The following is a 72,089-nucleotide window of genomic DNA, read 5'->3' on the forward strand; positions in this document are numbered from 1 at the left end:
ATGATGTCTATAAACTGAATCTTTTAGATTAACAGCAACAGACCAACACAGTGCAAGCTCGAAGAGAGGATGGCAACAGTCATGGAGCTGTGGCATCATCACTTCACACACAGAGATCCGAAAGCAATTCCGGAGCTGCAAAAACTAAAAACTTGTTACAGGTATCAAGATAAATCCACATGATGCCATCAACTAGGTGCATAAGCAATATCACAGGAAACTATATTTTGGTCGTCTATGCTCCTGGCAGCAAAGGACATAAAGGAATGAACTTAGAAAAGATTAATAATAATAATAATTTATTGTCATTGTAAGTATATACACATACAACGAAATTCACAGACACCCAGAATAGGTCAGAATAAGGCATTTGATCCATTCTGATGAAAAGAAAAAGAAAGAAAAAACTGACAGAACTAAAAGGGAAGACCAGTATGTTGGACCTCCCCTAGATGAGGGACCTTTGGCATAAGATTCCCAGAACCAGGCATCAGATGTTCATTGCAACCTAACAGAAGTGTACCAGCTCCTAACCTTTCCTATCTCACAAGGTTGTCACAAAGAAATGAGCCAGTGAGCCGAAGCAGCAAGATGAAAAAAAAGCTGTAATGGAAGAGACAGAAGCACCGTACAAGAATAAGACATGGATACTGACTGATCTACCACCAGGCTTGAAAGTAAACAAGTTCAAGTGGGTATTCTAGCTGAAACAAGGTGCAAATGGAGACACGGAGTGCAACAAGGGAAGACGAGTTGCAAGGGGTTCCTACAGAAGCATGCAGATGACTTCAGCGAAACCTTCACTCCTGTTGTCAAGCACAGCGCAACAAGAGTGCTCTTGGGCTTGGCATCAAGACTACATTTCTACACTGGGCTTCAGCAACGGGAAACGTCCTGATTTTGTATGCAAATTAAAGATGCTCCTGCAACAAGGTTTCAAGCAAAGTGATGCAGATCAGGGCTTGTATACCAGAAGAAATTGACTGTTCATCTTTGTCCATGCATCTGTAGATTATTTAATTGTAGCTGCTCAAAGGGGACAGGGTACAAAGAATTCTCACAATTTGTCCCATCTCTTTTTATCCTCGTAACATCTGTATGAGACAGCGAGTGAGACTGGTTGCGACTGAATGGGGCTTTGGGTCCAGGGTCTCTTTTCCAGGTCTATCCTCTGGCAGCATGTTGGCTCTCATTTTGATGAAGTCCTTCAAAACCACAATCCCTTCACATGGCCTTCTATGCTTCATCCATAGAACACTTTTGTGAAATTTCAGTTCCGCTTATTCTTATTGCATTTTGCCAGCAGGTGGCAGAGCAGCAACATATATTACACAGAGAAGTTCTTTTGCAGGTTGTATTTCCCCAAATTGGAGATTTCCATCTGTTTGGGTAATAGATCATACAGCATTTCCCCCTGATTTCCATGCACTCTCTGATTCTCTGCTTAAAATTCTCATTCTTCCAGTCTGCTAATTGATTGGCATGGAAGTTATATTTATCATATAATACTATAACGATGGTCATGATGATGAGGATATAGATTCCTGAGAAGCTGTTTTCTTACACATTTGATTAAAGGACAACTTTCTACATTTGGGGGCTTTCAACTTGCTCCCCAGAGTATAGTTTATTTGAAAATTTGAAATTCCATCAAACCAGAGAAATATTGCAGAAGCTTGATCTGATACAACTCACCCGGGAAATACTCAATTATTTTTTAGCTCTAGTGACACAGCAGTCTGAGTCCTGATAGTTTTACCCTTTGTTACATTTATTTCCCGACTTCTCATTAAAAGAAAATGCCAGAACAGCCAAGATCACAGTCTGTTTTTTTATACTCTGCCCTTTGAAGGATTAAAGCCCTAAAAGACAGTGTATAACTCTCATAATCAATAAAAAGACAATATGAAACTATAGAAAATCAATTAAAATACCTAGTAAGAGAACACAAAATGTTTGTCAGTTAAAATGTGCATGAAAATTAAATCTAAACACAGATGAAAATACAGAAGTATAGAGAAAAACAATCTGCTCCAGTGAACATGAAGTTTTTTTTTCTTGGCTGCAACATAAAACTTAGCATGTTGATGTATTGCCTGCTAAGAACTTTCTCCCCACCCCAGATGTATTGGGGGGGGACTAATAGAACCTATGCTGAATATAAACAGAAGAGATTACTGTTAGAGAGTACTGTTAGTACATACAAAAGGGGAATTGATGGGAAGATATCTCCAATGGAACAGGTGAGCTCTCCATGCACTGCTGGATTGATTAAAAAACCTGGTGTTATTAATCTCACAGAGTAAGAGGGAAGCAGAAGTCCCCAAGGCATTTAGGATCTACCCACAATGTCAACATTTCCCCACATCCCTCCCCATTTTCCATGCCCCCTGTGGAACTGAAAATGTGCGCTTCGTGTGTGTTTGCGTTTCTAGAAACCATCTGGCTCGCTCCCTCTAGAATAAAGCTGCTCATTTCAGTTTTGTATTCATGTGCTTTAGCGGGCTGCTAATGGCTCCATCAATATTGCAAGCCTCACACTGCATTAATGATTTCAATCCAACCTCTTCTGATTCACCCCACTGTTGATACTGCTAATTAACAGCTTGTAGAGATGGAGTGTGGCGGGGAATGTACAAAGGCAGCAGCTCCTTCTAGGACTTTCATCTCTGCCTGACATAAGCAGCTACATCTGGCAAGGATCCAGATCTGACAACAAGGAAGATCCCTCCTCATTCTTATGAGACAGGGAAGAAGAACTTCCAAAGAGAATCGAAAGGGTGCTCTCGCGTGGCCTTATTCCCATTTTCGTTTCTGTCTTTACAAAAATAACAAGTGGATGTAGCTTACTTTGTTGAAGCTGCCTTTTGACCAGGCTTGCCCACATTATATTCTGGCCCACCAGAAGATTGTTGCTGTTTGGGTGGGCATGTGTAATAACTGTCATTATTTACAAAGGGTATTTGTAGGATGCCCTGGCTGATGTGAACTTCTTCTTTCCTCTCTCCTTCTTCTTTCCTTTCCCTACATCTCTAGGAAAAGTTACATCTCAGAGTGAGGAACACATGGACCTGGTTTCAATGTCATGCTTCCATGTACAAGCACACAAACAGAGAGGTTCCAAATGCAGAACCTCTTCTTCTTCTCTGACCTCCGAACACAACACCCCAGGTAACATCTATCTTGCTGTATTAGTGCTCTGAAGTCCGGAGCAAAGCAGACGGCCACGGTGACACCTAGCGGGAAGAAGGTATTGCAGCAGGCAAGGTGGAATCCCATACAGAAGGGTCAAGTCTTTGCAAAGTCCTCCGTCCTGACTATTCGGGCTTTGCTTAGGCAAGGAGGGAACAATCAGCACCTTGGACAGTGCACCATGAGAAAGCAAGTTGTAATGGTTCTTGACCTTGGAGAGGAAGCTGTTGCTTCTGCAAGATGCTGAAGCCTTCGAAGTCTTTATAGGTCAGAAAGGAAACAGAAACAAAAGCAAAACACAAACAAAAGAATCAACACATGGGACAAATAACTTGGATAGTGGGAGGTAATATGGAGACGGCTCATGAACATGGATGTCTTGCCCTCTTTTGTCTTCCAAGTAGCCATTTAGTGGTGTATAAATTGCTCTACTTCATCCTATTTGGAAGATGGCCATTTAATGTTTCTCTTGGTTAGAAGGAGGTGGCACAGAGGGGGGGCTTCCCCATAATGACGACCAGCATGTCTTCTGCATGACAGTTAGCTGCAAGGGCTTCTGTAAGAGTTTAGCTTTTTTTTTTTCTCCTGCGTTCTCTCTGAATGGACCTTCCAAAGCAATCTATGTATAGTTTCTATCTTTATTTAAATACCAACTTCCACAATAGTTATTCTTCTTAAATAGGTAATAAGCGGAAGTTGGCTGCACTCTGCTAGCATAAAGACCAAATCTTTTGACATGATGAAAGCTGGGCAGCCGGATTCTGCTCATGGCCAACCTCCTCATCCAAGCTCTCTGTCCTGTTCTTCTGTCATTGGTTCATCTGACTAGGCTGCTTGGAGAGTAAGCCTTCCAAATCTTTGGTAAAACAGTATTTTGTGGCCTGGGTGGATGTGGAAGTATAGCAGCTTTCTGCTCCATTACTGCACTCTTGTGCTTAAATGTGAAGGCTGAAACCTGTCCTGAGTCACTTTTTCCTCCCCCCCCCAAAAAAAAGAAATACCAAGAGTCAAGTGAGACCTGTCTGGTCTCAGCTTGTGCCTTTCTTAGAGTTGAATTGTGTGCTTCTACTTCCAGTTTCCAATCCTCAGGCAGGTCTTAGGCATCATACAGCTCATCCACCCATCCACCCCAGTTAAAACATTAAAAATGGCCATCTCCACAGCTCCTACAATTCTCTGGGGGTTCTCCCCTTATGTTTAAAGACATCTTAAGATGTTTATGTTGGGTTTTATTATTATTGCTTCTGAAACACTCTGGAATGGAGGAAAATCATTTTAACCAACAATGGAAATCTTCAGTTTCCCACTGTACTTGCCCTGCACACCTAATCTGATACCATCTGCTTTTTGCCCTCTGACCTGGTCTCATTGATTCAACCTCTTTGAGCATCACAGAGCTGGGATTTTCTGAAGCTGATTTTGCTGGGTCTGGCTCTTCCCAGTGCCTAGCAATTAAGTGCAGGGAATTAAAAAAAATACATTTGAAAACTGAAGGCACAGAGATCTGCTATCTCTTTTACCGTCAGAAAAATAACATAACTAGTTAACTCTCTAGGATGCACAGCTTGTTATTCTGAATATATCATTATCTAGAATTGGGTTATATCCCATGACAAGCCATATTTGTATCAAAAGTCCCCTATTTATCCAAATAGGCTCTACTGCTATTTGTATAATAACTGCCCAGGTAGCCAATATAGAGGAAGAGATCCCATTAGCAACATCCATTTTAATGAACCAGAATAACACGTTATTTAAATAGCCTTTCCTTTCTGTACGACTATAAGCTCAAAGTTGACTTTGAGAAGCTCTGGATTCACAGCCTTCTGTATCAATGTGCTGAGAGCTAGCGTGTGACAAAAGCCAACTAGATGAAGGTACATAACTCATAGCAAGGGATCGTAATGAAAAAAAAATGTACTTCTGTTTGTAGAAGCAGCATATTGCCTGCACCTGAAAACTCACTTTTCCGGATAGAACATTCTGGACATGCCATTTTTGTGAATATCTCTAACTGGTTTACTAGCCATGCTTGGAACATAGCAACAAGCCAGGCAGGTAGTCTAATCCAACTTGGCATTAGCCGTGTGGCTGAAAAGGGAATTAGCCACTGGCACAGAGTTTTCAAGTATTGATACAGAAGACTTTCTTTGCATCTTGGGAAATAGTATAGGATGTTGGGAATCCCCAGACTATTCAAATACTGTATAAAGACCTGTTTCACAGAATGAAGCCTACTGCACATATTTGAGATCAATGCTGCATCATTTACACAGGCTTGAAAAGCTGTTTGTTTGGGGATTCTTTAATGGTCACCTGCAGAATCCTCTAGCCAGCATCACTAGTGCTCATGGCTTTTGAGGGATTCTGGGAGATAATATGAAAACTAATTTTTCCAAACCGGGAATTACGTCATGCCTTTCCATAATTTGCTTGCAATGGAATTAGCAATGTATTGCATTATCAACTTGTCAATAAAAATAAAAATGCAACTAGCTTCAACCTGAGATCATCTAAGCCAGAGATATCAAACTCAATGTCATTTTGCGCTGCATTGGCACTAAGGTTGCCCTCAAAGGGCCGGCTGTATCTGTTCAGTTAGTTCAATTAGGCATCCTTCAGTCTCGAAAGACTATGGTAACGTGCTCTGTATGGAGGACTTGGAACAGCATCTAGTGTGGCTGAAGAGGCCAATTCGAGAGTGACCATCCCTTCCACACTGAAGACAAATACAATCTGTCCCTCATCCAGCTCCCTGATTTTGCTGCTTTCGGGATGGCCTCTTTGCCTCGGCCTGCTGGACAAGGGTCTCTTCAAATTGGGAGAGGCCATGATGCAACGCCTGCCTCCAGGCTGAACGCTCAGATGTCAGGGTTTCCCATCTGTTGAGGTCCATTCCTAAGGCCTTCAGATCCCGCTTGCAGATGCCCTTGTATCGCAGCTGTGGTCTCCCTTCTGGGGCGATTTCCCTGCACTAATTCTCCATACAGGAGATCCTTTGGAATCCGACCATCAGCCATTCTCACGACGTGCCCAAGCCAACGTAGACGTCGCTGTTTCAGTAAGACTATATAAATGTAAGACTAGCGAGGACTACATTTCCCAAGGTGCTGTACACCACCCAAGCAGATGCACTTTCTGACTCTTCACTGCTTGGAATGTTGGGATTAGAAGTCCCACTGGGCAGATTCCCAGCACCCTTGCGGAGTATTATTGGTGACCAAGTAAGCACCTATGTATTGCATACTGCACAGTAGCGGGCAACACTGCAAGGGATACATGAAATGGCCCGGCCAGCTCAACTGGGCCTGCGGGCCTTGAGTTTGACACATGTGATCTAGGCTATCTGAAGGATGGACCTGCCTGTCATGCCCCTACCTGCCATTACTCACCCAATGAGTCTTTCAAGCCCAACATACACGAGAGCTTACCAGTGGAAACTTCCAAGACCCAGGAGGTTCACTTTCCAGATGTTGATGGAACCTCAAGGCCCAGGAGCCTAGATCTGAAGATGGGGGGGGGGGAAATGCAGCCCATGTGAATGCTACAGGGGAAGTCTCCTTAGGAGGAGCTTCTTCAGAAGTAAGGGGTCTCCTTGGGGAAAAGCTGTTCCTCCTGAGGAGACCACAGGCCAAACCTTTCAAGGGAGCTCTCCAACAAGCTTGTCAAGTGCTTCCTGCTGAGAAGGTGGGACTCAGGCAGCCCACTATACAAACTTCAGCTTGGAGCTACATTTTCAGGGAAGACATCTTCTGGATTCTTCTTTTTTTGCTTCTCGGGCTGTTGTAGATTCTTGCTCTGGATCTTTGACATCTGGTTTACTTTGCACTCTTCTGTTTGCTGGCCCCGAGACTAAATCCATTCCAAGGACAGGACAAAGGTCCTCAATGGAAACCTTTAACTGGGTTTCACCAATCTTACGGGCATGTATGGTAAGGGGATGAGAGAGGGCTATTCCGGGGTTGCCCCCCTAGGCTGTGGAAATCCCTCCCAAGAAATGCCAGGTCCACCCTTTCCCTGCGGTCCTTTGGCAAAAAACAATTAAAGGTAGGAAAAGACCTTTCTGTTCAATAAGGACTTGGCAACTGATTGGCTGCCAAGCAAAAGCTCGGATGGGAGATGCTGTAATTTGTCTTACACCTTTCCAAGTTTTCTTTTGCACTGTTTTAAATGTGTTCGTTTCACATTAGTTGCTTTTTAAATATGCTTACTTGTCAAACTGTATTTTTTTGAACTGCCTTTGCTTTTAAATATTTTCGTAAGCCGTTAGAAGTCCCTTTACTGGGTAAAGGACAGCATTTAAACAGCATGAGTGAATCAATGGCTGAAATCCAGCAATAAATTGCAACTAGAGCAGATCCCATTGACTTAGTGGAGATCTAGTGAATCAGCTCTGCAAAATCAATGGGTCTAATCTAGCTGCAACATACTACTGGACTTCAGCCAATGGGATTAGCAAGCCATAATCCAGAGGAATCCAGCAGACCAGATATTTTAAGTGAGAACATGCAAATTTAACCAACAGTCAGTTCACTTGTTTCTTAGTACAACGTGCTTAAATGTATTCATTTAGCCCAGCTATGCATGCCACACATCCAACCTTCTTTACTTTCAACTTGGGTGCTGATTGAGGGACACTTCTCTATTCAAGATTTGTGCACAAACCAGCCGTGCAAAAGAAATCTAATCTTGTTTTGCTGTTAACTGCAGCTTTCAGCTTTGACCTATTGGTGGCACACTCTTCGTTTAACGTAACCTGTAAGGGGAGTATGGATTACACTAGAATAACATGGGTATATTGTCAAGTGGTCAAGAAGTGAATGCATGAAGATTACAATAAAGTACAGTAATACGTAGAGAAGCAGGTCTATTCTGTTGCATCTTGCGGAGCACTTGCTGTGCTAAGTTGAGCTTACTGAATGGAATGTCGGTGTTCTTTGATTCTTTTTTTCCCTTTTGCAGTCTTTCTGATGCTTGCCCAGCATGGACACGGGAGATTACATTTCAAATCCTCAACCAAGAAAGAGACGTAATGGGTAAATTACCATGGCTTCTATTTTGTGGGACAGTTTGTTGTGTGGAGAAGGAAACAAGAACTCCAACAAATATAATGAAGGCACTACAGAAATGATTATACTGTGGAATTCACAGTTCTTAAAAGCAGGTCATTTCAGGACTCCACGTAGTCACCTGTCTCATCTTCATACCCTTGAGATCCGACAAATGAAGACAATAGGTACTGTAATCCAGCACATTAGGGGAACAAGGCTGGGGAAGATGCAGTTTTCTACATGTCACTGAAAAATCCATGAAGTACAGAATGAAAAAAGGGGTACAACCTCCCATCTCCTGAGGTGTCACAAAATACTCTGCCCGTGATGTTACTCGCGTATTTAAACAAGCTTGCTGAACTGGCGTCTATGGAAGAAACTGGGACCCAATGCAGAATGGGTCCCCCATCTGAGCCAGGACACACACTAGGTCTTGATTGAAAACCATTCCCTACTTGGAAGTTAGTTCCCCGATAAGTGCTGTTTACAGTAAACATTTTAGGGGTAACGTAGCCACCAGGAAGCGTGCAGCCCTCCATCCAGATTAAGACTGTTATCTTGGATAGGGAACTCATAGCCTCTCCTCCGCCTCCAAAATAAAAACAGAATCTGGCTACACCAATCAAGCATGGCTCTCCAGGGTGCATACATGGGCTTTAATGGAATGAAAAAGGGCCCAAGAGAAAAGAAGGGACAGAGGTAATTGTTCATAGCTCCCTGAAAGTGTAGATTACAGAACTCAGCCAGCTACGAGCAGAGATCCACGGATTAAATGAGATGTTATCCCTACAGACTACAGTAATGACATGTTTGCTCGGTTAAGCCCCTTTTCTCTATCCTAACTCTTCACCGCATGCTCTGGAAACTAATCATGGCTATCGGGCAAAAGGCAGTATGATGACCTTTCTCCATCACTGTTCTTGCTGCAATTTCGGAAAGATGCTTGGGTTACTATTTAAGGAGAAATAGTGTTTACAGCCTTTGGCCAAATTCCAGTTCCTCTTCAGAGGATATTTTCTGCGAGGACAAAACAGAGGTCTTGGAGAACACCAGCCAAAGAGATTTCAGATGCTCTCCTGTAATGCATCGTCTCCTCCCAACATGAGTTTCTCACCTGTCTTCTATACAGGAAATACTCGGTGGAAGTCCTTTTCCTTGCAGTTCAGAGTCCAGTTCCTTATTTTGTGAAGTGTCCTTGTCCCGACTTACGAGTATGAAGACTGAATCTGGGGCTTCTACCCTTTTAAAAAAATACATTCAAGTACTTTGCGTCTGAGAAATTAAAGTTAGCTTGAGAGGATGGCATGTCTGATCTATCCCAATGCAAATGGGGTGTCTATGTAGTACTAGAATCTAGAGAATGGTAGTTGTGGAACGGGGACTTATAGAATATCCGATCAGGCTCTCAGCACTGTTAGACTAGTGAATCTTTCACGTATCATTTACCTAGATCTTACTTTCTGGGGATCATTTCCAGAGTAATATTTCTTGTGTGCTATGCTCACTTGTGGGGAGGCATTCTGGACAGATGGCGTGTCTCCTCCATCCTTACATTTAGTTGCTTCGCCAGGCTGTGTATTTGCATTTAAAGCCTGTAGGGTATTCCCTTCAATCTGTGAAAATAATAGTTCCTGGAAAAGGAGAGGAAACCATCTTCAGTACTGCATGGTCCACTTATAGTTTCCCTGGACTATTCAGATGTGGTATCTGTGAATATGGGTGGTGATGCTTGTAGGGCAAGCGATGATGCTTGCTTGCTGTTCAGCCTGTTTCTTGCATGCATAGACACATAGGGCTGGGCTGTCATCCCCACAGACAAGAGTAGAAATCAACTTGCCTCCATAAACGTGGATGTGGTCAATGTTCAGTAACAGTTAATAATGCAGAAATCCTCATGTTACAGGTTTTAATAGTGACTTTCTAAATAAGGAGAAGGCACAGAAGAACAATGATATTTTGTTCATAATGTAAGGAACTTGAAGTATCCAGTTAAAAGTTACAGAGGAAGAATGAATGTTGAGCTCTCTTTCCATGAATGGAGCTTCAGGTCTGATTCTGCTCCTTGAATCCCCTCTTTCAACCTCTTGAGAAAAATGGAGATGGCGTGAAGGAGAAATAGCTTTGGAATTACCATCAGAAGGGCAACCACCGCATGAACTGCATTGTGTGCCTAAAAAAGGAAATGTATCAGGTCACTGAAGGCAGAGAATAGGGAAAGGAGAAAGGATTCTGGACACATAGTCACACATGTCTGTCTTTTTTTTTCCTTTAAAAAAATTGTTATTTGAAATGTCTGTTTTTCCCTCTTTTCCTTCTGAATTACTTTGCCACAAATAGATGAGCAACCGGAAAGTTGAAAGGTGTTAAAACTGAGATAATGGAAATATACATTTTTTTCCCCTGGGACAGAATCCTCTAGCCAGCTCCATCTTTCTTGTATCTATATGATGCTGCTTCACTTTTTTAAAGGACCTGTTGGTTCCTTCCTGATAACAGAAGCACGAATCTCAGCAGCACGAATCTCATCTACTATTTCTGATCTTTAACAATCAATGAACTTCACACCAAGGATCCTTATACATAGGCTATTTTTTATCATGGCCTCAGAATACCCCAGTTCGGTGTAGTTTGAGAGGATCTAAACAACAACTTCATTTTCCTGTCTTCTCATGTTTCTCTTTAATTCTTTCATATTTTTTTTGCACCAAAAACACAAGATAAAATATCTGCAAATGTATTGTGAGAAGTAGGAGCTCTCTTTAAACACCCTATGAATGAGAATAGAAGATTGGACTGACTAACCTGGGTGTTGTTAGTTAAAAATGAAGGTATAATTACAAAGGTTAAAAGAACCAGTATCACAACTCCACATATGATTTCAGCACTGGACGGACAGTGCATGGATACTTTTATCCATCATTTACTACTCCTACCACCACCAAGACCACCTCCGGGCAATTCAATAATATAAAGTGCAGATTTAGTTTAGGAGCGAACTCTGAAAAACCATTGATTATTAATATAGAAACTGAAAACTTTGTTAGGAAAACAGATCACTTAGCCTTTATTGAATTTTTCCAGTCTTTCAGATCTGGTAGATGTAGAAAAATATCATTGAGTGTAATTGACAAAGGTAGCAAAGGTAGTTAGCCCTTTACTCTAACCGATTTGACCTAACAGATACAGTTTTGTAACAAACAACTCAATTTATTAAAGTTTTGCCAAACTGTATCCTGTGAAATGAGAAAACAAAAAAACAAGAGGAGCAGGAAATAGTGATAATTACTGGAATTATTGGGTGTGTGCATTTCCAAATGGAGGAAAGAACGTTCCGAAGGGACAAACACAGGAGGGGGGGAAGAAGCAATGCAGCTATACAGGATGGATACATTTGAAGAACAATCTGTAGCCAATATACAGTAGGTGACTTCAAAACTATCCAATAAATCAAATCCAATGCTCATATTTCATTTCAAAATGTAAATCAAATAAAAGCTGGAAAGCTATTCATGATAAGTTAAAAAATCTATGGCACAAATTTTCACAAAAAAAGTTAAGGCAGAGACACCAACAGTTTATATAAAAATAGCTGAGAAGGTATCTAATGAAGGAATCACCTCTTCTGTATGTGATGGGTTTTGTTAATATAAGATTATAAATATCCTTATATATATACACAGAAGCAAGATCAATACAAATGGATGGAATCCATCTTTCCAATAAATCAAGTTCATATGTCCTGGGTTACAGTGGAGGTACTCAAGTTAAATATCTGTCAATCTTCTTGCTACACATACCATTTACATGTCATAAAACGGCAATATAAATACTGAGTTTCACAGAGAAATTCAGTTTTAAATCACACTAAATTTACAAAACTGGCCAAAACCGGCCAAACAGACATTATGTTAAAGGTAAGTACTTCGTTGGCACATTTGAATAATATACCAGTTTATATTTTTAAAAAAGAACAGGCAAAAACACAAAATACTTAAACATTAGAGGCTTTCAACAAAAACATTAGAGTCAACTGTTACTACAGTAAAAGAACAGAATTTTACAATGGTAGCTTACATGCTGAGATGACACTGGCCACTTCCTGTTGGGAATCAAATGCTACTTATCCCCTAGCAGCTTAACAATGAACAGTAGAAGATCAATGAACACTGTGTTCCTATTTGATCCCAAACTGGTTTTGCACCTAACCGGTTAAAATGCTTTCCAAGAAATAACTGGCATTGGGTAGGGAAAAGGATGTGGAGGTCTTCCTCGGGTGTTCACCAGCTCAAAAAAATGGACTGCGTTATGTCACAGGTACCTTGTCCTACTTTTTGTGCCTTGTGTATATATACTAAAAAAAGGATGATGCACATTAGATCCTTTGGCAGCAGAAGAGGATTACAGCAGAGGTAGAAGCTGAAAGAACTAGAAGCTAACAGTGTAAATCTGCTATAATTCCTTCTCTTCATCGCCTTGTCCCACTGAAACGATTTTCAGTGACAGGAAGGTACAGGACACTGCAAGTGAAAGCCCCTTCATTTAATCAAAAGCTGCTTTGAACCTGCTATCCATGTTGTTCAAGAGTAAAATGAGAGGATACCTGTCTCCGAACACAGAAGTGTTTACTCAACATCTGTTCAGACGGCAGATTCCCAGTGCTATGGAAAAGTCACAGGGAGATTTTTTTTTTAAAATCAATGCACATGTTCCTCCCTTGCATCCTTAAGAGATAAAACTCGAACCACCCATATTAGTATATTAATACAACCTTCCAAAGTGGAGTGGGATGCCAGAGGCAAACATAGCTGAACTGTTCTCTTTTAAAAATCAACTCCAAACACTTGCATTAATGCATCATTTCCTGATACAATCCAGAAAACCTCTGCAATGTCAAATCCCAGTGAAATCATCAGATTTTAAGGATCTGTGTGTCCACATCCCACTAGTGTCAACGATTCGCACAACTTTGCCTAAATTGTGCCAGAGATTTCTTGAGGAAGCAGGATCACAGTAAATTGTTTTTTTTTTTAAAAATCATTTCTACAATACTGTATTCTAGGATCAATGGATGACAGCAAGCCTGATTCTCAATCACTTTATGCCACTTCACCAGGCAAATATGTCTTGATCTTTTTCACAATGCTTATAAAATATCATTGTCTTGCTCAACTAGGGTGTGTGTTTTTACAAGCCTCTAACCCCTGTACTTCAGATGGCCTAAGTCAGGAAGGAGAACTACCATATTTTCCCATTTATAAGACGACCCAATGTATAAGATGACACCCCCCTTTTCTAACCCCAAATTAGAAAAATCAGGGATCAAAGGGCTCCTGTTTTCCTAAGCCCCGTGCCTTGGCAAAAGGCAGGGAAAGCAGCTGTCAAAGTGACTGCCACTTTTCCTTGCCTTTTGAGAAGGCACGGAGCTCAGCAAAAAGGAAAGGAGCAATGCCTCCCTGTCCTTTTTGCTAAGCCCTGTGCCTTCGCAAAAGGCAGTGGTAAAGAGCTGCCTTCCATGTATAAAACGACCCTCATTTTTTCTCAAATTATTTAAGGAAAAAGTGTCATTTTATACATGGAAAAATACGGTAAACCACTTTTTCAGAAGGCTGCTCCATGCCAGTGAATTTTATCTGAGAGTAAAATTGCTGAGAAATTAAAGGAGCAGTTTATAAAAGGTCACACTTTTTAAATGTGGCCAGGTTTACATTTAGGTCAGCCTTGACTCAAGAAGTAGGTGGAGTCTACTGTGAGGGCCAGAAATAAATATTTAACACAGGGAAGAGTAGCTTAACCACTCTGCCCTTCCCAACGCTGCAAAGGAGTTACTTTTTCATTCGCTTCCTAAGAAGATACCGTCTGCAGCATCCTTAAGATTAATAGATTCATTTCAGTGTGAAGTGTCATGAGTTACACTTTACTTTTTCCAGACACACAGAGTACACTCCTGAAACCACAGGTTTATATACACAATGTCCATGGTTATGACAGTAGGACCTCGATGAAGAATATGGAAACTGTATTGTTAACCGGTAATGAACTTTCAAAATGTTGATTATATAAATGTTCTGGCAACAGGTACAGCAAATTAGTGAAGAATTAATGGAAGTCCACACTGAAAAGAATCTGTCTGTCTTTAATGTACTACAGGCTATTTTGTTCTGGTATAGATGACAAAACACACTCAGCTACCTCTGAAAAGCTTCAAAAACAGCGATTTCCAACTCTGGGCAACTCAGGTGTTCCCAGAAGCCTTCATTACTAGATGTCTGGCCAGGGTTTCTGGAAGCTGCAGTCTTAGAACCCTTGGGTTATCCAAAGTTGTGAACTACGGTTCTAAAATATGGCATCTCTATCTGAGAAACAAATGTTGCGCCCTGACCTTTGTCAAAGTTTACCATGACTTTTTCACTTCATTTGGCAATTCATTCACAAAATGAAATTTTCATTCATTAAATGATTTTTTTTTTTTTGCCATACAGTGGTGCTTCGCTTGACTACATTAATTCGTTCCGGCGAAATTGCTGTAAAGCGAAAACATCGTCAAGCAAAATAAAAAATCCATTGAAACACATTGAAAACCATTTAATGCGTTCCAATGGGCGAAATACCTGCTCGTCCAGCGAAGATCCTCCATACGGCGGCCATTTTCTGGTGCCTGTAATGCGAGGAATCCGTCCCTAACACAGCGGGGAGCCATTTTCTATAGCTGGTGGCCATTTTGAAACCTGACGATCAGCTGTTTGCTGATTGTTGTAAAGCGAAAACAGTTCCTGAAACAGGGAACCGATCAACGTTAAGCAAAATTCCCCCATCTAAACATCGTTTTGCGATCACAAAAGTGATTGCGAAAACTTCAACGTTAAGCAGATTTGGCGTCAAGTGGGGTAATCGTCCAGCGGGGCACCACTGTATTTTATTTACACTTGAGAATTGTGTAAATGAGACTGCTGCTGAGAGACTGGGAGCATAATCACCAAATCAGCCCATCTGTTGCTAAAAAGAGAGAAAATAAAATAAATATCTAATTGTAAAAAATAAAATAAAATGCAATCCATAGTACGACCCCCCTGAGTTGGACAGTTAAAAATGTGGGACTGGGCCCACCAATAAGTGTTTTTCAATGGACCCAAATGCATCCAGTACAGAATCACTGTTTAGGGACCTCTGGCACTGGAATTAACTAGCCACAATCAATGCACACTGCATCAGCTATTCCTAAAGAATAAAACAGTGGTGAATGGGAGAAGACCAATAGTAACAGCCATTAGCTTATTTATTACTACATCAATTTTAACTTTAAGGCACAATTCCCCTTCATTTCAATGGGAACCTTGCAAAAAATGTTGCTTGCAAGTTGTGCCTTTACAGAATAGTAATATTTCACTTTCACACACACACATTCACTCAAACACTCTCTGCCCCCTTCTCCCTCTCATACACAGAGCTGCCTATCACATCACCTATCAATTCTTTCCACAGTGCTAATAACAGAACAAACAAAAAGCCAAATAAAGACTTCCAATATTCAGTAACAGTTTTTATCTCAACCAGTGCTTCTCAACCTTGGGTAACCCAAGTAGTTTTTGGACTGCAATTCCCAGAAGACTTCACCACCAGGTGTGCTGGCCGGGGTTTCTGGGATTTGCAGTCCAAATATATCCATTTGTTGGAAGCAATTTATTGCCTAAGAGTGGGAAGATGTCACATTATAGCCTTGAGCGTGATACTCATGGAGGTAGCATGTAAAACTAAGTGTTGTAAGTTTTTTTGTTTTTGTTTTGAATTATTGTGTCAGTTAAAGCATACAGTTCAACTGTTTCAAATTACAGATCGGAGCAGGAAGTATTAAGCAAGCAAATAATGACTGTTATTTCCCCTTCGACACTATTTGTGATAAAGCATCCCACACCCCTTCAAACAAAGGCTGGTGCTTAGATTCTTATCCTGTCCAAGGCTGATATTGATTTGTGAGAGACATTGGTTTTCTAATGAAAACAGTGTGTTGTAATCTGAGCTGTAAAAGAACGCAATAGCCAACCAAAGACTGTTCCAGTATACTGATAACAGTTCTCTGACCCCCTTCATCAACAACGCTTATTTTCTGTTTTAACTATCTGTTGTAACATGCTGTGAACTAGGTTTTGGCTTATGGTGACCCTACTAATCAATATAACCTATCATTAACAGTCCTCTTCAGATCGTGCAAATCAGAGGGCGTGGCTTTCTTTATTCAGTCCACCTATGCCATGTTAATTCTTCCTTTTCCTGCTGATGTCTTCTCTTAGCTTTATTGTCTTGTGTTCTCGTGATATACCCACCGCCTCAGTTTTGTTGTTTTCACTTATGGAAAGAGACCTCAGGGTTGATTTAATGTAGTACCCTTTTTTTTTTTTTTTGCCTTTCTGGCAGTCTATGGTACCCATGAAGCTTTTCCTCTAGTGCCATATTTCAAATGAATACATTTTTTCCTCTGTCAGCTTTCTTCACTGTACAGGTTTCACATGCAGACATCGTTTGGACGATCTTGGTTTTCATCTCCAATGACACAACAGAACCTTTTCTAATTTTTTCATAGCTGCCCTTCCAAACCATAGTCTTCGGATTTTTTTTGGCTGCAGTTTATATTTTGATTGCCATTAAAAATCTTCAACAACTTCAACTGCTTCACTGTCAACATTAAAGTTATATAGTTCTTCTGCAGTCATGATTTTTATCTACTTAATGCTCAACTTTAGTCAAGCTGTGAATTTTCTTCTTTAACAATTCTCAATACTTCCTGGTCATTTCAACTTATTGCTATTTTCTGCCAGTAACAATGTATGCCTTAAATTACTGATCTTTCTTCCACCAATTTTCATTCCTCCCTCAACTGAATCTAATCCAGATTTTTTGCCTGGTTTGTTCTGCATATAGCTTGGACAGAAAGATGGTAAAATACACCCTTGTCTGATACTTTTGCCAATGGGACAGTTCTGTGTCTCCACATTCTGTCCTAACAGCTTTCTCTTGTCTAGAGTAATTAATGGTTGCACACCAAAACAACTGGATGTTTTGGCACATCTATTTCTGAAAGAACAATCCATAAGTTTTCATGATCCAAATAGTCAAAGACTTTGCTGGAACCTATAAACCATAGACTGGTTTTCTTCTGAAATTCTTTGGTATGCTGCAACAGATAAAATATATTTGCAATATGATCTCCAGTGTCTTTCCTTTTCTGAATCATTGTGGATATCTGTAGCAATCAAAATCTTCACACTTTGTCAGTGTAGTAAATCTTCTAAATTAGTTCAAACGGTAGGTACCAAAGTAAGAAAGTTAATTTCATGCCTTAGTGCATTTGTCTGTGACTTATCTAAGAATGAATGCAGAAGAAGCTACATCAATGGCTCTACCACTTTTTTCTTTCCTTTAAAGATCAAAAGAAAGAAAGAAAGGAGGGAGGCAAGAAGCAAAATCAAAGGCAAAACAAATGGAGCTCCTTCTATTTGTTAGAGCTGTGCAGTAAAGATCCTACAAGCAGGCACAGTTTTTCTCACACCTGAAGAGCAATCTGATTCTGTCAAAATCATATTCAATGCAATGTTCAGGAAAAGGCAGTGAAGACTTCAACCTTTGTCTCCAGAAGTGAAGTAAGACACTTGATCCTCAGAGAAAAAAAGGGAATCACCATCCCTTATGGTGATTCTTCCAAGTTTTAGCCTTTGTTTTAGAACTCAACTACAGATCCCATAACCTCAACACCTTGCTACCACATCTTTGCATGTTTTTTTTTATTCTACCATTTCCCCTCTCTTCCCCAGGTTCTGCAATAGCTGCCTAATGGAGAGCCATGGAGACATGAGAGGTCACTTTTAAAACGTATTTTAGTGATCCAACCAAGGTCCAACCCTGATTTCAGAATCCACTGTTTGATGCAACTGTCCGGAGAAAAAGCCCTTCTAACCATAAAATAAAGGCGCTTGATACTGCAAGTTCTAGTTAACAGGAATCTCAGTTGGAAAAGACCATAGATTACTGCCCTGATGGATGAAGACTAGCCAATTCGGTCATGCCTACAATCTGCTTCTAACTGCCTTCCGTATGCAACACTTCAACATGAAAAGGCAATTGTTTAAATAAATATAATAAATAAAATGCATTATTTACATCACAACATGCCATTATAGTTCACAGACAGGTTAAATCTTCAAATATAGCAAATTTGAAAACAGGTTATTTTCATTGGAGGGTCAGGTCAGCAGCAAGCAAGTCATCATGTGATGCACAATCATGCTCAAAAGTTAGGTTTATGTCTTGCAAAGTTACGCTGAAATCCCACCTGAGGCCATGGACTTATGTCACACCTGTAAAATCAAACAAACACACAAACAAAAAACCCACCCAAGGCTGTAAAGCAAATCAAGACACAATGAAAATACTATAAGAATGAACGATAAAACAAGCAACATTTTATCCAATAGATTTTAGATTTCCCAACACTCAAGCCCTCATACTGCATGTTTAGAATAGTTCCAAATTTGTAAAGAGAGCACAAGAAACAGGCCAGCATTGTATAGCCTGGGAATCTGGGCACTTACATGAGAGGTAGTTAAATAAAGAAGACTACATTTTGAATTGTGAGCTATTTCTCAGTTCTTTAGAATCTCTGCTTGCAAGTGCCTGAACAGGAAAGGAAACAGAGGCTAACTAATTAAGGATTGTTTTCCACACCTTACAAAAAATTGGTCATACAAAGCAGTGTATTTAGTGAAGCAAGCCTAGTGTTACACAATGCCAATCCAGCGAAAACAGAAGGTAAAACAAAATGTCTCCACCTTTAAGATCCTTTGCAAATTAATTCCACCCTAGCCTCTTTCAGCAAGAAGTGGCTAGTGTCTTATCAGATCTACTTTTGCTTTTTGTCTGGGTTTTTTTTTATAAGAGCCTCAAGGTCCATTAATTAAAACCAGGATTAAAAGTCAAACAATTAAACACGAAGTTACTGTTGAGCACATTTGGAGCCTAAAAATTCAGTTCAAATCTAAACTGAACTCGCAGTCCGTTCGTGCAAAAGTTCACTGCCTGCTACTCCTTGATCCAGATGTCATTTATGTACAACAATCAAGAATAGAGAGGGGGGATATATGTATTCATAAGCAAACATGAATATCCCCATGCCAGGTGCACCTAATGTGGATCTGGCCCTTGGAACCAGCAGCTGTACAGGGAAACTTGCCCTCCTGCCCGGCTACTTCTGAGATTGGCGGGAAGAATGGCATGTTGGCAGCACACAAGTGGACGGTTCCAAAAGCCGGACCCGTATTAGGTGCACACAGGATGGGGATATTCATATTCATTAATGACTATGAACACCCCCATCTCTAATCAAGAATTAAAAATCCTTCCTGACCTCCTGCAAATAATACAGAGACCTACTGAGAGTTCCCAAATCTATTTTCTGCTAACTATCCTAGGGCACACAATCCATACACGGCCCAATTCTTTACTATGCAAAAGGCATTCAGCTCCTACTGTGTCTCTTAGGTGGAGTTCAGTAACAAAAGACAACACAAGCTAGAAGGACAAAGAAACAGAACTAACTCTACTGGGACGTTCCAGCTGAGATGGGCTGTTATGAGGAACGCAGGCAGATAAGATAGAAAGAGAGGGAGAGAGAAGTATATTGCAAGACAAGGATGGACCGAAAAAGGTACAAAGTGGATCTTGTCTAAACAACATACAAAGTTGCTGTAGGGGTAGGACAACAGAATTCTTTCACAGCCATTTCAGTTACTAAAATACATGATTGCAAAAACAGATAAATCCTGTGCCTTTTTTTCTTTGTTTATGCTATGGTACCCAGGCAGCAGTTCTTATTCCTCTGCGCAAGAGCAATGATATCCCCCAAAAACAATTACATTAATTTGTATGCAACATTTACCTCATCCAGTTAAAAGCCCAACACGCAACGGTAGCTCAAAATTCAGGAGTCGCTATCACGAGCACTTGATACCCAGCAAGATTTTGACCCATGCAACCAATACCGGTGCCTAAAATGGATCTGTCATCAAGCTTCATTCTGCATGGGTTTCTAATTATGGATCAAGTTGAAGGAAGTGAGTCAGGAGGGCATAAACATGTTTACATTTGCAGGCCCATATGCCAGAGCCAATTTGCATGCCAGAATTTTTTTTGTAAAAGCTACCCCAATCCATAGTCGAATGGAAGCATTGTTCCCAATTAAGAGTGCCAGAAGCACATCTCTTGGGAACCTTCTCACAGCTCTCTTCCTTCTGGAGCTAATGCAGATGCTTTGGTTTCCCTAGATCTTCCTTCTGCTGATTTTCCAACCTCTTAGCCAAGGGGAACAGGGGGAGTTCCCAGTTTAAATTAGTAAACCAACTTCCTGAGAGGCTTCACTGTGAACTAACAGCCTGCAGATAAGCCCAAAGAGTCCACCCAGCCTTCATATCTATGTACACATCTTTGTGGCTTTTCTGCACATGTTTATATGCAGAAGCATTTTTACTTAGACTAACCATTTTCACTTAGACTTCACTGGAGCTAACAGATAGGTAGATCTTATACACTGGGGGAGAGTGAAAAAGAGAAAAGACACAATGATGGATTGCTGTATACAGAATAAAAAGCACTTATTTATCTTGATCCCTGGTTTGAATGACCATAATTTTAGTAAAGGCCCAAGATTTACCACTGATTGCTTGAAACTCATAATTCCCAATGATCGGTCCCATGTACCTGAGAAAGGGGAAAGAATGAAAGAAAACATCATATTGAACATATACTGAGCCTAATCTGAAGGCCAGATCAGGGAGATAATTCTGACTGATTAGCACTATTGGGTATTTTTCTTCCATTCTTGGTGCCTTGTTTAGACTAGGTCTGTTACAAAATCCTGGTTAAGTAACATTATCAGGACATACTTACTAAAACCATAATACCTTTTTCTCAAATAGCTTTCACATTTGTAACAAAAAAAGATTCTTAGAGTCTGCAGCTACCATCAACCACACCCACTACACAAGGTTGCTAAGTCTTCCTTCCCATCCCATCTTTCCCCTTCATAGTTAAAGATATTGGATAACAAAATGTAATCCGTACAGAACATATACATCAGGGAAAAAAATACTGCAGTGTTTCCTTTGTTAAAAGATCACAAACTGTCCAAGGCATTCTTCTCTGATGAAGATGACAAGCTGAACGAGGTATCATCCGGTTCTGGAGATGCATGATTGAAATCAATGTCTTCTAACTCGGAAGGTAAATCTGCTAGAAGTGCCTGAGATGGATATAAAACAGAGATAAGGGAGAAATTGTGTAGCCTCTGATAGCGCTCCTGGTGAAACAGAAAAGACTACTTTCCTGTTTCATGATCCAAAGCCCATCCGGGTGCACTGGCTCCATAAATCAACTGACAAAATGGACAGAAAGAAACACCACAACACCTTTGAAGTAGGGAAACGGGGACACTTACTACTACAGATTAGAAGACATGAGAGAGGGCCTTCTCTGTGGTTGAGCCAGACTCTGGAATGCCTGAGGGTAGACTCTGGACTACCCTGAGAAGCCAGGGTGGGCCCCCCTTCCTCTTTTTCTTTCTTCCGTTTGGTGAAGAGCTCCTTCCTCAGGCAGGCTTTTTAGCAGTAAGTGCAAGTTTAGGGAATTTTATATTTATGAAATGTAGATATTTTTTAATGTTTAAAAATCTTGTTTTTAATTTTGATTACTCTTCAATTATGTTTTAAGACAGTTTTGTACAGTCATCTAACCTATTGTTATTTATTGTACAATTTTAATTGCTGTGAGCCGCTTTAGCTCCCCTATGGAAAGAATAGTGGCATATAAATAATGTAAATAAATAAATAAGTAAATAAATTCAATCTTGCAATTGTCTGGCTTTAACTATATTTTGTAAAGTAGTTAAAGTTTTATATGTGTATTCTGTATGCGGCTTGCCAGATCTGCAATCTATGTAATTTATTTTAGCATACACAATACCCCTCTCACATAGACTACTCAACGAACAAGAAAGTACAAACCTAGGGCCTTCCATGAACAACGGAACTTCCATTCTTTGGATGAGAACCTTTAGGTTTTGGAACTTTTTCTTAGACATCTACCAGAATGCATATTCAAATATGAAGTATCAGAAAAACATTTATTAATGCTAGCAGGGAAATCGATTGATGTACACTCTGAAGTGTCAGTATAGAAGTCCAAAATCCAGAATGCACAGAGTAGTTTTTATAATGTTACACAAAGCACCATAAATAAGTAATTAAATTGGTGTTACTTTCAAGTTCATTCTCACATAACTTTCTTCAACGTATCTTTTTCTTACAGGATGTTTCTAAAATGGTAAGCATTTCCTTCTGCATCTAGCCTGTACTTCTTTGCTTAGAGAACTGAATTGTTACATTCAATCCACAGCTGCTTCATGAAACAGTAGCCATATACTTCCTGGCTTACATCTAGGAGAGAAGTGCCTGGCGAATTCCATCTTGCCACAAAGATTTGGACTTTTCAGTTCTTAACACTGGTCCAAACCTGATGAGCTGTTTTTTAACTCCAAAAGCTTGTGTACTGCATGATAGGTTTTTTAGTGGTCTATAAAGGTACTGCCTATTGTTGCATTTGTATTCAAAATGATGGATAGAGTTGGTCTGTTTATCTGTGTCCTTCACCTGTTTACTTAATAGATAGGATGCCTTGTGTTAATTGTTTAACGAGACTTCTTTCCTACGTGTCTTCACACTTTGTAAGGAATGGCTTTTTCCCATAATACATTTAGGTACACATTTATACTATCGGTATAAGAAATCACATTATTTTAATATATTTATATAATTGCTAACTTCCTACATATATGGTTAAAATTTACAAAGGAAAAATCTCCTCCAGGTCCTGTAAAGCAGCAAAGTAGGGGAATAAGACAAAAGTTCCCCACTGCTTTCTTACTTGTTGCTTAGTCTTACCTGCTGCTGTTCTTTATCATCTGTCTTAATAGCGAGTATCAAACTCCGGGTGAAAGCTTGCAGTTCAAAATATTTCTGTTTTTGAAGTTCCAGCTCATTTTCAATGAACCTTACTTCCTCATTCTAAGAGAAAAGGGAAAACATGTGTAACTCAAAGGAACTATTTATCATTTGAGAACAATGAACCAATTGTTCCCTTAGCCATGTTTTCCCTTTAAACATTGTACGTGAAAATACATGATGAAAATTGGATGGAGTTTTATACATGGCGTATATAAAAGTAGTCTCAAACCAATATGAATAATGGGTAACATCCTAGGGGGAGGACTGTACAATCTCGTATTTCATTTACTTCATTACATGCAATGTTCTTGCAATACAAGGATATCTGCAGATGGGATCTGAAAGTCTTTGGAATGGACCTCGACAGATGGGAAACCTTGACAATCATCTGAGCATTCAGCCTGGAGGCAAGCGGTGCATCACGGCCTCTCCCAATTTGAAGAAACCCTTGTCCAGCAGGCCGAGGCAAGGAGGCAGTCCCGAAACCAGCAAAACTAGGGAGCTGGACAGGGGAGAGATTGTATTTGTTTTCAGTGTGGAAGGGATGGTCACTCTCGAATTGGCCTTCTCAGCCACACTAGGCAAGTGTTCCAAGACCTCTATTCAGAGCACGTTACCATAGTCTCTTGATACTGAAAGATGCCTACTAATGCACTGTTCTATAACAAAACAGTACTAGTGACAAACAGTACGTTAGGAAGTTAAATGTAAAAAAAAAAAAATGACCAAAGACCTTTTAGCCATTTGGAGCAGAGAGCAGGGTGCACAGCAGCTGCATGGAGAGTGGCAGGAACCATACCTTCCCAGATCTGCTGACGGGCTTCTTCCCAATGCTACACAAAACTGAGTAGCAAGAAAGTGCCTCAATGGAAAACCATGCTCATTTCTATCTGAGATGCTTGCACTTTTCACTCCAGCTGTTTTTTAACCCTCCAAAATGAACACTGTAAAAAGCTTTTGCCATCTCAGCATAAATAAGAAAAAATTTCTGCATTCTGATGAAGGAGGAAGTGGCAAGGCACGGCAAAGCACTGGAATACTGTCACCACCTCTTGCCCACTATGTGCCATACAGGGTGCCTCTCAGGAAACCACAACTCTCGTAATGCTTTGCAATGCCACAGAGCTTAGCCTTGCCCTGCCCAGCCAGTTCATCCTTCATCACACTGTTTCAGAACTCGGAAATGGAATGATTTCCCCTCTCATTTATGCTGCACTTGTAACTTCTATCAAACATCTGAGAGGGCTTTTTGGGTGGGGGGCAGGCTAGTTAAAGCTCCCAGAGTTCTGGCTGAGGCAATTCCAACAGCCTTCTGGGTGCTGTAGTTAAAAAAAAATTGAAAATCCCACTCTTAGCACTCAGATACATTGCAACAGAAGATATCTTTCTTAGTAAAAGCATATCTAAAATCTGCTATTTGTATAATTACATGTATTTCCCTAAAAGAAAGTATTCTCCCCTATTATACAAAACAAGCGTAATTTTAGAAATCCTTGTTCATCAATTTCTTACCTTGGATTTCAAACCAAAGTGAATTTGCATATTTAAGCAAAAGCAATACAGCTCAGAAGCCTAACAGTCTGTTTCAAAATGTGATTAAAAAACCAACAAATTGGGCCCATGTCAGACATATTGTCACAACAAGCCATTCAGACTGGTGACAAGAGACATCAAGAAAAGGTCACTTCTCCTCCCCTCCCTTCTCCACATCTGTATTCATTCAGCACTGCCCCTATTGTGAAAAAAAAAAAAAACTAAGGAAAATGTGTGGACCTCAATTACACATGCCTTGTGGGTTTTTAAAGACACTCTGTTAATACTAAAGAGGGAAAGGCTTAGAACAAAAACATGTTCTTCTTCCTAACAACTGAAATTCATTTGAGGGCATGCAAGTCGAGAGTGAACCACCCCCAGTTCTTATGTACACACGTAATATAACCTTTGCAATTTTGGCAAAATGCAACAATTGCCACAGCTTCTGACGGCTTTCGCTTACACTGCATAAAAGCGAATGATAGGCTGTTAATTCGCAAGCTGCTGAAACTGCACAGTCCATCTGTCTTCAAAGAAATCAGCACCCCGCTCCTAAACATTTGTTCCAGCACCATCTGCTGCCTATCCTGGAACAATAGCTTCAGAAACTTCAATGCATGATCCTGACACTGCATGGTTACGACTGGCCACATGCTCTCCCTCCGCAGACCCAAGAGCGCAGAGAGATCCCTGTGCAGCAGCCAAAGTATTTTAAGTTGAGAACTTCACAAGTTCGACAGGTGAGGGTAATAAGAAGGAAGCAAAAATTTCACTGCCACCACCCACCATTAAAAAACCCAGGAAGTCTTTTGCCTGGAACTGTAGCTTTTGGTGGCTTGGCCCTACCTTACCAGGTCACCAAAATGCTGCCCATCTTCTACTTCCAATGTGAATCTATGAAGAAAGTCTGTCTATGGGGTTTTGGAATTGCTCCACCGTTTTTCTACTTAAGTAGAAATGTAAATTACTTACTTTATAGTCCAGAAGAGAACTCATTTGATCCACTTCAGAATTACTTATCATATCACTTTCTTCATCATCTATGATTTCTATTTTCTAGGGGGGGGAAGGAAATATTAAACAATGCAATTAATTTTGGGGGGGGAGGAGGGGGGATTTCCAAAACTGAACCAAAATACAAGATGCTGCTCCATAAAGACAATTATAATAGCTACTCAGAGATTTCTATAATATGTAATTCCATACACAATGCCCCTTCTGCATTTCCATGATAGACGTCTGTGTATACCTGCATTACTAGGTATTGCACTGGTATTGCAATTCTTCACCCACATATACCATTCCACCCTCATAAATGGATTGATGCAAGCTGCTTATGTTTAAGGAAGCATATTTACCACATTATCAGTTGATACAGTAGTCCGGTCCCCCTCTTTGAGACCAAGGTCTTCACTCTGAAGAACTTCACTGTGCTCTTCTACAAAAATAAAAATAATATATGGTTGTAAGTCAGTTGATATGACTCAAGATACTTCAGTGAGTTAATTAGGAGAACCAAGCTGCAAAGTGAGTATCTCTATGTTCAAAAAAACCCTTGTGCTTCCCAGGAAAGGGGCCAGCCAAGATCACACCCAGATCGTGTGGGGCTGATGGGGTTACGGGCTCTGCTTCAGGTGTGGCCTTAGGCCAGCTGCATAGTCCCAGAGAATGACCAGAAGGAGCAACTGCTGAACCACTTTTAGAAGAATCGTCTTGAGAGCACCTAAGCACATGTTAAGCAAGCTACCAAACGACAGAGCTTTACTACATACTCTGCATCTTAAAAGCAGAGGTGGGGAACATCTGGCATGCAAATCACGTACTGCCCACCGCAGGAGCCAAAGTGCAGTCCTCCAGCACCCCTAATTTTTTTTAAAGCTGGCTTTGAAAGTCCCCTTGCTCCCTCTAGGAACTGAAATTCTGCCATGTTTTGATCCCCTGACCCCACCAAGTATCCTTGGCCAAGGAATGTGTTATGGAACAATTAGTTCTGCACATGATCCTCTCTGGACACTGCTTGAATAAGTGGGGATCTAGCAATCCTTTGATCTGGATTGGGACTTTACTGGAAGCAAATCTTTCTTGCTCCAGTCACTGCCTGCCTTGTATGTGTCTGATGATGTTTGTTTATGCTGCTGCTGATGTTTCTTTATGCCTTGGATTCCTTGACCACATTTCTTGGATTCACCCTGTTTATTCTGTGATGGGACTGGCATGACTTTCGGACTGCTGACCAACTTTGGCTCCTTGACTTACCTGCCTAGCTGGTAGGACTTGTTTGTTAGATCTCTGTCTGTTGCTACTATGTCCTGGGGCAAGCCTGTCTGGGTGCAAGACACCCAATCAGCTCTTTTTCATAACTGTGACTAAAAGGCTAATTCCAATTCTCCAGTAGTTCCCCCCTCCCAACATGATATAATGTTGCAAATTTTTGGATGCTGCATTAAAATCTCTAAAACCGGCTTCAGTTATTTCCCCTGAGTGATGCTGATATTTATAGTGAAAAATAAACTTTGCTTTAAAACATCTGGGCCAGGAGGAGAGTTAATGTTTAACTACAGTTTTTTTAAAAGAATTTAAAAGCCCCACATACTATGCAAGTTAAATAAAATAATATCAGTGTCTCTGTGGAAATGTTCGTTGTCCTAATAAAGTAAGAAAATCCTCTAAATATTCATGATTAATCAGTTGAACTGGATATTGTTTGCCTTCCACTGCCTTCACAAATGTCCACTTCAGTGAGCTCTAGTAATTAAAATAGCCATTCACTGTCTAATATCACTGCAAAACAAATGTTTTTAAAGTACATTGTTCTAAAACAATATGCATATTCTAAAACAATATGCATTAAGACTATAGCAAGCAAATGTTTTAAGTTAAAATAGGTTTTAATATTTACTTGCTTTTAATTATTCAATTGTATTATAATTAGCATATAGTTTATTTATTTTTTAATGTTTAACTTGTTATGTTTTTAATTCTGTTCTTTTTAATATTGTGAGCCACCCTGAATCCCCTGATCAGGAGAAAGGCGGCCTATAAATAAAACAAGCAAACAAACGAAAAAATAAATAAAAGTGTATGTATGGAGGGAGGGGGAATCACATGATTGAAATTAATTCTTTTTGGATAGAAATTTAAGTCATGATTTTAAGGAAATCTACCCTAATGATCTGCAACAGAACTACTATAAGTTAACCCTCAGAACAAAGAAGGGAAGCATTGTTACTATGATCTGGTTGCTGACAGTCACTCTGCATCACCTACTAGACTTCCTGGCCAGTAGGACCTTCAGTGTGCAGAGAAATGGATGTGAGACATGGCAACTCTATAAACATGCACTGGATTATTTCTGTTCTTGGTGGTGCCCGCTGTGATCAATCCAGAGCTGGAGGCTCCAAATGGCCAGGGACACATCTTCGTGATACGCCTTTGTCCCAGCAACCTCAAGCTTAAAACTAGCAGTGCTAGGACGAATGGAGAGTCATAATTTTCTAGGCAAACCATTGCTATCAGACAGAGACATTTCAAGTAATCCATGTAGTGGCATAAGCACCAGTTGTAGCTGAAGTTCAGAAACCACCATCTTTGTTCATTTGGTCCAGTAAAAACTAACAGGAACAAATAGTTATCTTTATGAAGGCAGTGAAATGTGAGACTTTAATCGTAACAGTTGTTGTTTCCTTCATGTTATGAAACATTGCTCCGACATCACCTGTTGTGCACATATGACTGGCTTTCAACAACTGCCTTCTCTCTCTACTGCAAGGGGACTATTGTTTCATTGTCCTGGACAAAACTTTACTGTCAGAGTCCCTTAACCTCTGATGGTTTCATGCTCTTCCCCTTCGGAAAAACCAACTGTCTTCTCTGGGAAATAGAATCTAACAATCCGTCTAAATGGGTTTGCCTCACTCTGCCTGTTTATCAACTGAGTAGCAGAAGAAGGAAACACATGATGTTGGTCATACAATCTGACTCAAGAGTCACTCCCCAGGTGGGAACAAGGCTCCCAGGGACATATAGCTATCTAGTTCCTAAACATGGGGGAGGCAGCAGATCAGGTGATGCTCAATGTATTTATCTTTAAGAAACAGTTAAAGACATGGATGTTTCGGCATGCCTTTCCATCACATACCTCCTGATCCCCTCTTTCCTCTTCTTCTGTTTTTGTTTTGTTTCTTGTGTAATGTAATGTAGTGCTTTTATCATTTAGAATCGTTTATTTGTATTTTTATTGTATTGTTTTTGTTGTTAGCCGCCTAGAGTGGTCCTCACCGACCAGATAGGCGGGGTATAAATCAAATAAATAAATAAATAAATAAATAAATAAATAAATAAATAAAGAAATAAAGAAAGAAAGAAAGAAAGAAAGAAAGAAAGAAAGAAAGAAAGAAAGAAAGAAAGAAAGAAAGAAAGAAAGAAAGAAATAGTATTGACACCTCTTCCCTTCCCTGAGTTCATACTGATATTTTCTAGGATGAAGAAGGCCATTTACACAACCACAATTGACCTTTCATCATACCCTCACTAATGTGGACGAAGCGAAGTAGACTAGCACAAGAAGTCCCCATGCAGATATCTGTACTCTGAGAGCAAAGCCTTCAATCCAGCAATCCTCACTGACTGGTAGAAGAAAAATGCACATGCTACATTGTGAAGATTATCTAATCTGGGATTTTACTGTGAATATACACCATGGGCTCCTCCCTGCCCTCCTACTTCTGCCATATGACAGGTACGCTTCATTTTTAGTGTGCACGTATTTATTTCTGGAAAAGTTTGCTTTCCCAAATCCTGATTTTCAGTTGCTTTTTCATTTGATAAAGGGGCATAGTTAACAGGTGCCCAGCATGACACCAAAAAGACTTGGATGAGGCAAGGATCTGACCTTTCTTGTGTTCTCACCTTTTGAAGATTTCACTCAGAGGGCTAAATCTTATCAAACTTTGACTCTGATTATACACATACTCGCTCAGATTCAGGATATAAATGCTATTTAGAGTATAAATGCTAGTTATGTCTTCAAAGTTGCTTTGGGATATAGAGCCTGCTGAAATAGTGTGCAAGGCTAATACGTGATAATAGCAGGCTCAATTATCTAAGTGTCATCCCCTCAAAGACTCATAACAGTGATTTCCCTGAACGAAATATAAGAAGGTGGATCTACAATTATGGGGAACGAGGAGGAGGCATGACAAAGATGTGGAGAAAATAAAGAATTGGACACAAATATTAGTCTCCAAGTGCTGATACTTGTGTAGTCAAAATGTTACTGTGTGCGCAGCAGGAACATAAAAGTTTGAGGCAAAAATGCAATATAGAATACTGTTTGCTGTGAGGAGGGAAAAACAGATGATGAATCTGAAAGACTTATTGCCTGGAATAAAGCACAGAGCACTGAACCTACTACAAATATATTACAGGTCCTATTTAACCAATATATTGCTGGCAATGGTACCTTGAGAACTTCCTTCTGATAAGCATATTGATACGTCATCATTTCTGTCATTATCATCTCCCACGTCAGTTGAAGCATCGTCTCCTGGAATGGGTATTGATCTACTGCTGGAATCAGACTGATTGGAAAAATCAGCAGGGCCACCTCGAGGAGGAGGGACTTGAATTCCCATCAGGCGATATTTTCGTCTGCGATTCCCAATCCAAGTCTTGTAATGAGAAACAGACACAGAAAACGTCAGACGTTGCCACTTCACCCAAAGACGGGAAAATTAAGGGGAAAAGTTTCAAAGATTTCTATACGGAAGAGATTGCAATCTGTTCTGTTCTTTGTCACAAAATGAAATGAAAAAGCAATATATAAGAATTTGAGTAAATAAATATAAATGGCTATGATCTCAGATAAATATAAATGGCTATGATCTCAGTGACTTGCTTAAAAATTAAATGCTCACTCTCTCACACACTGCTAAATGCAGATGGTACAGACAGAGCTCCTTGAAATGGGATCATCAACCCTGCAAGCAGGGCCTACGTGTTCTTTATGTCACAGTCTCCTTGTTCTTTTTGTCCATGAATGGAATGCCATTAATAAAACACCATACAACTGGGTCCTCTTAAAATGTTGCCTCTCAGAGGATCAATTCTTCCAGTTTCAGAAAACAATTAATTGCAGCTATGTACTGCAAATAATGGATATTTAAGTCAAAATCATAAGTGCTCATAAACTGCTACTTCAGCTGAAAAGTCAACTAGTTCATCAAATCAAGTATTTTTAAACTGTGTGCTTTATTGAATTAGGCTATGTGTGCCAGAGACTTACTTAGTACTTTTGTAAAGATAATACTTCAATTATAGCAGTATTTAATTAAGCTTCTGAAGACAGAAAACAAGATGTGTGGGGATGGGTGCTCCATTTTACCACAAGTAAAACATTACTGGTGGCGCTGCGGGCTAAACCGCAGAAGCCTGTGCTGCAGGGTCAGAAGACCAAGCAGTCGTAAGATCGAATCCACACGACGGAGTGAGCGCCCGTCGCTTGTCCCAGCTACCGCCAACCTAGCGATTCGAAAGCATGCAAATGCAAGTAGATAAATAGGGACCACCTCGGTGGGAAGGTAACAGCGTTTCGTGTCTAAGTTGCACGGGCCATGTAACCACGGAAGATTGTCTTCGGACAAAAACGCTGGCTCTATGGCTTGGAAACGGGGATGAGCACCGCCCCCTAGAGTCGAACACGACTGGACAAAAATTGTCAAGGGGAACCTTTACCTTTACCTTTTAAAACATTACTATATAATCACTGTAGATTTCTGGGTCGTGGGGGGGAATCTAAGTAGAGTGCAGTTATCAGGAAGCAGCAGCAACAGCAACAACAATAATAAAAAGCAGTGTTACCCTTGACTAAGTCCAAAAATAAAGTAATACTTTTACTGGACCACCAAAATACTGAAGCTTCAAGAGAGAATGGCGTAACATGGTATCTGACCATGACTGGGCAGATATGGGTTGAAATTCATTCACCCATGAAATTCACCATTGGGGGAACTCATCTCCTCTCAGCTTAACCTAACTCACAGGTTTGTCATAGGTTGGTGGCAAAGAACCACACACCGTATTTTTCCATGTATAAGACTATACTTTTGTCTAAAACCTTTCAGACTAAAAATTGAGGGTCGTCTTATACATGGAAGTAAGCTGAGGAGAGAAAAAACAAGTGGAGGGGAAAGCAGATCAAAGTGATCCTGCAGGGCTTTGATCCCTGCTTTCCCCTCCACTTGCTAAGCCTTAGCAAAAGGAAAGCAGGGATCACAGTGCTGCAAGATGGCTTTGATCCTTGCTTTCCCCTCTGCTTACTTACACTGGAGCTTAGCAAGTGTAGGGGGAAAGCATCAAAGCAATCCCATGGCTGTATAAGGGGGAAAGGGATCGAAATGATCATGCAGTCACAGGATTGCTTTGATCCCTTTCCCCCTCCTTTTGCTAAGCCCCACGGGGCTTAGCATGAAGGGAGAAAGCAGGCATCAAAGTGATCCTGCAGTGCTTTGATCCCTTTTCCCCTACACTTGCTAAGCCCCACTTAATATTTCTTAATTTGGGGTTAGAAAAGTGGGGGAGCATCTTATACATGGGGGTGTCTTATACACGGAAAAATACGCTACATGCCTTGTAACCATTTCAAAAGATGGGTGGGAAGAAATGTCATCTATAAAAACATCTGGGATTAATATGTATTTATGACAGTTTTATTGGCCCTTCTTCTGAAAACTTCAGAGCACCCCATATTACAGACAAGGGCTGTGTGTGAGAGAGAATAGTGGTTTGCCTGATGAGTTAAGATTTGAACTGGGGACCTGCCATCTCACAGCTCACACTCTTTGTAACTGTACCATACCAGCCTTTTCTATTCTTTTGCTGAACTCCTCAATCTGCAGAAAGCTATACAAGCCTTTTCTTTCACAGTGACGTGACCAGCCTGACATTGTCTCCAGGACTCATCAAGATCTACAAGTCAAAGTCTTCCACAGCCTGCTTTCTATGGAGTCTTAGCTCAAGATGCCAAGAATTGCCCCACCCTCTGAACTATGACTCTCAAGGTTGGGAGTGGTTAGAAAATGTGACTTCCTTCTGCTCCAAGGAAGCTTTACCTTTGCCCAACAGCAAGCTGTTCCCCCTTCTGCCCTCGAGAAGGTCCTTGCTTGTTAAAAAAAAGTATATAAAAATTCCAGCCCAACTGGAGTGTCAAACATCTAGACCATACCGTCAATCCATAAATCTCTTACCTGAGGGGTTTCAACTATAAATAGGCAGGAAACAGAACAAGGGAGCACTTCCTGACGTGGCCATTCATTATGTAACACGTGCAAGCTATTTCAGTCTACCTCATGCAATTTTTAAAAAGGCTTTCATCTAGGCTATTTTTGCTTCTGCAACCAGAAATGGGAGGGCTAGAGGTTTCTTACCCGCACTATTTCACAGTCAACGTTTAACTCCGCAGCAACTGCTTCAATTTTCTCTCTGCAAACAGAGCCAAGGCTGGTCATGCCCTTGTCCCAGTATTTCTTCAACGTAGCTAAATCCCGGTCACTGAATTGTGTACGATCTTGTAGCTACAAAAAAAAAAAAAAGTTTGGATTCTTACTAACTACACCAAAACCAGCAGGTAGGGCAGAAACTAAAAAATGATGTTGGTTCATGCAGAGTTGCAACATGAAACAAAATAACCAACAAAAAATTGTTCATGACTATTCAACCCAACAAAGCTTATGCTTGGCTTCGTCTAAAGTTTTATTAACAGAAATTACTCCAGACCGATGTGATAAGAAGCACAGTGTAGATTATGAATGTCAGCACGTACACGCTTGATCACTTGTGTGGAATAAAAATGGATGCATTTAGCTGGAACAGCAAAGCAGCATTTGAAACAGTGGCTGGAGCCTTAACTGCCCCATGTATTATTGGCTACAAGGCCAGTGTACATGTATTCCTAAATGAATGGTATTGTAATTCTTATTTCCTTTGAAAAATTACTTTGTTTGCCGAACACTGGCCCCAAATAAGAATGTTGCATCACTCACAGAACCGGTTCAGAGTTTTGGAAAAGAAGAAATAGGGCCAAGAACCGTGGAGCAGCCAACAAAGCAGTTTGCTATATATAAAGATGTATGTGACGTGACGTTATGTATTCCATTTTAAGCTTCTTGGCTCTATCTCTTTGGTAGAAAACCTCTCAAGTAACAGTACATTAGAAAGAGGACTTCTCAAGAACATATTTTTTAAAAAAAACCTCAATGATTAAGGCAGCCAGGATATATTTAGATTAAAATACAAAATGATACAAAATATAAAATAAGCCCCTAAATAGCATGAGTGAATAAAACACATACTGTATTTAATTGACACCAAAAAGACATCAGACTTGGCACCAGACAAGGGAAAGGTGGAATATGACAACTGGCAATGCTCTGCTGTAAGTCACAACCTCCTTCAGGGAACTAAAGAGGTTCATGTGGAAGATGGGACACCCTGGTTCCAAGCCTTTTAAGGCTTTCAAAGATGAAAAACAGCACAACCGAGAGCCAGTGCATGTGACAAAGCAATGCATTCTCCTTGACCTTTTAGCTATCTAGCTGTTGTGCTTTGCCTCAATGGAAGTTTCCAGTCAGTCTTCAAAAGCAGCATGCTGCCTGCACATCATGAAAGTGTAAATAACAGTGGCCATCCCCCACTCTCTACACTTCAGGGAGCCATAGCTTAGGGAAGATATTTTGTGTGATGACGTCAGCTGGGGCCTCAAAAGGCAAGGTCAAACCCAAGACTAGATCCTAAGGCTGTCCTTTACTGCAAACCTGTCTAGAACACATACAACAGATGAACCATCCCCACCAGCAGGAACTCCATTTGCCTAAACTGAGTTTTGTATCAGGCGACTGGTCCAAAACAGTATCTTGGCCCACGGTGTCAAATGACGCTAGGAAGCCAAAGAGTAAAATTTGACTCCCCCTGTTTCCTCCCTAGTGCCAGGGTTCTAGTTTCTAGCTCAGAAGAGGAGAAGGAGCTGGAGAGCAGGATCAGACACTAATGCTAAGCCAAAGCCCACACCAACACAAGGACTTGACCAACCCCCAAAGAATCAAGTGACGTCTATACCAACAGACCTGCCTCAGGGCAGAGGAAGCACATGGACGCATTTCTGGACTGCAACTAATTTCTCACTATTTCACTGGATGCTTTGGCAGAATGACTGCATTTTCCAGTCCCATCTGTTAAAACAGCATTTTTTTTCCCACCACACTATCTTAAATGGATGAAGGAAAAATGGTAATTGCCCTCATATTTTATTTATACTTGTCAGCTGAAAGACTTAATGCATTTTAAGGCTGTCCACTTTAACTGCGCATAAATTAATCAAAGGTTATCAGATGGTCACTGGGGCTGACGGAGGATGCAGTTCAACAGTGGTTGCTGAGTTGCACATTACCCACCCGCAGAACACAGCTTTTCTGTGCCATTTATTGTCATTTCCAGTGAGCCTTGAATACTAATAGCAAGTCCAAAGTACAAAAGCCTTTGTTTTGCTATTTTAAGTATACTGTGTTTAACCTATCGAAATTCTCTGAAATTCCACTGAAGAAAGCAGACCAGGATTTCATTCAGAGACAAACCCAGAAGCTCTGTATCCCGCCGAGTATGAGAAAGTTAAAGGAAATTATTTATGTAAACAGCTTGTTGACTGAATATTTCACTTTGCCCTTTGAAGCACCACTGTTCTCCAAATCACTCACATCCCGCCTGGTGTTAAATTCATCAGTCATGTTACACACATTCTGAAGGACAAGTTGTTAGACATTTTCTGGCAAAGAGCAGCAATTAATTCACTATAAAAAGCAGCCCTTGTGGCTAAGCAGCAACTAGCTCTCTGTCGTGCTCAAGATTACACATGGCTTCTCATGTGTGAAGGTCAACTTTTGTTTCTTTCCAGCACTGGGCAAGAGCCTCCAGCAAAGAGCACCAGCTGTTTCGGACAGCTTATGAGGGCCAGTATTTTCTGTCATCATACCCTCTGAGCATACTGCAGAAGTATTCCCCAGATATGTAGCTTGTCAAAAGCCCTTAATAGTTAAGGAACTGGGGTTTTCTAGGTATATAACACTCAAAAAGTGGTTGACCATTTCCTTCTTTTGGGGCTGCCCTGGGACCATCATACAACTTGCCCAAGGCCACACAGGTTGGCTCTCCTAGAAATGCATGGCGGGGAATCAAACTCGCAACCTCTGGCTTTGCTACCAGATACATGCCTCACTGAGATACATATCCAGCCAGCTACACATTTGAGAAAGACATCCGATATTATTCTTGATCACAAAAATGACAGATATTTTGTTTCCCTGGCATAATTGAATAAACTTACAAGCCACTTTTTCATGAATCTCTTTGGAATACAAACTCTCTATACAAATGGAGAAACCCTAAACCCTATTTGTTAAACCATGGTGTCTGTAAACAGGTTTAAAAAATGATTGAAAAGCATCTTCAATTGCAAGGATTCAGGTAATTTAATTCCACCTTAAATCAATAATTAAAAAAAAAATAGCAACAACTCTAAAACAAGAATCTGTGCACAGCTCCCCCCCCCCCCCCATGATTTAGAGTTACTGCAGAACTAAAAGATTTACGGCTCTCTGTCATTACATTTTCATTTTACTATGTATCAGGCAATCTGAAATTCATTCTCACTAAATTAACAGAGACAAAAAAATAGAAGGCAAAACTACTTAGAAGCATTCAGAGAGCAAAAGAAGAATTTTCAAGAAATGAAATCAACTACTGTATAAATTCTAAAAATTAATATTTTATTCTGAGAGCCAACAATTAGAGCTACCTGTGTTACCCTTACCATTAGCAATGCTGGTCTTTCTTAAAGCCTATACCACATTTCCAAACATTTATGCTATTTTTTTTTCTTTTTTACTTCAATGGCTTTTCCTCATCGCTTTTAGTGACACCAATCCTTCATCAAAATTATTTGGCAACAGAAATATTTGCATGGATTTTTAAGAGCAATTTTGAATTTCTGTTGCTGTTATAACATTATTTAAACCAAACAATGAAAACGGTGGAATGACAGTTGCATTAAACATTACAGTCAGCTGGCAGAATTTCAGGATACTTGCTACACAGTGAGGACCATCTTCATCTAATCCATTACTACCACCACAGACAGAGGTACTCTGAGGAATAACAGAATGCTAGCAAATTCTTAATGATGTTTAAGAAGTACTACTGATGTTAATGGTAAAACAATATTCAAAGTTGTTTGGAAATCCAGCCAGTAAATGCTTCTCTCTGTGAGTAAACATATCCAACAGTGTTTTCTGAACTGCGAGGAATGTTCCAAAGAACGGTGGGGGGAGAAATAATTTCCTTTCAAACCAAAACAATATATAACTTCCTAATCATGATCATTAATAATACAGAAACCTCAAAATGACTAGGTCTGCACGTGATCCACTTCTTTTCACCATGAAAAGTACTTACTGCTCTTTTTCGGGAACAACCCGTAATCCAAGGCACAGTAAGGTTTCCTGAAATCTGTAGAAAGAAAAGGAGTATTACCAAGAAGGTGCATCTGTGTCTACAGATGGCACAGAGCCTGCGAAATAGAGAATCATCTGAGGAACATGATCAAAAACAGAAAATTGTCTATAAACCACCTACCTTTGAGAAAGTGACCATAAATTCTTCTTCTCTTGAAATGGCTTAGTCCAGGCATAGGGCATAATCCTAGCCCAATAAATGACGGTTCATAGGACCTGGAAACAAATGTTTCTCCATGTAGTCCTTTGCCCTTCTATGAATATGTCTGGTTTCATTAAAGTCTTCTTGGTTTCTTTTGTTTCTGATCATGACTTATTCACAAAGAAGGACTGATGCAATCCTCAAAGGGTAATGGGGTTGAAAAAACCCTGCCCATTCTCCAGCACAACCATAATTTGCCCACCACTGGCTTAGGAAACGGCCCTCTTCCAAGTTCAGATGTCACGGAAATGTGGTTTCAAAAATCAAGAATGTGTAAAAACACCTGTGCACCACAAATCTGCCAGATCTGTTGCATGCATAGATGGCCAGTGGAGGAAACATACAGCCTCTTTATGCAGCAGAAAATGGCCTGCATATGCACATCCAAATTCAGTACCATTGATTATTCTATGAAAGAAATGTGCCAAATCAGCTTATTCCAACTGATTACAATTAAGATGAAGCACAGTTTGTCTGGGTTCAGCTGTCATAAGCTTTAATTACCCTAAAATTGAGGCAGAAACACTGCTGCACTGGGGGAGGGACAACCACATAAGTCCAAGGCCTGTTGCAAACCACTAAACTGTAGTGTTATCAATTTAGATGAGGATCAAGTGCTATCTTCTGTACAGCCTGCAAGTTAACAATCATTATTAACCTGAGGAGTTCAGTATCCCCATAGAGATATGACAGGGGTCACAAGGAGGGCATAATAGCTACATGGGGCCACCATGCCCTATGCCAGTACTGGAGGCCAGAGGCAAACTAGGGAGGGTTTAATGCTTTGCTAGTTTGCACTCCACTAGATAAATAAGGACTTGTTTGTTTATCTAGCAAGGTATGTACAGCCTCCAAAGAAATTACTTGCCCAAAGAAAGTAATAATTCCTTTTTGAGAAGCTGGTCTCACATTCTTCTAAGGACACCCTGGAATAGGTGCATGGATACATGTTGACTATTAAATATTTTATATATTCTGGCAATTTTGAATTAGGTTAGGCACAAATTTCCTGACAGAAACTTCTAAAAATTAAAATACTATTTTTCACATCTGCTACCCCTTTTCCATGTTTAATCATTCAATTCTATCAAAAGTTCTTATTTTCAAATGGCCCAAAACTGCATTGCAAAAGTAAACAATAGGTCAAGAACAAGCACATCACATCACTGCATTCTGAAACTCTGTTGTTTTAGCTTAAACCAAAGTGTTTTTTCAGAAATCAAAACTTTCCAATTCCCTCCTGAAAATCCCAAGGCTACCTTGGGATCTCTGTGGGAAAGCTGCTGGGGAACACTTTAATTTCCAAAAATCAGCAGTAGCAATTTTATGAAATTAAAGATCTCCTGTCCCATGGCACCTAAAACTCACCATGGCAAAAGGGATACCAAGGGAGCCTTCTTTGGTGGAGAGAGGGGTTATCAAAAAGTTTAAGTTTCCAAAAAAACTGCTGTAAGTGATGACACATGAGCCCACTAAATTTCAGTCAATAGAATACCATACAATTTCTGATGGTAAAAATGTTTGCACACAATGAAAGCTATCAGCAATCTGCTTCTGTACACTCAGATTTAGTTACATTAAACTGTCAAGACAAAATGAGTTACTTCCCCAATTAACAGCTTTATATCATCAAGTACACGATCACAATTGTCCTGGCTTTCAAAAACGGAAAAATAACCTGTAATTGGTCTATGAACTGTTTCCATTAAACATATCCCAACAAGTTTTACTATTTCATTGTACAAAGACATGAAGTACATTTTAAAATTCAAAACAGGGTCTAAGAGCAGGAGATAATCAAAAAGAAACATGCGTCCTGACCCTGAAAGCCTACAGTTTCAAAAGAACTGTGTACAACAGTTGTTTTTAACTGCTACTGGCCTCTATAGCCTGTGGCCAAACTACAGTACAGTGGTGCCTCGCTTAACGGTGATAATCCGTTCCAGGAAAATCGCCGTTAAGTGAAAACATCGTAAAGCGAAAATAAAAAGCCCATTGAAATGCATTGAAACCCTTTCAATGCGTTCCAATGCGCTTAAAACTCACAGTCTAGCGAAGATCCTCCATACAGCAGCCATTTTCGCTGCCTGTATAGTGAGGAATCAATCCCTAAACACAGCGGGGAGCCATTTTATTTACCCAGCGGCCATTTTGAAACCGCCAATCAGCTGTTTAAAAAACATCATTTTACGAAGGATCAGTTCCCGAAGCAGGGAACCAATCATCGCAAAGCGAAATTCCCCCATTTAGACCATTGTTTTGCGACCGCAATTGCGATCGCAAAAAGATTGTTGTAAAGCGGATTCGTCGTAATGCGGGGCAATCGTAAAGTGAGACACAACTGTATAAAACAAAATACACAGAACAGCAATTACCTGGTAATTATTTTGGTTCTGAGACAACCTTAGTTGATTGGATGCTGCAAAATGAGAGGAAAGATTACTTCTTGATGGGTAGGAGCTGCTATACAGTGTACTAGACGTGGTATGTAAGGAGGTCCGTGGAGGCAAGCGATAGTCTCTATTATGATACAAGATATTGTCGTGCAAGTCCCTGGCATTCACCATGTGAGAACTGCAGCTGACACTTCTGCCTGACCCAGACAGACCCGTGCTTGGATTCTCAGCTCTGAGAGATGAGCCACTCAGCCTGGAGTAATTCTGTATTTGGGCACCCATTGATGCCAGCTCTTCTTCTCTAGCATATTCATCATCCACATCCCCAGTTTCCATAGCAATTGACAAACAACTGGCTTCTCTTGAAGTAGACAATGATTTCTGTGCATTTCCTCCCAGGATCCTCTGAGGCTGATCCGTAACAGCCAAAGAAAAGACCTCTCGGATCTCCAAGTTGTGTGTGCTGCAGGAAGGATCTCTAACGTTATTAGCCCTTTGCCCAGACGGCATGTGTGAAGCAAGGATTGGATGCTCCGGCTTTTGTAACCTCTGGCACCCCATCTGCTCCACTCTGCATGGTCTGTGGCATAACACAGGCTTCTGAGGTAGAACCAACTCTGCAGTCTGAACTGAAGAACCACCATAGCTTTTCTTAGTGTGATTATAAATGGAATTTGCTGAATTCAACACGCTTGTTTGCCTTGACAGGATAATTGTTTTTTCTCCCAAGAAGAGTGATGCATTTTTACAGTGGGGTGCTTGGCGTGCCACTGCAATGTGCTGCCGCTGAAATTCAGGATCACTTTTCCCAGGGGGCCTCTGGAAAGAGTTTTTATGCATATCACTCATCAGTGTGTTCGTCTGCTTAGCAGACACTAGTCTGCCAGATGAACTGGCAGGATTGTATATACCAGTTACTATCACATCATTGTTGGAGGATGTCCAAGATGACTGCTGGCTTTGAGAGCGGGCAATGCTGACCACATTTCGGACTGCCACTTCGGAAGGTATGGTCAGTGTACTGGCAACAGTCCCAGATGGAGTTCCTCCAGAATCCACAACATTCTTGCTACTCATCTTTCTTCTTTTGTTGCCAACCCAGGTCTGCAAAATACAAAATGGTTGGTCAGCAAAGGATCTAATCCAAAGGCATTCAGATCGGACCACAGGGTCACAAAGCAGCCTTCGTGATGCAAAGCCTGAACAAGCATTTTTGGAAATAGCATTTTTCTGGATTACAGTCCCCAGGATTCCTCAATCAGCCTGACCATGCCCATGCTGACTGGGATACTCTGGAAAATGAAGCCCAGGAAAGTAACATTATGAAACAGAGCAAATAAGTGGCAGCTCCTCTTTACTCTCAGTTACAGTTTTCCAGCAATTACTAGTGTACTTCACATCCCAACCATACAGAGCATCAAGATGTTACCTACTGATGTCCCCTCCCCCTTGCCTTTATTTCTTTATTTTTTCCTTTAGAGAAGATGGCTAAGTTTTAGCACCATGGACCTTTTGCCCTCTGGCCACCATCTTTTCTTAGGGGCTAGCACGGCAAATATTTTAACTACCTTCAGTGGCTGTACCTATAATGCCAGTGTGATGTGCAGACATCACCACCTGCTCGCATTCACATCCTTCATTTCTGCACATTAAACTTCTGTCAAATTGCAAGAAAGCAAACAAGGAATATTTTTTCCAGTCAGCTGCCTCCAGAAGATAGACCGGAGAAAACGCTTGGGCTCTCTACCACATGGAAAATACTTAGAATGTCAAGTCAGTCTATCACCTATATACAGATAATTACAGTACTTCTGCATAGAGATATGTGGTAGATGCAACTTACATCAGTCAAGTCACATAACTTTTAAACAGTTAAGAATATAAAAACCACACAACCAACAAAACAAACAAGCATCTTCAATCTATGGAAAACTTGCTACACAGAATGCCTCTGCTTCTTTGAATGTCAGTTTCTAATATCAATAAGCAAGGGTGCTGATTAACGCTGCCGTATCATCTTTGACTGGCATTTCTTGTCAGCAAGTACAACTAGACAAATCAGAAATCTTTTATCTATGCTCTGTTTAGCACAGGGCCACCAACCTTCCAGTGTTAGTACGACTCCACCAGACACTCGGCCCCGCAAAAATCAATAACTCTTATATAAAAATGAAATTTTTTTTAAAAAAATCAATAATTGTGTAAGTGCATGTAAAAATACTCTTTCACTCTCTGGAATTTTACCCCTCCCCGATCCTTACCTGTTTCCCCACCCCACCCCCTGTACCCCTATCCCAATTCCTATTCCCACTGAAAATGAACAATAAATAAATAAAACCAGTAATTCCACTCTTCCTTCTGAAGGATTCTGAATGCTCCAAAATTCAGCAGCAGATAATAAGGTCCCCACACTTACAATCAAAATGCACCACAGCTAAATGCTGATAACAACTCTAGAGTCAATTTAATGTTAGCGGTTCACTTTGTTCTACATTAGCAAGTGAGGATGATGGAAACCGAGAAACAACCAGATACAGCCCATTTGCCAGCACTGGGTTAGTATTATGTTCAAGTCAAGCTTCCTGGATGGGCGGTCTCATTACATCTTATGGCTCCACCCATTTAGGAGAATAAGATGAGAGGGCTCCCTGCTTGGTTAAAACATTAAAAAAATATGAACAAAGGTTTCCTAGCTTGTTAACTGTAGGAGGCAAGCAAGAATAACAGGGCAATGTGCACCAGCATCATTCTTGGTAAGACATAATCCTTAACAATTCTGGCTTATCATTATCTGAGAATCAGCTCCCAACATGCATACTTTCCAAATTTAATGTTTTGACACCTCAGGGAATAATTTGTCTTGCAATGACAATTGTGTCTTAGCAGTCAGATTTAGTTAGAAAATAATTACATACAGACATACAAATTGCAGAAAAGCTTCTAAGACTCAACTCCAAAGGTTGACCACAGAATTGTAATGTACTGTATTAGAATAACTCCTATGCTGAAGATTTGTATGTAGTATCTCCTCACCAGCTACAGCATATTGACAAAATATACCTGCTGATGTGATGAAGTTCCAGGATAAGGGAGGCATTTGATGAATGGGTTTTGCACATTACAGCCACTGCAAGGTGCTTGCCCCATGAAAAAGCATTCGTAGCATCATCCACAATACAGCTGTAACGTAAGAAATGGTCTCTGGCTTAAAGCTAAAATCCAAAATGAATACACAGGAGTACTCCAAACAAAATAAAAATTAAACAGCAAATAAAGAAAAAGAAAAGGACTTTGAGGCAGAATAGAGACCAGTACTGGAAGGCCTTAAACCTTTTTGAAGCAAAATGGAAGAAATGACAAAATGAACACATAGTGCTTTGAGATGTACTTGTGAAGCATAGCTGGACTGATTTCTTATTAGAATAGAAGTTTAGCAGGTATTTTCTCTCAGTAGACAATCATATTGCAAGTGGTCATCACTAAGAACAGATCCTTTAAAGTGACAACTGTCTGGTTTCATAAGATCACTCAAACATATATTTATAGAAATACTACATATCACGACTTTTGGTAAGATTAATTCAGCACAATTGTAGGGAATGGTTCATTCTTCTCAGAACCACTTGAACAAACTACTAATAAGAAATACACAAGAGTTAATTTTGAACAATCAACACTACTTGATACTGCACTCAACATATGGGCTTCATTTAATTTTAGTTTTATATATTACAAGGCAAATATAGCACCCCTCAGGCATAAGCACATATATACCTACAGATGACAAAGATACTGTATTCTTTTACTGATCTCTGCTTACATTTGTTTGGAACGGACAAGCAGGGGGAAATAGCATGATCTGTGGAACAAGTGTTTTGCTTTTTACAAGAGCACTATACAGAACATATCAGAACTTACCTAGGACTAAATACAAGCACATGCTACTGAGACTAAGAGGGAGACATAATCTTTGTCGTGAAAAGACCTATTCGCCCTGGATGTGTATGTAGGTGTACAGTGGTTTGTCATGAAGTATAGAAAGGCAACTTGAAGGGAAGAAAAGAGTTACTGATTGTAAGGAACCAGAGGATCCTAAGTGTATGAGGTGCATAACAGTATAGGAAGACAGAATAAATGATGTGAACAGCTTCTCTTACAACTGGCAGAAAGGGATTGCTAATTCTCCCTTAAGATTCATAGAATATACAGAGTAAGTCCAGGGGGTTCAACTGTACATTAAACCAATAAGAGTTAAATAGTCTAATAGTAAAGACCAACACAGAATTATATACTGAAATCCTTTAGTCAAAATATTTTGTCTGAGAAAGGAAAAAAGCCAAAGCTTGTTCTCTCAGCCAGAAGCTCTCTCTTGGGATCACACCTTTTCTCTCTATCTCCATTAGGAATCCACACAAACTAATGTGAAATGACCCCTGCTGATGAAAGAAATCAGAGCCTATTGGTCTTTCCTTTTTTGCAAGGGAGTGTGTTAAGTGGAAATATCATGCAGATCCCCTGAAAAGAAAAAAACCATAACACTTCAAATCAAGAGATTTTTCACAGTATTCAAGCTAGCTCTCAAAGTTCCAGTTCAAAAACATTCCCTGTCCCATTCTTACCAGTCATGGAGGAAAAAAAGATGGATATTTTCTGAAGGAGCAGTCTTACAGTAGGTGTGTCTTAAGCTTGTTAAAAAACAAAAACACCCTGACCTGTATACCCCTAGTTTAGTATACTTATATTAAATCACTATGGTTGATACGATTTGATGCACATAAATGCTATGCAATACCATTAAACCTCTCATGTTTTATACAGAGGCAAACCTAAAGTTGACTACGAAGCAGGGCTCATGGCTGACAGACAAACATACCTGAATAACACAGGTAGTTGCAAAGACGTATTAACTGTACTTAAGCTTTAAATTCATGGATGCATATCTATGATGATTTAAATGTCTATTACTATACAAAGTGTAATGGGTATTCCTACATGCTCCTTTCAATCTAATTTTTAAAAATTAAGCATCCAAAATAGAGAGATGACAACAACATTTTCAAAGAGGTACAAAAGCCAGATTTTCAACAAAAGTGCCAACTTCAGATGTTAAAAAGACTCATGTTGCTTGGAGAAGATGAAAGCACTTCAAGGCGCTATCTCAAACAACAGAAAAGACTACAAAGAGCTGTCAACAGAAAGGGAAAAGAAGCACAAGTTTTCTTCTCCAATGAAACCTTCAGCTTCTCAACCTCCCATGCCCTGCAGATAAATAAGCAAAGACGTGTTTGTTAAACTGTTATGTAAATGTGACCATGGAAGTCCTCGGTACTTACCCTGACTACACTGAAGTCCAGCTTAGTTTCTTGTGCACACTGTAATATGAGCTGAAAGCAATTTTTACTCTGATTTGTCATTCCATTTTCATAATAACGCTGCAATATCCTTTGTTGTTCTGCAGTAAATACAGAACGCAGATTCATCTAAAAATAAAAGAAGATACTCTGAAAATTTGAATAATTTAAGATTTGCAGATTTTTTTAAAAAACAAGTTGTCATTTATCCAAATAGACAGGAAACTACAATGGACTGGGCTCTGTACTTAGTGACAACAAAAAGCAATAGTTCTTTAACATTCAGGAATCCACGCAGTCTGAGCAAGAACAGGGCCACTACACTTTCTAAAACAACTCAGAGAAGCTTGTCAAGAAAATCACACATTTCCAAACTGAGAAAAGGGCTTTTTTTCTGTTCTTAGGCATACCCAAGAGTGACCAAGAAATGGAATGCTGAGGAAATCTATGAAGACAGAAAACCTTTGGTGCTCAGTAGCTTTCCTTGAGTTTTAATGAGCAAAGTCAAAAGTTGCACAACATAGCTATGTAACATACAGAAGCAAAAAAAAAAATCTATATTATACTTCAGTGGCACAGATGAATTAGCAAAGAATAATACAGACTTCGCTAATCTTTATGGCTAGAGATGTTTTACACCACAACTTCCACCATCCCTGACCATCAGCTGTGTTCACTTCGGCTGAGCAAAGCTGCAGTTTAAACCAATGCTTCCCAAACTTGGGTCCCCAGATTTTCTTGGACTGAAACATATATGCATACAATTGATCCATCCAACTTTCTATCAGCTATAGAAGTGGGTCTCAACTTTTTATCCTGTAGATCAGTAGTTCCAAAACTTGGGTCCTCAGATGTTCCTGGACTAAAACTTCCAGAAGCCTTCACCATAGCTGTGATGGTCAGGATTTCTGGGAGATGTCGTTCAAGAACACCTGGATACCCAGGTTGGGAAGCAATTGTCTACCTTGTTTCCAGTAAAATAAGACCTAACCTGAAAATAAGCCCTAGTATGATTTTTCAGGATGCTTGTCATATAAGTTCTACCCCAAAAATAAGCCCCAGTGAAGTGAAACCCTGCCTTCCATCCTTGTGCAGCAACTGGAAGAAGAGGACAGGACTGTATTTAAATAAATATAGATTGTTGTACATAAAAAAAATCCCCTGAAAATATACCCTAATGAATTTTTGGAGCAAAAACTAATATAAGACCCTGTCTTATTTTCAGGGAAACACAGTAAATCATGTGGAGGAACACAGGCTGGAGAAAGCTTGTACAGTGAGTCTGCTTTCACCAAACTCTAGGAGTTTATTCTCAGTGGAAGAATCTGGAAACACAAGACCATAAAACCATTGGTCCATCTAGCTCGGCATTGCCTACAGTAACCTGCAGAAACTATTCAGTCTTAAGATCGCAATCTTTACTAGGCCCAGCTTGATATGCCGAAGACTGAAACTCATGCATTTTGCATACAAAGCATAAGCTTCATCCTTGAATTATGGCTTTCCCCTATATGTACACCTATCAACATCAGGCACAAGCAACTTGTTGTCCTCAGCTTAGTTCCATGCAGCCCTCAGCCTAATTTCAGAATCATTCTATAAGTAATCAGTTGAAGCCTCTAGATACAGTCATCTGTTCGTCTCCATGTAGCCTAGTAAGCAGGGAAACGGATAGTAAACATAAGCAGCCTCACAATATCATTGTCTTCAGCCCTATCCAGCTGTAGCTGTCTCTGAACATAGTACCTCTGAGAAAATTCAGCCCTTGACAGAAAAAATGTTTCACTTTCCACTAATCTAAAACAGAAGTGACCCATCAAGAACGTAATCTTCAAAATCCAGAACTAGGAATTAAAAAGGATTGTTTTGAAAGTCATATAGGGCTCTGCTCCTTATTCACATTGCCTTGTCCCTCATCTAATAGCAGGCATTCCAAAGAAGTATCCTAAACTTCACAGCACATAAAAGTGCCAGATATCAAGCCATTTATCAAATTAAGCATTTTTCTTTCCCAAAGCAGATTCAGTTCAGGTCAGTATATGAACAGAAAACTGCCTGACAGAAATATAGGACATGAAGTTCATCTTGAAGAAACAACATATTTTCTGCATTGTTCTTTTGCTATCAGTCTAGAGCACCATGCTAAACCTACAGACCCTTAAATCCAACATATCTGTTCATGTGGTTTCTGTTTTTACTAACTTCATATACAAACAGGATTGATATATACAGACTTTGAATGTTAGGTTCAGAAATTAATTTTCAGAAATCACAGTTCCTTCTCCCTCATCCTCTCCTACACATAGATGTTTCAGATCACAGTGACCAGCTTCTTAACACATGCACTCCCTCCAGGAGTCACTCAACCAAAAACTACTGGTTTCCAGTCTCCTACAAACAATTTCATTTCTGAAATACTGTTAGTTTTAAAGGCCCCATAATACCTTTGTTTTCATTTTTGTCTATAGGAAGGCCATTTACAAGGACTGAACTTCACACTTCATGTTAAGGTTCCAAAAGCATTTTCACCTGGAAGACAAAATGATCCACAGTGCAAGCCTATCATATTTTCCTAAAGTAAAACTCCATGTTTCAACAGGACTTAGTTTCACTGTACAGTACAAGTTATTTTAAGTAATGTGGATACTGACACCTCTTTGGCTGTTTCTGTGCTGCTCCAGGTAATGTGTACCTAAAACATTATTCTGCTTTATGAGCCTTCATCAATCCATTGATATTATTAACCTAGACCTCAGAAGCACTTGCTGACTGCATTTTTTCCCATAGAGAAACATAACAAGTTTGACTGAAAAGTCAATAACTGCATATGAACTTCCAACTACAGCCAGCAAACAAAGAAGTGGGAAAATCAATAGAAAAATGCTTGCTGAGAAAGGCTGCACAGGACTGCCAGCTGGATTTTATCTTTCATATGTGACATGAGCCACAGTTTACTGGATTACATAAAAGGTTAGCCCACAAATTATTCCCAGACTCATAGTTTGTTTTGTGTGGGGTTGTTTTTTTTTTTTTTTTTTTTGCAGAAGTACCTTAGAAACCTTTACAGCTACAATCCGCTATAGAAAAAAAAAAACCTTTAACATACACAGTGACTTACACAATAAAGATCATCACTATGCTGTGTGCTTTTTTTTCAGTAAAACTAGGTGAATCACCTATATCAGGGATCCCCAACACCCGGTCTGCAGCATGGGCAGGACCAGGCCACGGACACAGATCTTCCCCCCACGAGTGCGCCCCATGCATGAGCACACGCCCTGTGAGTACAACATGCCCCCTGCAAGCGCAACACGCCCCCCCCACTAGCATGATACACACACCCCAACCTGTCTGCGGTTGGGAAAAGGTTGGGGACCACTGATCTAAATAACTTAAACTAATATATAAGGCAGCTAACCTAGTTACCTCATCTGGTAAAGTCAGTTCTATTGCCCAAAACCTAGCCAAAGTTCTATGTTTTGTTTTTCTATTGATCTGGATGATCATTATATTGCATCTTACTAGAGTTATATTCACTGTCACTTCCATAATTTGTTACCCATGCTAGTTCTTCATGAAGTAAATAAATAAATCCACTACTAAGCCCATTCACCTTTAAGAGGCATAAGACTTGGGTGTGAATCAACAGAGCAATGTAGCAATCTGTGGGCCAGTTATTCTCTGGCATTTTAACGGATTATACTGTTAGCAGGAACACTGTATGTGCGGTCACTTAAGACACTTCAGCTGACATGGACAACTTTTTCTCATTTATGACGACAAACATAGAAATCTTAAGCACTGAAATCAACTGAAAAATTACACCAGTAATTATACCAGCATAATCACACAAGTAATTAAACTAGCATAATTTTCAGTGAATAGTCCCAAGTTACGATGACAGCACAAGCATTTGCTGGCACATATTAAGTCATATAATTGTTGGCAACAGCAAATGTTTATATTAACTTCTTAACTTGCAGCAATTCACTACTGATTTTTATGCTAATGGATTTCTATTACCAAGTGTAACTAACAGGGTTTGGGCCATCATCAATCAATACTGAGGTTTTTCCCAAACACATGTATTGATTTTACAAGGAAATTGTACAGCCACTTCTAAACACCTTGGCAATCATGAAATAACACATCAAATGACATGCTGAACAACTCTACCACATACACCTCATGTGTTCATATCACAAAGCCTGTGTCCGTATCACAAAATAAAACCCAGAGCAAACAGATGATGAATTCAACATAGCCAATCAAGATCAGACCCATTCCCATTGCTCCTTATGAGGCACAGAACAAACATATTCCTTGCTAGCAAAGATTTAAGGATTAAAACTAATACTGGTAATAGGGGTTTACCTATTACATGCTAAGACACTATTATTCTGCATTTCTCTTGACATCATTTCTGTAAACTATAGAACACAGCTGACATCTCTTCCTGACAAAGTACAACTTAATCACAGAATAATGTTGCTGCTTATATTCAGGTTTCAATAGTAATTATGCTGAATTTGCCCACATGAGCATTCGCCCAGGAAGAATTTCTCTTTAACAGGATGGCAAAGAATAACATAGTAAATAAGGCAATGGACAAGCTTACTTGTCCAACGATGTAAGAAAGGAGTCAATTAAAATAGTCTAGGAAGCAAATCCCAGTGCAATTTTCACTTGGTAACTGTGGAAATACGTAGCTGTTTACTACTGTCAAACTTTTAACACTTAAATATGAATCTTATCTGACAGCTATTTGTAACAGTATTTTTTTAGAAAGTAAAGAGACACACAAACCTATATGTTACCCAACAGATCAGACCAATCTATCAACTGGTTTTGTAATGTTCTCCAAAGCAGAGGGCTGAAGTTCCTCATTTGACTTAATGCATTAGCGGGAAAATTCTGCAAGCAAGGGAAGCATGCAGTTAATTTAACCTGGATGTATAAATTCACTTGATTTGTACTGCATGTTTTGTCACAATACTTTAGGACTTCTGTTAACTATTAAAAGTCTGAACACAATCAGGCTGAATCCTAGGTTGTTTCAGTCCTACATAAAGATTTGCATTTGTTGCAGTAAAATTCTTCAATTTTTGTTAGGTTGCAGAAATGAATGTCTTTTTAAAACAATTATTTTGCCCTATTTGTTATCCATAATCGTATACATGTCCAAACATATCAACGACAGGGTTTGTAACTACACAGATTAAGTTAAAAAAAAAAAAAGGAATATGGTTTCTCCTGGAGTAGCACCTTGCCTCTGAGCACCCTACCCAGAAAGACATAGCTGGCACTAATGTTTCTACCTTCTACCACAGCTTGGAAAAGTCAGTTTGTAAAGTACAACTCCCATGCAGGTCATAGAGTTCTGGAAATTATCAAGAACTGCTGGATAACTCAGTGGTTTAGGCATCTGGCTATGAAGTCAGAGGATGGGAGTTGGACTCAATGATCCATAGAGTCCCTTACAGCGCTGCAGTTCCAAGATCATTATTATCACAGAAAATAACTGTTTCAAACTCTTTCTTGCATGCAACAGGTGAAGACTACTCGAGTCCTCATAGTGAGCCATCTGTCTGCTGCTTTTTGAGGTTTTTAAACTTCATTTTTATTACTGTTATGATAATGTGCTTTCAATTTAATCCCATACGCTCCATCATCATTTATTCAATATTCATACCAGTTACCATAAAACAGTATAGGTATCTTGGTGCTCCTTAGGCACACTTATCCAAATATGCTTTCAAATAAATTCTGAAAATTACTAAGGACAGGATCCTTTCTGAAAATATGCAATATACCAGCTCCAGATCTGGAGTACTCTGGATCTACTCTGGTGATCTTGATCTTGCCTCACATACGCCTGAGGTCACCCCATTGCAAATGATTCCTGCAAGAAGTTTTATTAATGCTCCCTTGCACGAAAGACTAAAAGGAGAGCTTACATATGTAACTGAAGGCATCACATATAATTCAGAGGAAACATGATACTGGTCTAAGAATTTTGGAGCACCTTGAAAACTAGCAAGGTTTGTTTGTCCTAGGTTTTCAAGGCTTTTAGTCCACAGTGGTCTGTGGGCCACTGGATACTCTGTGTGTGGATAGAGTGATGGACAAGGACTCAAGAGGCCTGGGTTCAAATCCCTGCTCAGCCACTGAAACTCACTGGGTTAAAGTCATCCCTTAAATACCTTGAACACCTAAATACCTTGACAGCCTAATTAGGGTCACTATAAGTTCGTTCTGACTTGGTGAGACATAACAATAGTCCACAAAACCTTACACCAAACAAATCCTTTGCTGTTTTGCTTCAATTAACATGATTATCTCATAAAAAGTTATGAAAAAATTAAGTACGGTAAATGCTTTCTCCATTGCACAATAGATGGCCTTCAGTTTGCAACTGTAGCCCTAATGAAGTTACAGTATTACAATTGGTTTGTGAATAAATACAAACTAGATCAAAGTGCAGTTATGACCACAGTACATTTCACATAAAACTGATGGCTAGTTTGTGTCTACAAGCTAGCCATTGTGCTTTTGAGGCTAGTACGTACTTCTTCTTGTCCCCGTTCTACTAAAGGTTGAACTCCATCGTGACTATTTCAACTTTTGATGTGACACCTGTAGATACTAATGTTTTACTGCATCCAAAACAATACCTAAGTCTTTCAGTCAAAAACTTTTACTGCTTCACTTCTTTTCCCATTCATTTTACTCTGAAGGTTCAGCTGTGGTGATCTGTACTTTAAATATATTACATTACTAATCTATGAAATACTACATACTGATGCAGTACATAAAACTATTCTCCCAACCTTCAGAATGCGGACGTATGGTCAATGTCATTGGGAAGAAAGTTAGTTGACATTTTACCTCCTAAAACAATGGCCATGTTTTTAATCTCAGGTAGTAATCAAGCCACTCAGTCACAGTATAATGCCATATACTGTAGTAGCTGCTTCATTACTGCATTTTAATATTTTAGTTCAAGTTTTTAAAGTGTGCACCTCCTAAAATCCAGCCCGGTCAAGGACATGTGGTGCATGAATCTTGTACATTAAATAAAGACAATGGCATCATTAACTGCTACTTTTAGCAAATTTAAGTCCAGAAGGCAAAACCTCCACTTCTTTGCTGATCCTTGGCTTGCATTCTTACATACAAAGAGCCACAGAAACTATCACCCTGTGGCGGGGGGGGGGGAGAGAAATAAACCCATTCCACTCTTCCCTTCTTCACCCCTTTGGAAGGGGGCTACCCTCCCCATCTTCTCTTCAAAGCGCCCTCAATGCACGCGCACCATTCCTCAAGAGGAAAAGCCAGCTGCCACTGAGCATGCGTCGCCCCTCGGCCAGTGGAAGCTGATATGCTTCCCTTCAAAAAGAAAAAAAAAACCACCAACCTGCCCCATGCCCAGCTTTTCATTTCTGGAACCCCCTCCCTCCCGCCGCGCATGCGCAGCCCCCTCGGCAGGCCACAGTTACGCGGCCCTCGCGCGCGCCGCCGCCATGGCCAACGGGCGCTTGCCGCAGCTTCCAACGGGGGGCGGAGAGTGCGCATGCGCGCGGGGGGTGGTTGTGGTCCGCGGGCTCCCGGCTGAAGCCGAGCTCCGGGCGGGATTATTCCTCCTCTGGCGACGATTTTTTGTCCTTTTCGCCGCGCTCCTCGCCCATCCCCCACCGGGCCTTTCGGCTGAAGGGAGGGGGCGCCTCTTCCGCCACCCCCCCTTCCGCCCCTCAGAAGCGGGCGAGGCGGCGGCCGCCCTCCTTTCCCCGACGCCCTTCCCCCTCCCCCCTCCCCCGCTCCCTCAGGGTCCGCGCCCCCCCTTGCCCCGGCCCTTTCCTCCCCGCTTCCCCCAAAGAACTCCGTCTCCTGCGCCAACCCACCGTGCTCTGTGGGGCAGGCGGGGCTGGTCCGGGGGGCCCCAGGGCGCCGAATTCAGCCGGTTTCGGCTGGGTCGGTCCCGGCGTCACACAATGAAATCAGCGCCTCCGATCATTAATTCTCATCATGATCGTGACGTCAGCGTAGACAGCAGCCAATCGGCGCCTGAGATCAGCGCCGGCCGGGACAGTCACTCTCGCTCTCCCTCTCGCTCGCTCTCTCTTTGCCCCCGCCTCTCAACCCCTTCGGGGGGGGAAGAGGCCGGTGGAAGGAACAGCAGTGCCCGCTTGGAAGGGAGGGAGGGCGCGCGGACGAGAGGGGAGGGGAGGGGTGAAAAAGGGGAGGGGCGTCGTGGCGATTCTCCCGATGAAATCAGCCCTAGGGAGAGGCACGGAGGGAGGAGTGGCAGGGTTCAGGGAACGGCAGCGTTTGGGGCTGGACAGTGCCGGGATTCTGAGGGAAGGCGAGCCGTTGAGGGAGGGAGGGGCGGGGGCTGAGAGGCCGCTGAGGGAGCCGAGCAAGGGGCTGTGCGCGTGTCAGGCGTGTACACACGACATTTCCCTCCACACACACACACACACCCCTTTCTCCCTGAGGGAACAAAACCGGTCCCAAGTCTGACCACTTTGCTTCCTCTTTTGGGGGTCAGGCGAGATTCGGTTGGGCGCTCCATAAACCCTGCTTTAAAACACACAAACGCACACAAAACACCCCACCTTAAATCCTGTGGAGGGTTTTTGTTTAGGTAGTCGGTACTGAAGAATAAAAGACTGGTTTATTTGCCTAATTAGAATAAAAGAATCTAAGTCTTTACACTTCTCTTTTAAAAACGCAGCACACCAAGACTGGATTGGTGAAAAAATAATAATGAAACCTTGTAAAACAGTCTGTGGTAACTTGCCCCACTTTTTCTAAGCATGGTGTTCTTCATATCTGCCAGGATACTTTATGGATGTTAAAGAGGGAGAAGAATGTGGGAATAACCCTCAGTGGAATAAATTGAAGTCTTTCCTACAGTACATCTCTTGTCACTGAATATGTACTGTCATATTCTGCCATGTGGAAGGCATCAACTAAATCTTTTGGAAGTAGCAGATCTTCACAATAATATCCGTGGTTTGTCTTTCCTCTGATTTTTTCACCCAGATGTTCTTCACCAACTTTCCCTGGTCCTGCTCACACATCTCTTATTGTCCATTCCCATCTATTGATTGCTTCTTGCTTTATTATCCTAGTTTCAGGTGCATCACCAGTATTCTTATTCTCAGTGCTGTACTTGGAATGCATTTCTGCTTCCTCCACAGGAGTTAGATTAAGTTCTACCGGGTGTGCAAAGTTCCTAAAGAATATTCTCCCCACATAAGGCTCAATCTGCCATTCACCAAGAATCTATCCTTACAAAAATCCATGGTCCAAGAAGCCAAATCTTTCCCAATGAAACTGTTGTTCACTTCCATTATTCTCGCTCTCTTTCTGGGCTAAAACCTTTCACAGGAAAGGAGGGATGAGAAAGTGCCTGTAGTCTAAGGCAGGGGTTTCCAAACTTTTCAGTATGAGGACCACATCATATATTTTACACATTTTTGAGGATTGAAGGGGGTGGGGCAGTTTTATAATGAATGAATAAGTTTTATTTGGCTCAACAGACTTGTATAATACAGTATTAATGGGAATGATGGAACTGCTTGTTTAATTTCAAAATACTGCCAAACTGAGGTTTCAAGCTTGAGGAGCCAATTATTAGAATGGACTGAAAATGCTCATCAGATAAATTTGCTCAATAGTTGGACCTGACATACTTCATTCTTGGAAAGGTTTGTTCACACAGATATGTGGTACTAAAAACTGACACAAATCCTCAGGCAAATCACTTCAAATTTGGAAACTGCTTAGGCTGCAAAGATTAATAAAACTGGATCAGATTTCCTTCTGACCCCCAGCATACCGGACCGGGCCAGATAAAAAAGGCAAGGTGGGCCAGATGTGGCCTGCGGGCCGTAGTTTGGAGACCCCTGGTCTAAGGTTCTTCCATTTCTTGCGCAGAACCTGCTATACATTGGAGGTTGAGTCTGCTGGCGTTACCTTTTCCCACATGTATCAGAAGGAATGAATAGTGGCCAGTAAGCTTGAATAATTATCACAGTTTTCACATGTTATATTCTTTTAGCTGTCACCCCCACCTTAATTCTTAAATTGTTAAACTTCTTTGTTTCTTTGTTTCTTTCTTTCTTTCCAAAGGCTGGATCAGAGAGGGCAAATTTAAAACAACAGAATGCTTTGAAGCACAACTGAGATGGATTCTGCCTCACTTGTTAAAAATCATTTCATTGCCCTTATTTATTACATTTTTAAAGAACAGATTTAAACTTTGTTATTTTTATTGCAAAATTATGTTTTCACATTTTTCATTATGTTATTGCCATCTTCAGAAATTCCAAGTGATGTTTTGAAGTCTAAGAATTAAAGAAGGAAATAAATTAAACCTGGCATTTTCAGATAAATGGATTAGAGTTGCCTTACCAAACAATGTGCCAGCTCTCCCATCAATGTTTTGGAGCTCTGTGTGTAACATTTGGATGGCCAAAGATTCTCTACCTCTCTTCTAGGTCTTTCTCCTTTTCTGATTTCCAGGCATCACCCTCTCAGTATTCCCACCTGCATCATCTCAGGCTAGAATCAGGGTGATGAAGAAAATGGGATGGCGTATACAGCAACATCAGCAACCAAGCTTCATGGAAACTAAGAGACAAAGGCACAAAGATGAAAGGATGGGCCAGATAGAAAATGTGTTTGGCGAAAGAGATTAAAAACAATGCAAGAGCCAGGGACAAGAGGAATGCATGCCCTTCAGTTTTGGGGGAAAATATTTAAGGGGCTGTGGAACCAGAAAGCCCACATTAGCATGGAGAGGAGCTTCCTCCATTTGAACTAACTAGCAAAACTCATGACTATTTTCTAAATGCCCTAAAACATTGCAGGGATGGCCTACTTTATTTTCTTTCATTTCAGGTTCTTTTATGAGAGCCTCTTGTTTCTCTTTGGTATTTTTATGTGCAGTCCTTTTATTTAGCATGAAAGGGAAAGCCTCTATCAGAATATTCCATTTACGGTTTCCCATTTGTGCTTCTGGCATTCCAAAACCCCCACAAAACTGTTAAAAACTACTCTAAAAAAGCAGAGTGGCAAGGCAATAGAGAATCAATCTGCTCCAAAAGCAGGCAATAGTGTATGTTGGGGGGGGGGGGAAGTAATCATTGTCAGTCTATGCAAAAAATGTTTATCTCACAAAATGACCAGTTCAAAAAGCAAAAAAGCACCCCAGAATTAGAAAAGAATTAACAGAAACATGAGTTCACTGGCCCCTATCCAGCATTACAAGAGGCCCTGTGGTCCTGGAAGCAAGACAGAAAAAAAATAGCACCTTTGCTCACCAGTTCCAAATCTGTCCAGTCCCCTTTCACAGATTCAAAATTCCCGCTCTCTCCTGACATTCTGATTGACTGTTTACAGCAGTCCTTGCAATGCTCATGAATGAAAAATTTCCTCAGTGATTTGCTGGATGAAGGCTGAAACAAAGATGAAATGGAACAAGAGAAACAAGAGATCATGAAGCTTTTGTGCATCTCTCTTTCATTGATACAAATGATTTGTATTGTAGAGTTTCCAATTCAAGAAACAATGAAATAATTAAGAAAACAAAAATGCCTCTTTTCTGTTTTTCCCCCTTTCATTAAAACACAAAAGTCCAATTCCCACTAACTAGTTGCAAATTGCAGAAATCAATCTTACTCTTAAAAAACACACAACTTAATAGTTCAAAGGATCAAATGTCTATATTATTCAGCAAAAACTAGTACTGATGATAGTGTCTTCATTTAAGCAGCAGCTTCCATATTGAACATATTCATAAAAGCTGTCATGGTTAATTCCTCATCTTCAGGAGCTTTTCAAAATAATTGAAAAGGAGGGAACAGGTAGTTTCTGATCAGTACGTATGAGAATTTATAGGGTAGAGGCTACATAGTAGTTTTGCTGTAGAATCAAAATGATAGTTATTTTCAAGTACATAATTACATACCTTTAGCGAGCAATGAGCTTATTATTTTAATAAAATTTCAAAGAGCCGTAATAGCCCATAATCAGTACTCAACATGTTAGATGTCCTGAGCTGAGAGCATGATAATGAATCCCTAAAACATAAAGAGCTTTCCTTATGGGAAATACTTGCACAAATACAAAGAACTCTGATCTCAAAATACAAATGTTACCTTTTATTTATTACAAGTGGTCGGAGTGCTTGTTCTCTCTTGTTGCCCATTTGCGGCATGTTGCTTTATTAATTTAATTAATCAAGCATTTTAAAATTACTACGCACATGTGCAAGATACATTTTTAAAAATAAAACTTAACCGTGGTGTAATTTGAATTTTAAAAATAAAATTAAGGATATTTTGTTTTGAAGAGGAACACTCAAAAAGATCTCATGTGATACAGTAAGATGATATGCCATCTGCTGGTAAAATTAGCACTCAGTATAAAATCTAGAATAGTACATTTTTTCTTTTTTATGCTATTTTAGTGCTCTTTTCCATTTTTGCATGTTCATTTATTAGTTCTACTTATTTCATGCCATTGATAATGTTAATCAATTTTAAGGTTCATTGATTTCAGAGAAAAAGGAAACCTCCAAACATAACTGGAATTGAATTCTGTAGAACTTCTGCTTGTGTGGGTAAGCATAATAGGAATGATAAACCTGTAACATCTTTTATTGTTATCGCCAGTCACTGATCAGTGACAAGAAGATATTTGAACTCCAGGAGCTGAGCTCTGGTTTCAAATCAAGATATTGCATGGGACTGAGCCCTAGTTTTCAGCCCAGCAAAATGTTACAGTTCGACTTACCCTAGAGCAAACATGCTGAGACTGAGCTGAACTTGCATGATGGAAAAATATTTCAGTTCGTATGGATTACACTCACCTCCACCCACTTTGTTATGCCCTTAGTCCTGCTAGATGCTAGAATGCAGATCCCAATACTGTACACTTTTCTAACTGGAATTTAGATCCTGCTCTAAAAGACTTTCCCCATAGCTGACAACAGAATTGCACTATTAGCCACAGAAAAACAAAAATAGCCAAACACATACCCTGTTGTTGTTTTGATTTGTTTTGCTGCTGTAGTTTTTTAATAGATATCTGGTCCTCCGCATCTCTAGTTAAGCATATGCATACCTGGAGAAACATATCTATGGGACTTCAAAATTCTGAGATTCATTCGGATCATGCCATACCTTCTTTCTTATGGAATACTGGAAACACACTATTCAAAGCCTCTTTGCATAGCCAAATCACTGCAAGACATTTTTGCTGGGTATTTGATATCCTTTAGTGCAACAACTAGTAACAAATCATCCATAAACATTTTAATTTTGTCTCATTGCAGCTCTATCAAGTAGTTGGGGTCATGTGTTTACTGTATTTGCGTTTTCAATTTTTCCTTGCAAAGGGCATGAATTAGGGGTGTGCTGATTAATCTCACAGATAGTTCTGATCCATATGGGTATTCCACTGGTTCCAAAGTATGAATTTTGCATTTGGAGACTCCAGTTCTGATTTTTGCACTTACGCCTGTAAGAAAGAAATCAAAAGTCTGATCAATCTCATTGAAGAGCGTGTTCATCTTCAATATTTTAAAACGTCGCAAAATTTCCAGTCTTTAGGGAAGCAAAGGAGAAGTAAATGGAAAAAGAGCGCTGTGGAGAGCATCCATCTTTTCAAATGGGACCCCGAAGCCATTGGCACAGATCAGAACAGTGGGGGTGAAATAAAATTCTTAATATAAGCAAAGGAAATATAGACAACCAAACTAAAACATCAGTTTTCGGATTTAATTGTAGTGTTGGCACTTCAAAAGAAATAATTTGGGTTGTGTCGCCGTTTGGGCACTCAGGCTCAAAAAGGTTAGCCATCAGTGGAGAACTCCTTGGCTTGTCATGGGGAAAGAATTTAGGAAAGTCTCCCGGGTGGTTTGAGGTAAAATCAAAATATGGAATTCATCAAATACATCGTTGTGTGATTTACATTGTACTGTGTTGACTTCTTGACTACAGTTACCAAAAGCTGAGTGACAATCACCCTGCTGAGGGGAAAATAGGCTTCCGTTTGGAAGCCGATGGTTTTTAAGCCCTCAAAATGACAAATATACAGAGACATCCTTTTTGCCACAAGATCGGTCTTTATCAGAACCCGCGATTTCTATTGTTAGAAGCTCGTTTTAGTAAAAAAAAATTGTATTCTCTTTCAGGTGTTCAGCTAATATCTTTGCAATAGCCATAAAGCTGAGGGGTTGACAGTGTATTATCACATTATTTTCTCAGAGCAATAACGATGTCATTTCGTTTTTATTTATAACAGCCGAATCCATTCAAGCTCAAATGTTTTATCTTCCAGGAGAGCCAACGGCTGCTGCTGCTGTTCTCCTCCATGTCCAAGTCAGAGCGCCATTGGGTCACGTCATCTCTTGACAAAACGCACAGCGAGTCCCAATTCCATTTTGCATGTGGGGATGTTTCCATCCATGTTAACATGAGATTTTGCTTTTGGCCAGAGGGGAAGGGTTTTTACAGAGATTATGTGATGCTACTTGCTCCCTTAAATTATGTCACCATTATTAGACAGCCCTTCCCCCATAGGATAATTCATAAGCATAACATCATCTGTTCCCCACTTTTTATCCTTCCACCGTGCCTTTTGCCCATGCAAGCTAAGTCACTGCTGCTGATATTCTAAAATCATTGCACTATAAGCAGTTCTTCTCCCGAGAGCCATGATTTTTTAAAAGAGGAGGAACACTGAGATCAATGCAATTCAATACAGTTTTGAAAATATCACAAATATTTGCATTTTCTTGCATTTCTTGGTAGCCGCTTCCTCTTCCTATTGGCAAGGGATGGTGGGTTCATGGGTAAGTACCTCCCCCTGTTGTTAAATATAGAGTTAAAGCTTAAATACAGAGTCAAAGCTAAGGGTGATAAATAGAAATGTTAGTGGAAGGAGGCACAATCTTGAATGATTCCTATCCTATATAGTAGCTTCACAGTTGTGTGCAGCTTGAAGTAACTGGAGGACCTCACATCCTACTAAAAAGGCCATAAAAGCATGCATGAGCAAGAAGACCCGCATATGAAGAGCAAACTAGATGTAACATTAAGAAAGCACTTAATATGCTCTTGTAAAAATAAATACACATAGCCACTACTGCTAGAGGCGGAATGGGGGGAGCAGGTGCAGGGCCCTGGCCGGCTGGCCAGCCAAATCCAATTATTCCCCTCCCTGCAGTTTCTATTTATATCAGAAGTGAAGCTTCTCTTGATATTTCATACTGAGAATACCTATTGACTACCTCTTGCGAAAGAGCTCAGACGTTATTGACTACTGCGCAAATGTGGAAAATCCAGTCTGGAATAATTCCTCCAGTGCCATTCCCCCGTATCAGAGTCATAGCCCTGCTTCCAACCATCTTCCATTACAGGATCTCTTGACTGATAAGTAGGTCATACCTGACTTGAGGGCGTCAGCAACCATTCAACCGAAAACAGCACAAGGGGGAAAAGAAGAAGAAGAAGAAGAAGAAGAAGGAGAATGAGATGGCAAAAAACAGAGGAAAATAGATAGAATGATAACACTGTAAGCGGGAAAAGCAGGTATCAAGTGTCAGGGCCGGACTCACGGTTGGTGCTGCAAAGCACTGCAGACTTATAAAAGAGGGACAGTTTTGAAAGAAGTAGCTGGATTAGTCTATTTCAGCATGTTGGCAAAAGTAAAGGCAAAAAAAAAAAAATTGGGGAAAAGGCAAAGTATTGCAGCACTTCAAAGACCGACCACTTTATTTCAGTGTCAAGTTGCCTGAAGAAGTGGATTTTGACCCAAAAAAACTCATGCCTGCCAAGACTTTGGATTGACAATCAGCCTGAAGAAAACACAAGTCATGGGCCAGGGTGTGGACCCACCTCCCTCTATTACCATCTCCACACAAGAATTGGAGGTTGTTCATGACTTTGTATACCTTGGCTCAACCATCTCTGACACTCTCTCCCTAGATGTCGAGCTGGATAAACGCACTGGCAAAGCAGCTACCACGTTCTCTAGACTCACAAAGAGAGTATGGCTTATTAAGAAGCGGACGGCATATACCAAGATCTAGTCTATAGAGTCTGTGTCCTGAGCAAACTCATGTACTGCAGTGAATCCTGGACCCTTTGTGCATGGCAGGAGAGGAAACTGAACACCTTCCATATGCATTGTCTCCGATGCATTTTTGGTATCACCTGGCAGGACAAAGTTCCAAATAGAGCAGTCCTAGAACAAGCTGGAATTTATTAGCATGTATACATTACTGAAACAGGGACGTCTATGTTGGCTTGGGCATGTCATGAGAATGGCTAACGGTCATATTTCAAAAGATCTCCCGCAAGCGGGATCTGAAGGCCTTAGGAATGGACCTCAACAGATGGGAAAACTTGATATCTGAGCATTCAGCCTGGAGGCAGGTGGTGCCTCATGGCCTCTCCCAATTTGAAGAGACGCTTGTCCAGCAGGAAGAGGCGAAGAGGCAGTCCCAAAACCAGCAAAATCAGGGAGCTGGACAGGGGACAGATTGTATTTGTCTTCAGTGTGGAAGGGATGCTCACTCTCGAATTGCCCTTCTCAGCCACACTAGACGCTGTTCCAAGTCCTCCATACAGAGCATGTTACCATAGTCTCTCGAGACTGAAGGATGCCTAACTAAGGATGCTGAAGTTCCCGAATGCTCTTGAAAAAACTACCCTTATGTAGAGCACGTAAGATTTTGTAAGAGTAATCCAGTCAGAATGCTAACAAGTATCCAGTTAATCATCAAGGAAGAGGTAAAAATGGTGCACCAGCTTTAACTGTGTAAATGTCCTCTTTAGTACCACGGAGACCTGAACATCCAGGCTCATGGATGAACCCAGAAGTACATCCAACTGCAAGCTTGAGTTTTCAGACAAGAGAACAGCCTCATCCAGTACAAGTTGAGTCCCTGTTTCCTGATCCACCTTTCAACTCATCAGCATTTCTTTTTCTCTGATAGGTGGCTTCGGCAAAAGTCTAGAGAGGGGGACAAGGTCTAGTGCAAATGAGCATTTCTACCATGCCATGTTCCAAAGCACTGGAAGCATGGAGTTAAAATGTGAACCAGAAGAGCCTTTCTTAAATTAGCAGAGACGTATCTACAAAATACACCGTCTCTTTCTCTACATGCCCAAAGCATCGCAAGGAACAAGCTTCCCAGTAACATCTCATGGTTGATGGATTTGCCTTCCAGCTGCCTGCATTAGTATAATTGTCTGGGCTTCACAATTAATGAAGACTACTGGAGCATATTGATTTAAACCCTTCCCATTTCTTCTCCCCTGAGCTGCTTCTGCCTTCGACTCTGATTTCATCACCCTAGGATTCTCAAAAAAAGAGATGTCCATGAAAGTGCTGGTGAGAGCTGTTACTCTGCCCTGGTGTCATTTGTAATCCCAGGAAATGTGTAGAGACCCCAAATACTAGGAAATGGGGGAGGGGAGAACGGAGCAAAATAATCCTGCCGCAACCTGTGTGTGCTTTTCTAGCAAAGTGAACACAACATTCTCTTTTAGGGACATTACATCTTTCAGAAAAAACAGGACGTGCTAAAGGCACTCCTGCTTAGAGTTTGAACAACTTAATGTCTGTGTGTTTTGTTGTTGTTAACTATAGTGTCTGGAAGCTTCTGGCCAGCAGTCCAAAACTAGAATCTTGGCCTGCCCCTGTTTTATGTTGTGACAGGAATCTGTGTACAATGGGGGAAATGTACTTATTTTTAAGAAGACCTTCCTAATGTGAATCTCAGTGCATTTCTTTGGATCTTCTCATCTTTTGCAGTTTGGTAACCTGTTGACAGCAAATATGTGGTGATTTCAAGCTTATGCATTGGTTGTTGTGGGATTGGGTCCCAAAGGTCCTTAATTATATAGAATAATTGAGCTGGAAAGTCCATCAAGTCCAACCCCTTGCTCAAGGCAGGAATTAAAGTCTAAGTACTGTAGATCTGACAGATGGTTTCCCAGTTTTCTTTTGAATGCCTCCAACACTGGAGCACTTGCCACTTGTCGAGATAATTGGTTCCATTGTTGTACTGCTCTAATAGTTAAGACATTTTTGTGCTATTGAGCCCACTTCCTGTAACTTGAGTGCAGTATTATGTGTCCTGATCAAGAACAGATCTTGCCCCTCCTCTGTAGGACTACCTTTCAAGTATTTGCAAAGTGCTATTCCACTCCCCCCCCCGCCATCTTCTTTTCTGAACATTAAACATGCCCAGTTATTGTCAGTCTTTTCTCCTAGGGCATGGTTTCCACTCCCCTGATCATCCTTGTTGCCTTAAGTTTAATTGTTGAGCCATGTTGGCTCATTCATGTCTCAGGTGTTGCTCTAATAATAGAGCTTGTTTCTGCAAACACTTGCTGCGTCCTGAGGAGTAGGGCCACAAAAAGCACTCACAATCATACCATGACTGGGAGCAACACATGAGACAGAGACACAGAAGAGGGTTTTTTCCCCCTGGAAAAAAGCATCTTGGCCCTGACATGTGTTCCCCTTGAAGGTCTGACCTGCAGTGACCTTGCTTTTATTTCAATGCCAAGCTAACATCTCACTGTTCCTCCAAGTGTTTGGGACCTTCTGACTTCATGGCTTGCTTTCGGCTCCATCAAGTTGTGGGTTTTATTATCTTCGAGGCATTAAATTATAGGCAGGTGGGAGAAAGACCAACATTTTAGAACACAATTTAAAAATAAAATATATAATTTACTGAGAAAAATCTATCTCTTTTTTTTTGTGGGTGGCCTGCAACTGAAAAGAAACTCTGGATGGGGTGGGGATGATAGGGGACATGTGTCCCCCCTGTTTATAAGCCTGGTCCAATGTATTCTATCTTTAAACAAGCTGACGGAGAACTAAAAAAGATCTGAATGTGACACAGTTTGCTCGACTGGATTAATAGTAACGATCTACGCTTCTTAAAAAGAAAGCCTTTTCTTGGGAGCGACAGCACACCTGCAAACATTGCTGCATGTTGTGGCCACAAAGGACTCGGCTATTTTTATATTTAGGTTGTTCGGCTGCGTTCCCTGGAGCTTCTCACGAGAAATAAAGACAGGGAGGGCTAGTTCAGAGGAGGAGTCCAACAGTCTTTTGACATTTCTCTCCTGTTGCCTTAGACAGTTACAAAGCGAGTAATATTTGTGAAGAATTTCCTAGCCCTTGATTTTAATTTTGATTTCCGAGTGCCTGGTATTTTGCTACCCACTGTATGATAGAGCAATGGAGGAGTGGCGGCTGGGCAACTTTAGTTCAAAATCTACTAAAATCTAAATCCCTCTCTACAGACATTTTCATCTTTTCTGGAGTTAAAAGAATGTTGAGAGATTGGCTCTATAAACAGGATAACGACCAGGACCTGGCTTTAATCCAATCTTCAGGTTTCTCACACTGGTACTATCTGTTGAAAGCAAACCACTCAAGGGCGCAATACTTACAGACACTTACTTTTGCCCCCTTGAGAACTGCTTTCACAGAACTCCGCTTCCAAACCATGCCAACCGCTGTCTTAGATGGTAGGTATATGAGAGTCCCTAAACATCTAAGGCTGTGTATCTGCAGAGCAGGTGAGATAGAGGATGTTCTCCATTATTTACTCTATTCCCAGTTATATCAGAACCCCCGAGAAAAGCTCCTGGGTAACATTTTGGCTGCTCTGCAGGAGGAAAGCCCTCAGATAAAAGTGGTCAGGTTACTCTTGGACTGTGACCCTTATGTTACATATAGAACAGCGCTGTTCGCAAAGGCGGCCAGAAATATTCGAGCTAATTTTCTGAAAGCCATTGCTATCAATTGTGTGGGAGATTCCCAGATATGAAGGGTCTCATATTATTTTACATGTCTTTGATTTTATCATGATTTTATTTGACCATTTTTGTATTTTAAACAATTGCAACGGCTTTTATCATGTTTTTATTTGACCATTTCTGTATTCAACAATTGTGACGGCTTTTAGCTAATACAATAAACTTGATCTTGATCTTGGTATTTTGCTAGAACCGCAACCATAATCCTACTGAGAAATTCCAATATACAAACTTTTCATAAATATTGGTACACCTTTAGCCAGAGGGCAAAGTGGGCATTTTTGCCCAAGGCCCCTCCATGATGGTGTTGCCCAGCCTGTGCTGCCCGCTGCTCACTGGGTCTTTGAAGTTGGATGTGCACTGAGATCACATGACAGGACCATGATGCATGACCTTGTGCCGTTGGAACACTGGCAGCATGTGCCACCTTTTCTCCCTCTGCCCATGGCATTGAGGACCCCAGTTTGGCGGGGCTGACAGTGGCTGGCACAGCCTGGAAAGGCTGTCTTTGAGCCAAAGAGGGCAGAGAGAGGCAGTTCTAAGGGCTAAGATGGCACAGGCAGGCTCTCTGGAGGCACAGAGGGCGCTAGCATGATGTGCAAGGTTTATGCATTTACGGTTCGTTTGCATGGGACACCAAGTTTATGCATTTATTGCTCACTGGCATGATATACCAAGTCTATGTATTTACTGCCCATTGGCATGACATACCAAGCTTATGCATGGTGTGTTTGTAAAACTCTCCCTCTGTCAGAGGAGAATATCTTACCTGCCAATATTGATTAATTCTTGGAGCCAGAACTGTAGGCATTGTTGTTTTCTCTCCACTCTGCCGCACTTTTTTTGTCTCTTATGCTGAACTTTGGCACTCAGTGGATTCCATTCAATGGCATTGAGTTAATTTATCTCATTGAATATTATAGACTATAATAGAAATTTTGAGTTAAAAACCAGTGATGTGATAAGTCACAGCACTGAATTGAGTCCATTGTGTGATACTCACTTTGCGGACAAGACTGGCTACATTATTGTAAGAAGAATGTTTTGTGTTTAGTATTAAAATCCCCTTTCTTGTATCTTTTACACATTCTAATTCAGGGGCTGGCAGAACCAGGGACCCAGGGCTCATAAAATCTCTGCTGGTCACTCCTAATATTTTTGACTGTTTTACATAGAACTCTGTGGAAGGGCTATTTCTTTGGCCCCAAAAATCAACCAGGCTGGCTCCTGGTTGATTTTTCATTGTTATGTTATTTGTTTGTTTACCTAACGATTGTTCACTTATTTACTGCTACCAAGATTACTTTAGTGAATAATTCTTATTTATGTTATATTACATTGTTTATGTTGTGTGACCTATTTAGGTGGGAGGTAAGGGAGGGGGGAGGAGGAAGGGCCCCCCCCACTATTATATTTTCACCCAGGGCCCACCAGAGCCTTGAATCAGACCTGGTTACACTAGAGGAATACACACCATTATGACCAGCTGAGAGCATGCACATTTTTCAGATACAGTATCTTATTTGGAGAGATGAGCCATTTATTTGTCTCTCTGGTCCACCCATTGAGCTTAAAGGACCTCCTATCAAGCCACACAATGGTAAAAGTCAGGAGATGTTTTATTTTCTTCCTCATTGTAATGTGATCTGGTGCTTTGTGGGTCATGTGGGACTCAGTTGCAACCATTAGGTGATATAGAGCAGTGAGCCCCAACCCTTGGGCCTCCAGATGTTCTTGGACTACAACTCCCAGAAGCCTTCACCACCACCTCTGCTGGCCAGAATTTCTGGGAGTTGAAGTCCAAGAACATCTGGAGGCCCACGGTTGGGGACCACTGATATAGAGAATTGAAGTCCCAACCTCTGGCCAATGGGGCTGTTAGGAAAGGAACTGAAAAAAAAAGCCACATTCTTCTGCAACATTTTCTATATCTTGGCTCCATCATCAATCCAAATGGAGACTGTAGCTAAGAAATTAAAAGAAGACTGAGACTTGAAAGGGCAACTGTGAAGGAACTAGAAAAAGATTCTCGAGTGTAAGAATGTGTCACTGGATACCAAGGACATGATCATCTGTGTAATGGCAGCGCTAGCCAGGACGTATGGAAGTGAATGATGGACATTTAAGAAATCTGACGAGAAAACAATTGATTAATTTGAAATGCAAGGTTGACGAAGAGCTTTTTGGATACTACGGACTGCCAAAAAAAAAATTAATAAGTGGGTTATAGATCAAATCCAGCCTGAGAAGTCACTAGACTCTAAAATGACTAAATGGAGGCTATTGTATTTTAGTGCATGTCATAAGAAGACACGATGCAATGGAAAATACAATAATGCTATGAAAAATATAAGGCAGTAAGAAAAAAGTAAGACCTTACATGAGATGGATCAAATCAATAAAAGTAGCCAGGGCCTTTTGTCTACAAGAACAGAGCACAGCTGTTAACGACAGGACCATTTGCAGTGTATTAATTCATAAGATTATCACAAGCTGGAAACATGGAGGCCACAATTCTGCTGACTTCATTTTCTTCCACTGTAATATTGTTGCATCTTAATTCATGTTATTTGACATAGGAGGACATTTAGAGGAACTCCTTTTCATATCCAGCCAATGTTAAGCTGAAGATAATGTTGCACCATTAAAGTTTTTAGATGCCCCTTGGCCATTCCAGTAGATCAGTTCCTATTCTATTTCTCTTATACTGTACTAGTATTCTGATTGAGATGAAGTTAAAAAAATAACAGCAGCACCAACCCCAGCATTGCGCAAAGGTGATCCCAAATAACAATTAAAATGCTAAATCTATGCAGTGAAAGAAACATCATATTGAAAGTTTGCATTCAAGGCTCTCTTACAGAGAAAGGTACTGATTGATCAGCCTCAAAGTTTCAGAAGCAGCAGCACCAAGAATACAGAAAACATGGGAGGAAATTAAATCAGATAATTAATTGGGGGGGATTCCCCATGCACAAGGAAATTAGTTGTATCTTCTTTCTGCTGGGATCAGTTTTGAAAGTTGAATAAGCAGAAGGTCTCAAATGTTTAAAGCTTTGTTCTCAAAGAATTGAAGACTGTAGCGACTCTTCTCTCCACCGGGTAAATCCAAGTTTTTAATTGCAACTGTATGTTTAATGGTTCATTTGCATTCATGTAGACTGCAACTCTGTATGCAGCTGAATACTGTAGTTTCCATTCATTTAGACTGCAACTACATGTGCAACTTTATCGTTTAAATAATCTTTGTCTATCCTTAAATGAATTTTACAGCATCAAATACTCTTGTATCCTTAATGGTATTTTGGTTTAATTTTTACAATTATTGACATAGTTCCTTGGCTGATTGCTTTGTTACACTGGACTATAACCTTTCTATAGTTTCTCTTTGTTTCTAGATGCTGCAGAAAATCATTGATACAATGACTGAGAATCATAGAGGAATGTTTACACCCAGTAAAGAACAGAAGACAGAAACCTACCCAGGAGAAAAGCAGATTCTGAAAGTAAAATTTGCTACGTACAATGATTGTTCTAACGCACAGGTAAGGGACTTGCGGAATTCCAGGTGTTGTTGAACTGTTGAGACCCATCACTCCAACCAGCATTGGCAACAGTCAGGGATGGTGGGAGCTGTAGTGTAACAACTGGAGAACCTTAATGTACCTTCTGGTTTTATTATTATCATTTTTAAAAAAGTAGAATTGCTGTGCTTTTAGAGCATAAAATATGTTAGTGTGTAGGTGTAGTTTCCCTTTTAAATGCAAAGTCACAGAAGGACTTTGGTTTACCTGTGAATGGGAGGTTGTTAACTACTGTTCTTTACAAATATATGCAAGGATATTGGTTTTTATGTTGCTCCTCAAAGCAGAGAAGTCTTTTATCCTTGCTTGTTATGTCCTATAGAGCAGTGGTCCCCAACCTTGTGCATCCAGATGTTCTTGGACTACAATTCCCAGAAGCCTTCAACACTACCTCTGCTGGCCAGGATTTCTATCTGGAGGCCCAAGGTTGGGGACCATTGCTATAGAGGGCAATTGCCAGAATGAAGAGATTCAAACTATAGGAAAGGAGTTCCCAAGCAAACAATACAGTGAAAGATCTTTTTCATTGTCATGCTGTCACTTCCACTCTGGCAGCATCATTTTAGGGATGGTGTGCAAAGTGAAGATTTTCAGCCTGGCCCTAGTCTTTTGAAGTGATTAAAACAGTCTGGCTCCACAAGGGTGTTGTAGAAGACATTCTCCCGAAGACTTTTCAAAATCCAAGCCTAAGGGCCTGTCCACACAGGCATATACATGAGATATATGGATCACTGAAGGCACCGTTTGGCTATATATTAAAAAGTTTTCATCTGCAAATGTTTCTCCATTCATCCTTCCCCTTTAAGAGCTGTTGCACACCTTTCTGGCCCAGTGGTAGGACATCCATTCTTTTTGACATGCTTATTGTTTAGCATGTTTAGCCTGGAGATAGCCGCTTCCAGCTTCTGCCACTGTGGCTGCAGATGCCAAGGGAGAGGGTGAGGGAGAGAGAAAGTGGGGGGGGGGGGAGAGAGAACAAGGAAAGGGAGGAAGGGAGGGAGGGAGGAAGAAAATAAAGCAATACTGTGACCAACCCTAACCTGGCTAATCACCTTTGAATTGACCTTGCCTTAAGCCCAAATCATAAGAGCCCAAGCAGTTTTCAAACTGAAACATTAAAATAAGTTCTTTATTAAAATATAACAACTGTTGAACTGCACAGACTTTAGCTGGAGGTTACATTAATCATACATGTTAACTTTCCCACGCCAGACCTTTCTCTCTCTGATAAAAAAGTATTTCTCTCTTACAGCCCACTCTAAAATCCCGACCTCCCTCCTTAGGAAACAAAATAACTCTCTCTGTGTGTTGTTAACTCCCTCCTTGGGAAAACAAATTAACCCTTTCCTTCTTCTCCTCCTCTGTTGTTTCACTTTCTGCCTTCTCTAATCCAATAAGCTCCTTTCTGATGTTGCCAGCTAGATTTGGAAAGGATTCCATCACAAACACAGACGGGGGGGGGGGGATGTAAAAAAAAGTTGCTTCCCCTGACCCTCCCCAAATGATCAGGGGAAGTGCTTAATTGACTATTGTTTGGGTTATGAGGAGTCATTTGCTGTGGGGACAGGAGGAGCAAGCCAAATATCACATTACTTCTCTCTCCCCCCCCAGACCCTCAACAGGCCCTTTGCAGCCCAATCCACTCCACATGTAAAATGGCAAATCTGGACAGGGTCCTTAACTTCTTGCATGAAATATAATTTAAGACAATGGATTTTCCCAAACATCTCATGGTGTGAGAAAGCTTTAGTGGGCATTGAAAAATACTTCTAGATTTTTAGCTTCTTGTGAGGTGGTATGATAGCCATTTCCAGCTATCAGACAGGGTGTCGCATGGAAGAGGGAGCAAGCTTGATTTTACTGCCACTCCAGAAGATAATAAGGTAGATTTAATTTCCAAGAAGTGAGATCTCAGCTAAACAGTAGGAAGAAACTTCCTGATGGTAAGATCTTTTTTGAAAATGGAGTAGACATTCTTTCCCAATTGGATTAACATCTTCCAGCTTTAATTGTGGATTTTCTGCATTGGCAGGGTGTTGGACTAGATGATCTTGGCAGTGCCTTCCAACTGTACAATTCTACAATTTAGTCCCTTTTTTCTGCTTTGTCCCATGGCATCTAGTTCTGGGCTCCTCTCGGGGTTATTGCCCACGGCACACAAAACTATGGAAGCAGAACTGGGTATGGGTGGAATTACTCCTGGATGAACAGTTAAAGGTTAAAGGTTAAAGGTTCCCCTTGACAATTTTTGTCCAGTTGTGTTCGACTCTAGGGGGCGGTGCTCATCCCCGTTTCCAAGCCATAGAGCCAGCGTTTTTGTCCGAAGACAATCTTCTGTGGTCACATGGCCAGTGCGACTTAGACACGGAACGCTGTTACCTTCCCACCGAGGTGGTCCCTATTTATCTACCTGCATTTTGCATGCTTTCGAACCGCTAGGTTGGCGGGAGCTGGGACAAGCGCCGGGAGGTCACTCCGTCGCGTGGATTCGATCTTACGACTGCTTGGTCTTCTGACCCTGCAGCACAGGCTTCTGCGGTTTAGCCCACAGCGCCACCACGTCCCTTGGAGGATGAACACTAGAGGTCCCCAGTATAGAGGTCAATGGCTGCCTGGATGAAAAGGTGAAAATCAAAAAGCAGAGGATTGGCGTTTCAGATAGTTTGAACAGAATGGTATTTCTACTTACTTACCTCTATGTAGAATATTGTTAGAGGCCTCCCTATTGTGAATACTACTTATATACCTAATTGACACACATAGTGATGTGTTTCTGCATATCAGCATTGATAATGGTCTTTTTAAAAAGTCTTAGAAATAATTGTGTATCTATGTATATTGTTTTCCCATTTAACCTTGTGGGTTTTTAAAATTGTATTTTTTAAAATTTGATATTACCATGATCTGTTAAGCATTCCATTTTGGGGAGAAAGTGAGATATGAATTCAATGAATAAATAAAATACATCTGCCAGCTTCAATGGCAACACAGATCTTTAATTCACTAAGATGCCAAGTCTCTGAAAGCGTCCGTGCAGGAGGGTGAGGACATTTTTCTTCCACTATCAGATTGGCTTTATTGGCCCTGTTCTAATGCTTTCAACTTTTTTCATTTTTAAAAGATAATGTTTGTGTTATTTTGTTTCTCTGTGTTGATTTTAATTATTGCTTTCAGCTCTAGCTCTGGAGCCAAATATGGTATAAAATCAGATGAAAAATTAAAAGGAATGTATGTTTTCTGCCTAGGGTAAACCTGTTTTTCCTCCCAATGAGATTTTTTTTTTCTGAGATCAGGACCACAGTACTTAGACTTGCAAATTATGC

The 72,089-nt window shown here is 40.6% G+C and overlaps 1 protein-coding gene and 1 long non-coding RNA gene across 12 annotated transcripts; one reads left to right on the forward strand and one right to left on the reverse strand.

Annotated features, from left to right (window-relative positions):
* Nucleotides 1-7,830: 7,830 nt before the first annotated feature.
* Nucleotides 7,831-53,485, reverse strand: HDX (highly divergent homeobox). Of its 11 annotated transcripts, none has more exons than XM_020810400.3 (12): nt 53,225-53,480; nt 50,130-50,237; nt 47,768-47,852; nt 45,306-45,452; nt 39,952-41,076; nt 37,316-37,369; nt 33,241-33,387; nt 30,279-30,486; nt 26,176-26,255; nt 25,790-25,873; nt 23,222-23,344; nt 11,280-21,525 (listed from the first exon to the last, which is right to left on the reverse strand). In XM_020810400.3, the coding sequence occupies exons 3-12, from the start codon at nt 47,777-47,779 to the stop codon at nt 21,400-21,402; spliced, it is 2,106 nt and encodes a 701-aa protein (XP_020666059.1). In that variant the 5' UTR covers nt 47,780-47,852; nt 50,130-50,237; nt 53,225-53,480; the 3' UTR covers nt 11,280-21,399. The 11 variants fall into 11 exon arrangements, 8 of the variants coding, with proteins under 8 accessions (XP_020666059.1, XP_078236883.1, XP_078236885.1 ...); XM_078380757.1 differs by having other exon boundaries at nt 52,741-53,480; XR_013538789.1 differs by lacking the exons at nt 47,768-47,852; nt 50,130-50,237 and adding an exon at nt 7,831-10,413 and having other exon boundaries at nt 21,348-21,525; nt 53,225-53,485.
* On the forward strand, nt 26,251-30,549 carry LOC144584501 (uncharacterized). The gene is made up of 2 exons (XR_013538790.1): nt 26,251-29,555; nt 30,244-30,549. It is a non-coding gene; the product is annotated as an uncharacterized LOC144584501 (long non-coding RNA).
* Nucleotides 53,486-72,089: the final 18,604 nt, after the last annotated feature.

The sequence above is a fragment of the Pogona vitticeps genome, chromosome 11, assembly GCF_051106095.1.
Source record: "Pogona vitticeps strain Pit_001003342236 chromosome 11, PviZW2.1, whole genome shotgun sequence".
NCBI lineage: Eukaryota > Metazoa > Chordata > Lepidosauria > Squamata > Agamidae > Pogona > Pogona vitticeps.

What these genes read in the sequence shown, in the direction of transcription:
- HDX (XM_020810400.3), bottom strand. An exon ending in TGGACTTCAGTGTAGTCAGG is followed by an intron (nt 41,077 to 45,305) that starts GTAAGTACCGAG and finishes TGTATTTTGCAG; the next exon opens with ACCTGGGTTGGCAACAAAAG. An exon ending in ATGATAAAGAACAGCAGCAG is followed by an intron (nt 21,526 to 23,221) that starts GTAAGACTAAGC and finishes TATCCATCTCAG; the next exon opens with GCACTTCTAGCAGATTTACC.